Source organism: Benincasa hispida, chromosome 6 (assembly GCF_027475165.1).
Source record: "Benincasa hispida cultivar pf3 chromosome 6, pf3_genome.v1.1, whole genome shotgun sequence".
Taxonomy (NCBI): domain Eukaryota; kingdom Viridiplantae; phylum Streptophyta; class Magnoliopsida; order Cucurbitales; family Cucurbitaceae; genus Benincasa; species Benincasa hispida.
The window spans coordinates 21960901-22032989 of NC_143483.1; the positions used below are offsets into that span (position 1 = coordinate 21960901).

General features: G+C 35.5%; 1 protein-coding gene across 2 annotated transcripts; it reads right to left on the reverse strand.

The window, feature by feature from the left end:
- Nucleotides 1-18966: 18966 nt before the first annotated feature.
- LOC120079767 (CwfJ-like family protein) lies at nt 18967-35343 on the reverse strand. Of its 2 annotated transcripts, XM_090314667.1 has the most exons (12): nt 35009-35264; nt 34670-34722; nt 34326-34521; nt 34104-34237; nt 33872-34023; nt 24199-24402; nt 23948-24112; nt 23441-23827; nt 22244-22323; nt 21583-21937; nt 21005-21217; nt 18967-19569 (listed from the first exon to the last, which is right to left on the reverse strand). In XM_090314667.1, exons 4-12 carry the CDS (start codon nt 34108-34110, stop codon nt 19243-19245), a joined length of 1890 nt encoding a protein of 629 aa, XP_090170793.1. In that variant the 5' UTR covers nt 34111-34237; nt 34326-34521; nt 34670-34722; nt 35009-35264; the 3' UTR covers nt 18967-19242. The 2 variants fall into 2 exon arrangements, with proteins under 2 accessions (XP_090170793.1, XP_038890069.1); XM_039034141.2 differs by having other exon boundaries at nt 34104-34521; nt 35009-35343.
- Nucleotides 35344-72089: the final 36746 nt, after the last annotated feature.

Genomic DNA, 72089 nt, shown 5'->3' on the forward strand with positions numbered 1-72089 from the left:
CTGGATGTTCTATAAATACTAAGGGCAACCTTCAGAAAAGGGGTTCACCATCCACTAGTTTGAAAATTCATACGTTCGGATCGCACGTCTTTGTTCATAGTTTTCCTTTCGTTTTAAGGCAGAGCAAGAGAAGAGTGGTGACACCGGAGATCGCTCCGGGCAACTTGAGAGAGAATCTTGAGACGTAGAAGCAGAGTGCGGGCCGACTTTCGCGAGAGCGAGATTATCTTTTAAACACCAGTAGAAAAATAGTGTAAAAGCCTGGGCAACAAGAGATTGCTACCAGGCTCTTTATTCTACTCTTGTATTGTTGTTTGTACTTCATCTTTACATTTATATAATGGAAGTTCTTATTCTACATCTGTTCATTCTCCTAGTATGCATGAGTAGCTAAACTAGTCGAATGGGTTGAGAAGAACTAAGCTAACATGACCTAGGAAGTTCATTGCCTGCGATTATCTTGTGTTATGTTGTGCCAAATACCCCTTTAGAGCTACTCAAGTTATTTTTAGGGTAAGTTTTGCAAAATTAATGTAATTGATTGCTTTATTTGATCCTAAGGGACAAATTACCAATTCATTTGTTGTTTAAATGTTTTATGGATATCATTTAGATAAATCCCACCATAGGTTAAGCATGTTCACGTATTTTAATATATTATAAGAACTATAATATATGGCATTAATGCATGATATATAATTTTATGAGTTATTTAATGTATTTTGTTATGTTAAATATATGGAATTGCAAAAGCATGATGTATGACATTACTTAGATAAATAAAGAGTTATATTTATTAATGTCTTGTGTGTGCTTGTTTGATTTTCATGAATTGATCAATAAGGGTTATATTAATAAAGTTGAAAATCAATTTCCATTGAGCATGATACATCCATAGAATAATATAATTGTTATATTAAAGTCATGAAATACATATGATATAGTTTTCTAATTAATTTAAATTTGATTGTTAATTAATTAAACCATGAAAGCATGATTATAGGGTTAATGATTAATTTTGCAATAGTTATCAAATTAATATTTAGTAATTGTTAACTTATAATAAAGAGTTGCATGCAAACTTAGGATCTTATGGAATTGGAATTAATTTTAAAATGTTTCAAATTAATTTAAACATTAGATTACATTAATTCTAATAAGATTAGAATTAAATCCTCTTTTTTAAAAATATATTTAAAATATGACTAAGACAGACAAATATGACTTAGTGTTATAATGGAACTCTACCGTTGAAGTTCTGTCTAGGTTGGGGGTACTTAAGATTACTATTTACGAAATACCTCCTACCTGAGAGCTGACTAACTTGAGTTGAATTAACTCTGGTCTTGTTAGCATGCAATAACACTATGTTAATTAAATGGTTTAATTCACCTTGAACATCAGAGTAAAGACCTTATTATAAGAGTTATAATAGGCATAAACTTAGATAGATTCATTAATCAGAATTTAACTAAGTATAATAAAACCCTAGAATGGTAGAATACTTTCAATGAGAGAAAAATGATATATGGGATATATCCATTTTTAGCTCTCACATCCCTAAGAGTTCATACCGTGAGATGCATGCTCGACTTCGTGTCGTCTTGGGTGCAACCTCTCTTCGAAAAGTGTTTACATGGGTCAATACCAAGGTGAATAGGATAAATGTTCATAGTAAGTGGGAGAAGGGTGTGTGTCAACATATCCTACGATTTCCTCCATTAAGTTGAACCGTGAGATTCCTATGATCCGCCTGCTTATTGTCCCAGAGCGGCCATACCTTCGAAGGGCCTGATCATAAGATTCGAAACAACGCAAACTCCATTAATGGTTTTTTAGGTTAATCTTCAACAGTTGTCTTTCCTTACGATAGCCTGTTGAAGCATACCTCTGGGATCTGAAAATAGTAAGGTCACACTTATGAGATGAATTAAGCTAGTTAATGAATCCTTGGCGAAAACGGTAGCTAAGAACTATAAGAATAAGAGTTATTCTGGTATTAATTAGCTAAGATTGTAGCAATTTAGGGGAAGGGTAGTTGATCACCCTTTGGTGGTTGTTGCTTTAAACCTCTGAAGTATCGTTGCAAAAACTAAATTAATAGTTTAATTAAGGTTCTTTGATTTTTTTTCTTCTTTTCGGAATTGATTGGATGTTTTTATTTTGTGTAATTGGTTAAGGTAAATATAACTAATACGACCAATTGTTTGGTTTTCAGTATGTCTTCCATAATTATATCCTTGCTAAAGAACGAAAAAATTAACCAGGTGAAAACTATGCAACGTGAAAATCTAACTTGAATACGATTCTAGTTATAGATAATTTGTAGTTCGTCTTAATGAAGGATTGTCCTTCAATACCAGCTCAAAATGCATCCCAAGCAATCAAGGATGCTCATGACCGCTTGATAAAGGCCAATGACAAAGCCCCAGTCTACATCTTGGCAAGTCTGTCTGACATTTTTACCGAGAAGCACAAGGCCATAATCACTGCACGTCAGATCATGGAGTCCCTCCAAGAGATGTTTGGGAAACCATCCACTTATATCCGGCACGAGGTCTTCAAGTATGTTTAAAACGTGCGAATGAAGGAATGTCAATCAGTCAAAGAATATGTTCTTGACTTGATGATTGAATTCAATGTCTCCGAGATGAATGATGCAGTTATTGACGAGCAAAGTCAAGTTTCCTTTATTCTGGATCTCTTTCGAAGAGTTTCATCCAATTCCGCAACAATACGGTTATGAATAGAATAGAGTACACCATAACTACCCTCCTAAATTAGTTACAGACTTATCAGTCTCTTACGAAAAGAAAGGGACTGATAAAAGGAGAGGCGAATATTGCCCATTCTAAACAGTTCCATAAGAGTTCATCCTCTGGAACTAAGTCTTTTTTCAAGTAGGAATAACTTACGTGATTAGTAGCACCTGAACCAAATATCCAGGCAGAATCATCATTCTCTACCAAACACGTCTCCAAGATAAATAAATCACATTTATCGTCTTTAAACTTCTTCCTCTTATGGAGAGTAGTGAGATCAGTATCAGAACCTATATAAACTCTAAATTCCATTTCAGAGAACAATTCTTGTTGATGAACTTCATCTGAGTCAGTAACAATTGCTTTCTCTTTTAGTCCCTTGACATTCAAGAAAGACTAGAGGTTATCTTGGAAACTGATACTACTGGTTTCTTTGTCATTCATCCCTTTTTGCTAAAAAAGTGAGAACCTACGTTCAAACAGTTCTTGCAACGAGTCCATGATCTTACGTGCAATGACCATGTTCTCAACCCTTTTGGCCAATGCATCAAGTATGCTAGCAAAAATGTGAAGTCGGCACATCGAATTAGCCTTCATCCACACCTCACATGCATTATGAACATTTCGCAGTGTATCAAGGTTTGGGACTTGAGGAAACTCCTCAACCATGAAAAATTCGATGTCGTTTACTATGAAATATGTTTTAAGAGACTCTTTCCAATGTATGTAATCGATCAAATTAGAAAAGGCAACTAACGAAAAATTATACAATGACATGTTGCTGAAAAGACAAACATATTGATTAGATTTTAGCAAATACTCTTGAAAAAAAATCCAATCTTGTTGAGAAAAATCTAAATAAACCTCGTGTGACATCTAGTTTTGCAATAACGCTTTGATGGTTTAGAACAAAAGCCACCGAAGGATAGTCAATTTATCCCTCCTCTGAACTGAGACATTCACAACCATTCATTACACTAAAACAACTCTTATTCCTATAATGACTAGCTATTATTCATTTGGTCAAGAAATCATTAACTTGCTTAGTGACCCTTCATTTTAGATCCTAAAGTTCCACCCCAAGCAGCCAATTTGAAGGGAAAAAATCTAATTGGGGTAAAAACTAAAGCGACCCTATCCATTTCTAGAGTTTGCCTTGATATTGACCAACCGCACAAACCATCCGAAGGGGGATGCTCCCAGGGTGCCACGAGGTCGTGGAAGAAGATCTCACGGTGCGAACAATGAAGGAGACTGCAAGACATGTTGACACACATCCTTCACCTACTTACTATAAATACTCTCTCCGGTCACCTTGATATTGACTCATGCAAACACCATCCAAAGGGGATGCTCTCAGGGGCACCACGAGGCCAAGCATGAATCTCACAGTGTGAACATTCAGGGAGAAACGTGAGTGAAATTGACATATCACATATATATTTTCCTCCCACTGAGTATTTTAAACCTAGGGTTTAGTTTACTTAGAAAAACATAGCTAATTATTTTTACTAAGTTACTATTTAGGTTTGCCTAAAAGTAACTCTTACTTTGGAAAATTGAACAACTTTTGTTCATCATTCATTAAACTCTTTAATGAAGTCTTTGATCAACGGTTGCATGTTTGTAGTAAATCTATCTAATTCACCTTTCCAAGTAGGTTCTCAGGTAAGAGTGTTTCGTTTCCGTTAGCTTAAATACCCCAGCCTAGCAGAACCCGCTTTAGACAAAAGATCCCTTATAGTTAGATTTATTACAAATTTAATCTTTTATGGAAATCAATTTAATCCTATTAAACCGATTTAAAAGATTAAACTTAGGTTTCTAATCTCATTAGAACCATAAACTTAGGTCTATCTCAATCAAATTTTAAAACCTTTTTAAAACATGATTTTACCTAAGTTAGCATGCAACTCTTTCTTATTGATTTTAGTTCTAATTTTCATTATAACATAAAAGAAAACAACTAAAATCATTCACAATGTGAAGCAACACATTCTCAAGGCATTTATAACTCTTATAGATAAACCTAAGTGTCATGCTCCATGCATTGTTCATTCATTACTACTTTTATATAACTCTTATATAACAAAGCAATGAACCAAGCATACATGCTCTCATACACCCTTATATTATAACATTTATAATATAAAGATGATGCATGAATATGCTTAATGCATGCATAAATATAACTCTTATATTATATGATGCATGAGCATGCTTTAATATAATTTAATCATGCAATCTACTATATTATAAAACTTATAATATAAAGATGATGAATGAATAAATGCATAACCTAAGTTGGGTCTTAAAACTATATGTCATACATTATGGCATATAAACAAGCATACATCTCATGTACATTAGATAAACTTCGATGAACCGGGATAATTAGCTTTAAATCCTGAAGAATAAAGCTAACTATTACAAAGAGCATTGAGTCCACCAGTTCAAACAGGCGAACCGGGTATTGAACCGTTCAGGTGAAGTCGCGTCTCCTCGACCGTGTAATAGCTCTTTTTGATTGTCTAGCAACATTGTACGAGCATAAACGATCGTTTAGCATGGATCGAGTGCCTATGACTATGCGATGAAGCATGAAAGTCACAGGATCGTGCAACGCACATCGTGTAATGTATGCGTAAACGATCAAGTAGATGACAACTATGCGGTGAAGCATGATTGTCTGAACGATCGCGAAGCAAGTGTCAAGTATCGTATACCAAGTGATCGAGTAGCCAGTGACTATGCAACGAAGCATGCTGGACTACACGATCGTTTAGTGTGCGCGCCTACCATGCGACGAGTATCATAAACTCTATGTGATTGTTTACCCCAAGCGTCCATGCGATCGAGTAGCCAATGCAACACGATAGAGTAAATGCTTTACTCAATCGTTTAGCATCAGATGCAATCGTTTAGTAAATACTACACGATCGGGTAGAACTTTTCTACACGATCGTTTAGTCAAATTTAAACTATTGTTTAGCCTGGGCTACACGATGCAACCAACCTTTGGTTTTCTTCCTCTGTGAGAACAGCATCTCTATGCTTCAAAACTTCATCATGAACAACTCAAAAAACTTCAAACACTTTGAATATAGGCTCGATTGCTTGTTAATTATGCCCAAAAACACAGGGGCCCTTACAAATTAACATTTGTAAACTTAAAGAAAGCTTTAAACAGAGGCAATCATCTCGTATCCATCAACACATCCACAAACACATTTAACTCTTAAACGCATTGTAGAAAACTTAAAACCCACAATAACTGTAAAAGAAGTTCAATACAGCAATGGAATTTGGAATATCAGAAAAACCTAGCTCTGATACTAATTGAAGGAAATCTAAATAAAGATCCAGTGAGTGGAAGCGAATCGTTCCAAATCCAATTGAGAATGAACACAAACAATTACAGTCTAAACGAAAACGATTATGCATAAACAGAAAATTACAGCATGCTTCTTTAAGGAAACAAACAAAGAATAGAGTATGCGAACCTTTGAAGAACCTTTCTTCACGTATCCCTCGATCATTCAGCAAATCATTCAATCAGCATGAACTCGAATGCAATGATCAAAACTCGATCTCAACGAACGTCTGAATGAACCTCGATCCCAATCGAGTCCAACTCGATCCTCAAACGGAAGTAGAAAACCACCACAATGGTTACCTCAGTATTCTCGGTGTGAGAATCCAGGAGTTGTGGGCTCTGTATGATTTTGGATTGAGGAAAGCATGAGGTAGACGATCGAGTAAGTAGGAGATGAATGTTGTCTATTGTATAGACGAAATACTCGATCGTTTAGAAAGATGAAGCCTATCGCATAGACTTTACTACTCGATGGTGTAGCAATGAGTAAACAAGTAACTATCATATAGTAAACTCGTAGCTCGATCGTGTATGCTCTCTATGCTATCGTTTAGTAAAACATTTTTACTTGATAGCCTTTTTGTGAGATTATTCTGAATGAATCATCAATTGAATTTTGGAAAACCATTTTCCTTTTTATCTCACAGTTACCATAAAACTTCCAATAACCTCCCATTCAATTCGGTTATTAGAGAAAAAGAATAATTAATTATCATATAATTAATATGTCATAAATAAATATAATAACCAACTTATCATATTATATTTATAACCTATAGTTTTGATATTTCATCATATGAAACATATAAACCATAGTTCTTTTTCTATTTTATGGTATTTAATATAAATCATATTTATATTAATTCCTCCAATGATAATGTATCAAATACATCAAATCAATTATATCACATATAATTGAATTTCCTCTTGTTAATTTAAACTCTTCAAATTAACCCAAAATCTTATTCTCGACTTGAACTCATTGAGCTACCAAGGCGACCTCATGGACCTATAGCTTGAAGCTCCAATGGTACGTGAATAATTGATTAAACTTTTTAATCACAAGATCCACCATCCGTTAGCTATTGGTCACTCCACTAAAGACCGACAGCTGCACTCTTCGCACTACAAATATATTTTTGTGTCCATATGATCAATCAACAGTGCGATGACCCTTCATAAATCACTCGTAAGTACAACTGGGCCAATTCACCATTTTTCCTATATAGTTACATCTAACTCCTTAAGTACTACTGATTCCTCTAATGAACAACAAGTTATAGTCCTACTATGACTAAGTCCCAAACCCAAGATTGCATGGATTCTATTTCACCCACAGAACCAACAATTGCCAACTGGATAGAAAGAGAGAACATCTTCCTTCAATGACATTTACCCCGAAAAAAAAAGCCTATCCTCTCGGGCTAGGAGAGAGTGTGGCCACTATGTTCAAGACCCGAAATCAGCTCTTAAGAGTGCAACTTATCTACTTACCCCTACTTCGGGGGAGTGAATTTTGTCTTGGTAGTTGAGTTCCCAACTCCCAAATCAGTCAATCTCCAAAATGGTAGGCTTGTTGAGTTGGAAATCTGGCCACTCTCACCCATACAATCAAAGGACCACCCTCATGAGTAGGAGTTCCCAACTCACTCAGGATTAAGGTCATGTCATCTATGGTCATTCTAGTGAAATGTAAGTCTCAATTATCAACGACGTTATATAAAGAGGCTAATCATCTTGTGGTCCAGTCTTATACAAACTCTTTATATAGGATACCCTTACTTGCATGTCTCCACATGAATGGTCAAGACCAAACCATTTGTAGCACTTTACAATATTTGTAACATTTACAAAGCGGGTCGTATCTGTAGTATCATCAGGATTAGGTATCCCTCATTTATCCATCTACTACAAACCATTTAGGTTATTACTTAAGGCATGATCCACTTGTATGTCTCAACATACATGCTTAAGTTACATGAAATAATCACGGATCTTAGTTTATTGGATTTGAGTAAATGCTTAAAAAATAACATTTATTTTATTGATAACAATATATTTACAAAATGTTTACAAACTACGAGACTACCATGAGAATTATGACACCAATCCCAACAAGACTAACGTAGATTCGAGGAAATCTACTTCAGGATCAGTTTTCACTCTCAATGGATGAGTTATAGTTTGGAGAAGCATTAAACAAAGTTGTATCGCTGACTCCACGATGGAAGCCGAGTACGTAACTGCATGTGAAGTCGTTAAAGAAGCAGTATGGCTGCACAAATTCTTGGCAGACTTAGAAGTAGTTCCAGATATGTACCTACGCCTACCTATCACATTGTTTGCGACAATAGTGGTGTTGTTGCTAACTCCAAAGAACCAAAGAGTCACAAACATGGAAAACATATTGAAAGGAAGTACCATCTCATCAGGGAGATAGTACACCAAAGAGACGTGATCGTCACAAAGATAGCCTCAAAAGACAACCTAGCTAATCCATTTACGAAGGCCCTCTCGACTAAAGTGTTCAAGGGCCATCTGGTTGGACTAGGACCACGAGCGACATAATCTTGGGTGAGTGGGAGAATGTCTATGGTATTTGAGATGGCTTAGTTTATTGTATTTTCCCTCTATGTTTCTCAACAATATAAACATTGTATATATTTATGTTTATTCTCATTGGAGTTTTAGTCCAACTCCAATGTTGGGTGAGTGGGTGAGTGGGAGATTGTTGGGGATTGTTGGGGATGTCTTAAAAACTCGCAATTCGTAATTCGTGTTAAACATTCTATTTATCAATAAAATATTATTAAGTATTTTATTCAATAAAGTTGTTAATATTGCATTCTATTATGAAAATTCAATAAAAAAATCCATGGCTATAGTATGAATACTTTAACTTTATGTAGTGACATAAATAAGATCAAGTTATAGTATATAACCTAAATAGTCTATAAGTATATGGATCGAATTGGATATCTCATCTTAGTAACACAATTGGATGCGGCCCATTTTATATGTTGATACAAATGATGTGATCCACAGATCATTCATGTAGAGACATGTGAGTGAGGGTATCCTATACAATGAGTTTGCATAAAGACTGGACCTTAAAATAGTCACTTTTCTTTATAACGACCGTTTATTGTTAAAACTAACTATTTCGTACTAAAATAACTTAGGATAACTTGATCTTAATTCTGAGTTAACTATGAATTCTTGTTTATTCGGGATTATCCTTTAGTCTGCATAGGTGAGAGTAGTCTAACGGCACTTCTCAATAAGCCTCCTATTTTAGGGATAAGACTAGATAGATAGCTGGGGACATAGCCTTGCAAGATGAAATTCACTCCTACCCATCTTAGGGTTAACAGATAAGTTGTTCTCTTAAGTGATGATTCCTGGTCTTAAACAACGAGGTCCTACCCTCTCGTGGTAGAGAGGGATATGATTCATAAGTGGTATTATGAATAAGTTGTTCAATAGAGGGTCAGTGGGAGCTTAAGGAACAAGTTACATTTATAGGGGTAAATTGATAATTTTGACCTAATTGTAAATACGAACAACCTAAGAAGGATCAACTTACCGATTATGGTTAAAATGGACAAAAATATATCTACAGTGAGGAGAGTGAAACTATCGAGCTATAGTGGTATGCCTTGATAGTTAACGAATAGTAATTAATTCGGTTTTAAAGAGTTTAACCAATTAATTAAAAATCGTTAGAGCTCATGATCTATAGGTTCATTAGGTCCCTCTACTAGCTCATAAATTAGATAAATTGAGTATGTTTAGATGAAATTAGGGTTGTGAATTTGAAACGTTCAAATTCAATTTTTGGGGTTTCAATTAATTGTATTCGATATGAGTGAAATGTTTAATTTTATAAAAAATTGAACGAATGTTTTGTTAATTTAATATTAAGATATTAAATTAATGGTAATTTAATTTAAAAGGTTTAATTAAAATTAAATTTATTTTTATTTAAATTAATTACTTTGAACTAATTTTATAAAACTAATTTATTTAAATGAAATTGTTTTATTTAAAAAAATCATTTTAACCCAAAATTGAGTTAGTGGATTTGTTCAATATTTTTTGGGAAAAATCCACTAAACTCAAATTGGGTGAAATCACCAATCACCCAATTCCACTCACTTCTTCAATGATAACTCCTAGTAGGAGTTTTCCTACATGTAGTCTCTTCTCCTTGCATGGATTGAGTCTTTATATTGAACTTACATGCTGAGATTTGAGAGAGATCTTAAGTTTTATGCAGAAAGTCTGCACCTTTGTAAACCCTTGACAGCCCACTTAATATCATCCAAAATTGAGTTCAATTTGAGTGTTTCTACCACACATTCCTTCTTGAGTTTAGTAGAAAAGACCTTGATGGCAGTCTACTTGAAGTTTCAAGCTCAAATAAGTGGAGATCCAGCTATATTCTTCGAGAATTCTACAAAAGTATTGCACTATTCAAACCCTCTTATGAACTTTAATTTGTAGCATGTTTAAAACTCAAATTAAGTTTAGTTAGAGTGCTTATTAATTCTTAATTTCTTCCGTTGTATTACTCCTTCAATCCTTTCAACTATATATTATAATACTTATAATATAAATGATGTATGGATATGTTGTAATGTATGCATATATATACTATAACATTTATACTATATGATGCATGAGCATGCTTTATGCTATTTAAATCATGCATATTCATATATTATAACATTTATAATATAAAATGATGCATGAAAATGAATGCATAATCTATGGTGATTTTTAAAACTATATGACATACATTATAACATATAATATAAAACATACATCGCATATATATTTAAACAAAAAAATTGATGGACTGGGATAGAACCTCTCTAAAAAAAATAAAAGGCTAACTATTACAAAATTTGAGTCAACCGGTTCGAAACAGGTGAACCGAATCTTGAATTGCTCAAACTGAATCGCTCTTCAAAGAACACCTTACAACTAATCGTGTAACAAATGAACCACGCGTCGAGCAGCAAGACTATGCGATCACGTAGCTAATGACTATACGATGAGCATGAAAGTCTACACGACCATGTAGCAAGCATGCATGCGTCGAGTAACAAATTAACTGTGTGATCATTTAGCAAACGCCTATATGATCTTGTAGCAAATGCAACACAGTCATGTAGTAAACTTTACATGATCGCGTAACATTAGCTACACGATCGTTTAGCAAATGTTACACGATCGTGTAGCAAACTCTACACGATCGCGTAACAAGAACTACTCGATCGTTTAGCTGTAGCTACATGATCTAGAACCTCTATTTCATCTTTTCCATCGAAACAATGCTCTGCAACCCTTCTTTGAAGCCTCCGGAACATCACAAGCGACTCAAACTAACAAATTACAGACTCGGTTGTAATATTAATGCTAAAAAATGCAGGGGCCCTTACAAACCAAAATTGTAAAATAAAGAAAGCCTTAAACAGAAAGTTTTATCTCGAAACATCCATCAACAAAACCATCCACAAACATTTATCACATAAACAGAATGTAGATTATAAAACCTACCATTACTGTAAAACAATTCAATACAAGAAAGAAATTTGGAATAAAAAACCTACAACCTAACTTTGATACCAATTGAAGGAACTCGTATGAGGAGAACCTTGACCGGAAGCAGATCGACCAAATTCCATTAATTATTGAATACAAAGTTTACAGTAAACATACAACTAGATATGCATTTACAATTAAATTACAACATGCTATAAACAAAAATGGGTTTCAAGAAACCTCACCTTTGAAGAATCTTTCTTCGTGTTTCTCCCTCGAACAAAATCACGAACTTCTTAAAGACCTTCTTCAAGATAACCTCGAACCAAAAACCTGGACACTACCATAATGTTACCTTGGTATTCTCAGAGTGGTGACCCAGGAGTAGTGGGCTCTGACTATTTTGGTTTAGAGGGAAACTTTTAATGTGGAGGAAGAAGAAGATCGAGAACTCTTACAACTCAAGACAAAGTACAAAACCCTTTTGTCTTTCTCAATTGTTTAACAACAACATTCGTTCAAGAAGAAGAAAAACTGTTTTTCTTTTATTCTACTTGCCATAAAAACATAACCACCCCACTAATGTGGGTGGAGAGAAAAGATGAGGAAAGGAATTGTAACTCCCTTCCATATTATTCAAATGATAATAATATAATATAAATAAATATGATAACTAACTTATCATATTATATATATATATATATATATATATTATATGTTATATCAAATATAGCATATAACCTATAGTTTTGATATTATATCACATAAAATATAAACTATAGTTTCTTTTCTCTATTATATGGCATTTAATATAAATCTCATTTATATTAAATTTAACAACTATGAATCCCATTCATAGAAAATATATTTGAATCTCATTCAAATATTTATTTCCTCTCATTAGTCTATAATGTATCAAATACATTATGACAGTTATATCATATATAATTGAAACAATTTAATTATACCATATATAATTAAATCCCTCTATTAATTTGAACAATTCAAATTAATCCAAAAACTGAGTCTCAACTAAATCCTATTGAGCTACTAAGGGAACCTCATGGACCTATAGATTGAAGCTTCAATTGTACATGAATAATTAATTAAACTCTTTAATCACATTATTCACCATCCGTTAACTGTCGGACACTCTACTAAAGACCGACAGTTGTCCTCTTCACACTACAGATATATTTCTGTGTCCATTGGATATAACCAATCAACAGTACAATGATCCTTCATAAATTGCTCGTAAGTGTAGTTGGGCCAAATTACCGTTTTGCCCCTGTAGTTACATCTAACTCCTTAAGTACCACTGATCCCTCTAATGAACAATAGATCATACTATGACTAAACCTCTCTCGGGTCAGGAGAGGATGTGGCACCACATTGTTCAAGACCCGGAATCAACCCTTAAGGGAGCAATTTTTCTATTTACCCCTACCTCGAGGATGGAGTGAATGCTATCTTGCATAGTTGTGTTCCCAATTCCCAAATCAAACGAATTCCCAAAATGGTAGGCTTGTTGAGTCGACGATCTGGCCACTCTCACCCATACAAATCAAAGGACTGCCCTCATAGGCAGGAGTTCATAACTCACTCAGGATTCAGATCATGTTACCTATGGTCATCCTAGTGAAATATAAGTCTATATTATGAATCGTGTTATATAATGAGACTAAATATTTCATAATCTGGTCTTATACAAGCTTCTTTATATAGAATATCCTCACTCGCATATCTAATACACGAATGATAAGGATCAGATCATTTATAGCACTTTACAACAATTGTAACACCTACAAAGTGGGCCATACTCGTAGTGTCACCAGGATAAGGTATCCAGCCTTATCTATCTACTACAAACCGTTTAGGTTATCACTTAAACATGATCCACTCGTATGTCTCCACATACATGTTTAAGTTACAAAGATAATCTTGGATGTTAGTTTATTGGTTTGTCGTTAATGTAACTAAAATATCACATATTTTATAGACAATGAATAAAATATCATATATTTTATTAAATACAAAATGAGTTTGTTCATACAATGTTTACAAACTATAGGACCTTACGAGATTTAGGACATCAACCCCAACAATCCAGAGAGTCTAAGTCTGCGAGACATATACATTGCATAATCTAGGACAAGTGGGAGATGTGTAACGGGTATATGGATGCCCTAGTTTATTGTATTTTTTTTACCATTTTTGTCGTTTTGGGTTATTGATATTATGTACATTCCACTAACTAGAGTTTTAGTTCAAGCAGGAGTTAGTTGGGTTTTATGCCCTCAAACTCGTAGATAGAAAATGTAAATAACTGATAGTCATTAAAACAGAGTTATCGATGTTATTTCAATAAGTGTTATTGATTTTATTATATTCATTTTATCTTAATAACCCTAAATCTAATAAAATAACATCATAGGTTATCTTATGAGTCTTGAAATTTATGCAAACATACAGAAATCAATGTTCAAGATACAACCCAAAGAGCTTATAGTACATGGATAAGGCTGGGTATCTTATCTTGATGACACTATGCATACGGCCCACTTTGTATTTGATACAAATGTAATGGTCCAACGTGTTTGTGTAGGTGACATGAGAGTGGGGGTATCTTATGCAATGAGTTTGCATAAGATCGGACCATGAAATAATAACCATTAGTTGTAACTTCGTTGACTAGTTAGGCCTCTATTTCAATAGGATGACCTAGGCAACTTAGTCTTAATCCTGGGTGTATTATGGACTCCTGTTCACGAGAGATTGTCCTTTGATTTGTTGAGTGTGAGTGGCCAATTCACTGACTCAATACCTACCATTTTTGGAACAAGACCGAGCGGGAGCTAGGAACATAATAATATAACATGGATTTCACTCCTTCCCGATACGTAGATGAGTGTTCCCTTAAGTGATGTCTTCGGAACTTGAACAAAGGGCCCTACCTTCTCATTGGCTCGAGAGAGGTTTTTGTTTAATGGTTGGACCATAAATCGGTTGTTCATTAGAGGAGCACTAATACTTAAGAATACTGAGGTAACCCAAGGATAAAATGGTAATTTGATCCAACTGGTGTTACAAACACTCCTAAAGAACTAACTTGTTGTTATTGGTCTATATCAGTGGACACAAAAATATATCTGCAGTGAGAAGAATGCAGGTGTAACTCTTTAGTGGAGTGTACCCACAATTAACGAATATTGATTAATATGGTTAATGAGTTTAGTCAATTAATCTCATATCGTTGAAGTTTCAAATCTATAGGACTATGAGGTCCCCTTCCTAGCTCGTAAAGGGAATTGAGGTAATTATATTTTAAATAGAGTTTGAAATGTTCAAATTCACTTAGGAAAATAATATAATGTATAATGATATATTATAATATAATGTTTATATTTTAATTAAACTTTATAATATAAATTTAATTTTGGATATGATTCAAAATTAATTTATGATAGAATTAAATATTTGAAGGAGTTCAAATATTAATTTAATATGAATTGGATTCATATTCAAACTATAGGTCAAAATTAATGTGTATTAGATACACATTAAAACTATAGATTATGAGAGAAATACAATTGAATATGATTCATATGTAGGTTAAATTAAATATGTGATATTTAATTTGGTAATTATTTAATTATAAAATAAAGTAATTAATTATTTAATTTGATTTAATTTAATTAAATAAATTTAATTAAAAATATAGGTTATGTAAGAGATGTTAATTTAAATATTATTTAATTTAATTGATTATATTAATTATATTAAGTATGTTTAACCTAATTTTACAGTATATTGAGATTCAAGATCTCCCCTTTTCTATTATGTAATTTTTGCCACTGTATTGGTATTTCAACTTCTCAATCGATTTCAAGTTAGGTCTTAATAATTCCGCTGCATTAGGGCTTTTATCCCTATAGGGTCAATGCACTGTTGATTGGTTATATCCAACGGACATAGAAATATATCTACAATGCGAAGTGTGTAGCTGTCGGTCTTTAGTGGAGTAACCGACAGTTAATGAAGGTTGATTAATTTAGTTAAAGAGTTTAATTAATTAATCTCGTATCATTGAAGCTTCAATGTCTTCCATAAGATCCCCTTTTTAGCTTAATAAGGATTAATGAGAATCAAATTAATTTTGGTTTAATTTAAATTGTTCAAATTAACTAAAAAGAATTAATTGTATGAGATACTTAATATAATGTATATTGATATAATATAAAGTATAATGTATGTGATACATTATAATATAAAGTTTTAATGAGAGATAAATATTTGAATATGATTCAAATATTAATTATAACAATATGATTCATATAGAAACTATAGATTAAAATTAATATGAATATGATTCATATTAATACCATAGACTATATGAGAGAATATAAACTATATGTTCTATTATATGTGATATAATAAACTATAGGTTATATGTTATAGTAATATGGGATATAACATATAGTTGGGTTTTAATTATATTAAATTGGTTTTTGAAAACTCCTTAAGAGTTATTATTAAATAAAATGGTGGAGGGAGTTATTAAAAACTCTCTCACTCACATTCTCTCAATAGCTTATTATTATTATTATTATTATTATTATTATTATTATTATTATTATTATTATTATTGTTTTTTGGAAGAGGAATTGTACGTGTTTTACAATTTGGCAAGAGAGAAAAGTTCTCTCAACCTTCATCTTCTTCTCTCTGCTTTTCTCTCTATGAACGGTTACTTCTCTAATACCAAAATTAATCCATAGACAAGTCCACCACTCTGCCATTGGATCTCTCCTTGAGAATAACAAGAAAGACTTCTTGCATTAGTGTCCAAGAAATTTTGTATTGCTGTGTTCAGGAGATTTGTTCGTGGCAAAGAGGAATTTCACTAATCATGATCTCACTGGAAAAGAAGCGAGAAGATTGGATCTTCAAGGAAATGTACACTTTGTACTTTTTCCCCTCTATATTTTGTGTAGAAGCATGCTTAAAATCTGTATGTTTATCGTAAAGTTTCCGTCTCCTCTATTTCTTAAATTCAATCAAACAAATTTCTAAGATACCGGCGTTTGTACGCTTCTGCTATGGGAATTCAAATCTCTTCACACATATCTATAGAGCACAATGATATAAAGTCAATGCTTGCAAATCCGCTAACAAAGGGATTACCACCCAAGGTCTTAAACAAGTATAGTACTACTCATATGAGGATTGTTTTGCACGAGGATTTCATGTTTTAATGTGGGTTTGTACGACTTCATTTTGATTTAGACATAGTTATTATGTAATTTTGGATAATTATTATGATCATAAATTAAGTTCCTTTTACCACGTCCCATTATGTTGAAGATTTTGATCTCACTCAAGTAAGGAAGGACCAGTTGGAAATACTAGGGGTGTGCATCAGTTCGGTCGGTCGATTGTCTTTTTTTTTTCTTTACAAGCAAAGCCAAAGTGAATGAAAATAAAAGATGAATTGATGAAGTGTTGTTAGGTTAACCCATTATTTTATTGTTTTTTTTAAAAAAAAAAGTTTAAAAAATAATATTTATATATATCGGTCGCTCGGTCAATTTTTCAAAAATTTTATATGAAAATCGAAAATCGATCGAACAATCAACCTCAACTCGGTCAGTTTCAATCGATGGGATCGGTTTCCAGTGCCTTTATGCTCACCCCTAAGAAGTAGGCATGTTATCACTAGTTTTATTATACATCCATTGTTTGATGTATGTCATTTAGTTCTACTGGAATTGTGACTATTTATGGGTTTAGTTACTTTTAATTGCAACAAAAACCTCTTTAATCCTTACTAATATGGACCAGATTGTTTAAGATAACTCCCTTGTAGATTAGCAATTTTTAAGCTCATAAGGTCAAACATATTTAATTGATATATGTCACCAAGTAGGAGATTGTTGGAAATTTCTCTATTAAGGGCCCCACATGTCTATTAAATGTGGTTTTATTGTTTTACAATCACAATTAATATAAGAAAGATTAGATAATCATACGATTTTTAAAGAATAGTTTTCTATTAATGAACCATGGGCAAAAACATATTTGTATGAATACTCTCCCAGTTCTAATTTGATGAAGGGATGAATTAGAATTGAATCATGAGAAACCAGTTAGTAGCTTATTTTGATCTATTATGAAGAATTTATGGTCCCTAATATCAGATAGATATTATGTTAGTTTTTCCTCTCATCCCCGTCAGGAAAAATTCCTTCTTCTTCTTATAAAAAAAGGGGAAATTAAAGAAACTAAATATAAAAAGAAAATGTGATATATATGGACTTGGAAGATCATTTGTCCAGTATTTTGGGCCTTATAATAGATATAGATATGCTTCCACTTTTAAAGTTTAATTCTTTTGAATTTGATACGGGAAATAAATCAATGACTTTAAGTTTATTGATTTAGATTTATTGATTTAGAGTTATCTTTCAATATTTCCCTCAGTGTATCATCTAGAGTTACCCACTCATCTTCCATCCATAATATGTTCCATGTCCACCAATAGAAGAAAATGTTGGGCAATGTGAATGTTATGTAGTCTCAACTACTCGTTCTCATCAAGGATATTGAATGGAAGCTTGAATCTCTAAATATGTGATGTGGAATTTAAACTCCAATCAAGAGGAATTAGCTACAAAGGCATGAGCATCCCACGTGTGACGCCACTTGGGAGGCCACAAGTACATTTGTCTAACAATTCCTTATTTCCACCTTGAGGGCAAGATATAATGTTATGAGATAATCCATGCTTATGGTAGGAAGGGTATGTTTCTGTAGGGGTTTAAAGAGAGGGGGCCATGATCATCTTTGTGGTTTGGCTTTGAGAGGGAGAGGTAACTCCCAGTTTGGATAAGAGATAAAACTGAGAAATTCTAATCGTCGGCGCCGAGCAACAAAAACAAAGCGACATTCTATATGCCTAAAAAGATAAGATTGTATTTAATCTTTAACACCTACTTTGAATCCAACACTTATTTTAACTTCTATTTATGGGTAGTATACATCCCTTTCTACAACTCATGAACTAAGAAATCTCGTAACAAGATTTAGTCAACAAGAATTATGAGTTAAGAAACTCCTTATAGGAATTCTTTCACAAAGACTTCAACTCAATTCATAATAGTTCGTTATTCGGCCATAGTATTTGATTCACCAAATGTAACATTAAAGAATGAGTCGAGAAGTTTGGATCAACCAAAGCATAAAGATCTATCAACATCCTAATTGCAACACATACCACTCTTGAATCGAGCGTTAGGTTATCCTTGTTTTTCCTTTTCTTTGAACTCTTGATTTGGTTGAGATCTTGCTACATATTTCACTATATAACAGTGTTGGAGGAACTAACAATACAACAGTTTGAAATTCCTCTATTTTGGTGCCTTTTCTTGTGTATTTGCAGGTTAGATACCCAACAAAAAAATAACCAAACGAGCACATACCATTCTTGAAACCCATTTAAGAACCTTATAATTGACACTTATGATAGCAACAAAAAAACATAATTGTACAGATTATTCATAATTGTTTAGTCCAGTCAAAAGGCTCCCAATCTTGTAAGAAGTTAGCCACTGCATGCTTTTGCACCTCAACAGACTCGTATCTACGGCGTCGGTGCATATCTTCCTCAGCTAACTGCAACATGCCTCTAATAACATTGAGGCCAAAGCTGGTCTTGAAATTATTTTCGTCATCTATCACATGCACAAACCCCTTGTTCAACCCAAATTCTACGTGGAAGTATGGAAAATTCTCAGGGATTGATCCACGTAATCCCTTTTCACTTGTATCTATAAGTTTTTTCGCATTGTGCTGGCTCCACTCTTCCTCTACTTCGTCAATAGCCTGAAATGAATTTATTGAGATTATTATTGGAAGCCTATACAGATGAAATCACCTAGGATAATTGTTCGCTGAATTAATACAAAAATCCAATACAATATGAGATGACAACTATATATTTTAAGCAACGCCAATGGAGAGACATAACATAACATGATAAGAAACAAAACCATTATTGAGATGGAGTACAAAAGGAGGAAGACAAGTTATCCCTCCACACCAAATGAGTTCTAAACAAAAGAAACACAAAACAAAACAGTACAGAACAAAACAAAACTCCAATCGTCAAAGCTTTTAGTGAAGTAACATGGAATTGTACACAATGAATAACTCAAATGCTCCTTTCAAAAAGAAAAAAGAGAAAAGAAAAGAAAAAAAAAATCTATTAGAGTACTTAATAATAGTATCCCAATGTTTCTTTCCAACTATTTTTCCCACACGGAAACTATTTTACTGCAAACATACATGTAATTAATTTTCTGATTAAGGGGTGCCCACTAAAACTATTCCACACAATGACACAATTATTATAATTCTTCAGCAAGCAACAAAAGCGATTGGAAGCTTTAAACAGTTGAACCAGCACTCAATAGAATAGGGATAAAAATAAAGAAAAACAAGGCTCCAGGTTTTCCAAATTCTGTTTAAGCCAAAACCCATGCTTTCTATCTACCCTCTCCCCTCTCTTTCCCTCTCTCCTCACCTTTCACCAACCGATGACAACCACAAACCAACAACCCAACTGGGGCTACTCAAAGAAAGCTGTCAAAACCGACCAGCAAATCTTCTCCTTAGCTTTCTATGACCATCACAGAGGCTAGGGTAAGAATAAAATACAATGAACTACATGAAAGGCCCCTGAAAGGATTAGAAACGGGAAAGGGGAGGGACAATTACCTTGCCTAAGCCTCCTAGTAGCTCTAATCTTACCCCTTGGTCTGCCATTGAGGAAAATGGAGCAATTTTGTGCATCTTTTTCTCCTTTTTTCCCCCCCTCTTTTTTCTTCTTTTTTATAAGAAACATAACTTTCATTATCAAAGAAAGAGAGATACAAAAAATGGAGAGATGAGTCATCCCCACAAAACAATAACTTATAAAAAAGGAGCCCAACTGGTTTAAATTTGGGTTAGGCTATAATTACAAAAGTAGAAGTAGAGAATTAAGTAGAAGCAAGAAGAGTAACCAAGTTCCACTTTCGTCCATCTTATGCACACTAGTTATCAAGCACTGTTACACTTGCATTTTAATCCAATATGGTGTAACAACTATTGGTGTGCACAGGACAAGATATGAAGCAATGTTATATTTTAACCCAATATGATGCAACACTTCTGAACATTGACTGTTTATGTCTACAAGGGAAAAAAAAGGAACAGTAATAATAAATTGGAAGGATTTTGATTTGGGGGAACAAGAAAACGAAAAAGAATTTCTCACCTTTTTAAAATATAGAGGAGCCTCCTTTGCTATTCCTTGAGGCAAAGGAATGCACTCAATCAAGCAATGGCGTCGTTGTTTTGCCAAGCCCACAACTGTTTCAAGGAAAACCACATCTTTCTCTTGCTTTGCAAACATCATTATCAGACACTTCTTGAAGTTGCGGATTTCCTCCCACACAGTTTTATCCACACCTCTCGTGGCTGATTCATGCTGGAAAACAAACAACTCATAATGAAATTCCCACTGAAGAAGCATGTGAGAACAAGGTAAAAGAAAAGCTCATTGCAAGTCCTAAGAACATTCTACAAACTTTGGACAATATTCGTGCATTGCTTGTTGCTCTCATGAAAATTTGGACCGTTGTTCTCCATGGTCTTAGCGCACTCAACAAAAGGGGGTTTCAAAGTGCAAAAAACATTTTCATTTATTATAATTTTTTGTTTAGAGATCCAAAATACTGAAGTTCCCAAATATGTATGAAAAGAAGTAATGATTTCATTCCAATCAATCATGGTAGAAAAACTAAAAAAAAACACGGAATACAAAGAGAACTAGACTTTAAAGTTTAAACTTACTGGAATAGGTAAAATGCAGCAATGGCCAGTAACCACAGGCTGCCACTGAGGTAGCATCAAATAAGTGTAATTTGCTATTGATACAGTCAAATGTTTTGGCCTGTTAGGATTTTCAAAGCAAAAGATGCAGCGTTCTTCCTGAGTTGCCATATGCCTTGGACGAATATCCTTTGTAGATGGCCTATCATCATTACTTCCCCTTTTTCTTTGAGTCGTTTTCCTTGCATGTTCATAATCATATTCATCATCTGCCCGACCAGACATGCTGTACTGCTTGTTCTGCATTATATTTTTAGCTAGATAAAGATCTGTATCATCCTCCTTGTTCCTCCTAGATATATCTGGAAAATGTTTCCTAATCAAAGAGAAGTGCGTATTAAAAAGACTAATAAAATTTCTTAGAAAGAAAAGATAGCTGTACTGACCACCTTACTGTTACTTCAAAATTGAATCCAAAGAAAATAACAAAAAAATAATAATAAATAAATAAAATAATAATATAAATCCTTCCATAAACCACCAAATGGACTACCAAACCTACCAAATATCAGTGAATTTCATAGACAATTTATTTTCTAAGGATTAGTCACCAATTTCTAAGAACTTTACATGATGTATTTTGGAAAGGATTTATATGGAAGACAATTCAAGAAGTCAATACCTAGCTGCGATTCGTTCAATTTGCGGCTTGACGGGATTCACTTCAACACTATTGGTTGCCTTCATATTTTGTACTTCTTGCTGGAAAAATGTAAATCGTCAAAAGTTAAAATTTTAGACAGGAAGCTTATGCCTCACAGAAGCAAAGGCAGCCATATTAGCACATTCAACTTTTATTTTTTTTGGGATAAGAAACCAAATTACTGGGAAAGAATAAAGGATATATAAGGATACAAAGAAACAACCCTTGTGCCCAATTACAGAAAGCGGGCCAATCCAAAAGAATAAGGCTAAGCTGAAAGTTAAAACCCCACAATTTATTATTATTATTATTATTTTTTTTTTTTTGGTAATAGAAACATTTCATTGATGAATGAAATTAGGGGAACCCCAAACACCTAAAGGTGATTACAAAAAAGAGCGCAAAAAGATAAGCTAATATGAGAGAAAGGGTATTTTGTTTTACACCATGAAAAACAGTAGACAACGAACTTCAACTTTGATTTTTACCCACATATCCCATGCCAAGGGAGATTATTTCAAGTTATCTTATTTAGCAAGCAAATCATAAATATACAAGGGTAAAAAAATAAGCCAACAAAGTCAAGATATGATGACTTGTACAGGGACATCATAGAACATAGAATTAAAGGGTTTTGTACGCCCGTGCTTGTAGTCTTTCATTTTTTTTTCTCGATGAAAGTTGTTTTTATAAAATGAAAAAAAAAAAAAAAAAAAAGAAAGAAAGAAAAATACATAGAATTAAAGGGTGGAAATGGGTAAGGGTTCTATGTATCATACTAAATTAGTACGTGTATATGAAAATTGTTTAGCATCTCATGTACCCATATGGACTTTCTCACCCGTATCAAATTTGTGGGCCTTCTATATGCCTATGGTTGAGGGCTGAACTTATCATCTATCTCTTCCTTTTCTTTTTATGTTAAGTGTTAACTGTAGAACTCACTTCACATTGACAAGGAGTGAAACATACGTGAAAGTATGACATTTTCATATGGATTTCCAAGCCCAAGTCATACCAAGCTGAACACACCAAAAAGATTTCCTCTACGGTGTTAATCAATGCTTATGTCTAAATGCCTAACTATTGCATGCAATAACAATACTCCATGAAAGGAGGACGGACATAGAATAAAATAAGAAAATGGAGTTTGTAGAGACCAAAAACTTGTCCTACCAAAAGCTTTTGGGCTTCTTCGTGTTTTCCTTTCATTTGAAGTTGAAATGCCTTTGCAGCCAACTGATTTGCACTCATTGCATCCTTGGCCGAAACACAATCTTCATTGGGCTTCTCAGATGTTGAGACAACCAATTCTGATTGCACCTTTGTCTTAATTGAATCACCTTTAGTATTTTCACTTTGTTGTCTGAGAAATTCAGATGCAAAACTTCCATCATCAGAGAACTTATTTAAACTGGACACTGCTGCAGAAATGAAGCCAGCATCCCTTGAAGAGACATGTTGATGTTTTGGCTTTCCCCAAGATAAAGAATCTCGAACTTTAGGCTCCCTCATTTCAGGATGTCTGGAAGAGATGTTCTTCAAGTAGTCCCTGCCAGAGCTCTAAAATAGAACCAGATTAGCAAGCATTATGAAGAATAAAGATAAGTTTCAAACAAAAAGATGAAGTCACATAAAGTCACATATCTAATCAAATTAACTCAATCAATGACTTCCATGTACCTTTCCAGAATCACTTTCATTTTGACTGGTTGAAAGTTGATCTTCACTGGTTAGCCCTCTCTTTCTATTTCTTATAGCATGCAAATGAGAACGTGAAGGTGCCACTTTACTAGCTGCTACTGAGACAGCAAGTTGGCCAAGAGAACCCCAACGTTCTTCAACAACCTATAAAATTTCAATTTATAGAAAACCAAAGAAATTTTTGGATAAAAAAACTGTACAGACAAAAATATTAATAATAACGATCATGCCTCTTCAAGCCTTCGTCCATCTCGAGCTGCTTGCTCCTCGGCACGCTTCAATGCTTTAAGTCTCCAACTAGCCCCCCCATCCCCTACAACCCGAGGTGGTGGAAGTTTGTCTCTATCTGATTTGATCTTGTCACTCTCCTCTGGATAACCAGTTCCATTTTCTTTAAAATAAGGATTCAATTCCTTGGGATTGACCTTATTTATCTGAACAAAAAAAGTAACTTTTACACCATCAGCTAACAACCATGTAGTTTTAAAAAATTCAGAATTGAGAATACAAAGAAGAACAAAAGGAAACAGATCTCAAATTCAGGAAAAAAGAAATCTAACCATCTTATTATGATGAATATACAGGAATACCAAAAGCAAGAGGAAGGAGACAACTCTAAAAATAATCAGAGACTAAACTAGTTCAACAGATAAAAGGCTTCTTTTCTAAATGTGTGAACAAATCAAGTACACACATGCACACTTCTCAAAAAAAAAATAATAATAATATGTATCCTTAACATCCCCTTGTTTAAGGAACTAATCTTTCGTTGAAAAAAAAATGAAATAAAGATAAAACAGCATAACCAAAAAGAAAAGGTCCAACACAAGCCTATATAGAGAATAAATCTAACTAGAAAAATAAAAAAGTAGCAAAAGAGAAAAGCCTACAATTGTAGAGAATAAATGACAAAGGATCATAAAAAAGATCCTTGCTTCCAGATACTGCGGTCACCCGCCAACTTTACACGTAATTGTAGAGAATAAATGACAAAGGATCATAAAAAACATCCTTGCTTCCAGATACTGCGGTCACCCACCAACTTTACACGTAAAAACATGATTTGACTTGAGCCCTACAACTACCCCCAATGGAAACAACACTTTTTATTGAAGAAATGAAAAGAGACTAATGCTCAAATTACAATAAAACATAATAATCAAGAAAGCCAGAAGACTAGAAGACGATAGGATCAGCAGACGCACCCGAATATCTCAACTAGGTTGACACACCCATAGCGCCCCCATCACACTCCGGTAGAAAAAACTACTAATAAAAGGAAATACAAGATGGCATAATGAACAAAACTAGTCCAAAACGTCATTAAATCAATACATGCATTCTAATTTAAGCTAATATCTTGAATCAAGTAGTCCACAAATAATTTTGATAGAGGACACTAAGAGGAAGCTTTGATTCGCGCAATCTCAAAACGCTCCATCCAAGGAAGGGCCTTGTTCTGAAAAATTCTTTGATTCCTCTCAAACCAAATGTCTGATAGAACCGCTTTGACTCCATTAACCCAAAGAAGATGAGAAACAGCTTTTAATCGAGGCCCCACCAAAACTACATAACATTATCCTTGAAAGAGTTGCACCAAATCCACTGCAAATTAAAATGTAAGAATAACTTCCTCCAAAAAACTCTTGTTAAAACTACAATCAAAGAAAAGGTGCTGGCAGTCCTCTGCATTTTCCATGCACAGAGGGCAAATTGAAGGTAATAATGAGTGACCAGAAAGCTTTATTTGCAGGCATTTAGAACAATTAAGAACTCCATATAACATCACCCAGATTGAAATATTAACCCTTCTGGGACAACTTGATTTCCACAAGGCTTTATACAAGGTTGCATTCTGGGAGAGGAGGTAGCCAGATGCTTGGATAGAGATTTAACTGAAAACTGACGAGTAGCTTCCAAACTCCAAACTCTTTTGTCTTGACAATCAACTATTTTTTGACCCTCTAAAACTGCCAATAAGTTCTGAAAATCCTGCATCTCATCATCCTTCAGTAAGCTTAGAAAATTAATGGACCAAGCTTTAAACATAATTATTTGCCAAAACTGGTGAACCTCGAATAAAATCATCAATTGGAATTCTTCAGAATCAAAGACTCTGGAGATATAGCCCGAACTTCAAGCCCACCTTTTCTTTAATAAGAATGAAAATGGCTCAAAATCAACAACTTCTGATTGATCAGGTTTGTTGACAGAAAGATCTTGCTCGAAAATATATATATATATATATATATATATATTTAAATCGCCTTCGCTTCATCCACCAAAATAACATCTAGGATTAAATGGGTAATCTGAGTCTTCACTACTCAATCTAACTTCTGAATCTCTATCTGAGTAATCCAGAAGATATCAAAACTCTTTATTCAAGTGATTGAAAGAATTGATAGTTCAAAAGGATAGGGAATTATGTAAGCAATTAGTTGTATCTCTCCGTGATTCAAATGTCCAACTTATTAATGGGGAATCAAATGTAAATGTATTAGTGAGGAAAACAAACTTATATTAAAGGAATCAAAACAAGAACTATCATTAGAGTTTTTTTTTTTTTTAATTGAAGAAATTTACTTTCATTGAGAAAAAATGAGAATACAGGGGCATACAAAAAAACAAGCCCACAAAAGCAGTCCCCTAAAGAAAGGGTTTCGAACTAAGCATGATGCTTCCTTTAGAATAGTTATAATAATAATAATAATAATAAAAAGGGCTTTGAAACCGAAGTCCAAAGCAACATATGAAACCTCACTAGGGTCCTTATCCAACCCTCTAAAAACCCTATTGTTCCTCTCCCCCCAAACGTCCCATAACACAACACACACCCCAGCAAACCACAACGAACAGCCTTTCTCTGAAAGGTGGATGGAAGAGGAACTTCCCAATTGTCGCTCTAATATCCCGTTGACCAGCTATTTGCACATCAAACTCCTACAGAAAGCAAATCCATAAGGACCCACAAATTGACAGGCCCAGAGCAGAAGATCCAGGTGTCCTCCGCCTTCTGACTGAGCGTACAGCAGAAAGGACCTATTAACAAGGTCATCTTCTTAGCAAGCCTATCCAACATGTTCACACGGCCAAGCAAGACTTGCCAAGTAAAGAGCTTGATTTTGTTTGGTATCTTAATCCTCCACACCACGAAGACTGACTCATAAGCAGGAGAGGGATTCAACAAATGTCTAAAAAAGATTTACAAGAGAAGCCTTTGAGAGGATTAGGCTTCCAAATCTGAATATCTCTCCGCCACACCACGAAGACCTACTCCTACGAAGGTCAAGGTCTTCCTTTGGTCCTTAAGAATATTCATGAGCCAAAGAAAATGTGTGAATTAGTCTATTTCCCCCTCGTTTTGTTATTTATGTTACTAGGATGAAGAATCCATTGATTACTTATTCATTCATTATCCTTTGCCATTTCGGCTTAGAATGGTTGATTAAAGAATTCAACTTTTGCTTGCCAAGTAGAATCGATGATTGCTCGGTTGAGGTCCTTGAGGGGTGGAACCTTTGAAACAGAGGAAAGGTTTTATGGGCAATGGCAATCAGTGCTTGTTTGGAACATGTGGCGGGAAAGAAATCGTCGTATTTTAGAGAATGTCATTTTTTTTACAATTTTTGTAGCAGCACCCAATTCATCGCTTCTTGATGGTGCATTGAAAATAGGAAATTATTTTGCAATTACAGCTTGTCCATGGTCCAAATGAATTTGAAAGCTGTAGTATAGTTGTTTGGTTTGTTCTTCTAAGAGAGGAGATCTCTCTTCCCCTCCCCTTTTAAGCTATATTTTTTCGGTCTTTCTGTGCATATTACTTTTTTGTTTCTTAATCTTATCTTGGATGACAACGAATGAGGTGGATTAATTAAATGTTCATAGCTTTCTTTCTTTGTAGAAAATCCCACCAAATTTGTGCACCTTTCTCCCACCAAGAATGAGGTGGCATTTGAGACCTTTCCAAGAGTAAAGACGAGGATGTGCCTAATTAAATTTGTTTCAATCTCTTTTACACTCAAAGATTGAACATCAAAAGCATCAAAAAAATGATATAAACTGCACTACCTTGGAACACAACCCATTCTCAACGGGCAAATAACAATATCGACAACCATAATATCAAGAAGAAGGCACATTACTTAGAGTATTAAAACTTCGAGGAAACGAGTAAAAGTCTACACGAAAAGGTATCTCTAAACTTGAAGACTTCTTCAAACGAGGTGATACTAAAATGGGGAAAAGAAACGTCATTTTGATTTGCATTTAATGCATCATTTGGAACCAAAAAAGGTAGTAGCAAAATCGAATTACACAGGAGAGGATCATTCAAATTTGCATCATTAAAAGCAAAGTGATTTTGAGTATTGAAAGCTCACAGGGGAGCTACATCAGTGGGATATAAAGAGCGGATTATGACTGATCATCTTACAAGATATCTTTAAACTACAAAAGTCGAATGAGTTATCCATATTGTTGAAATGGAGATGAGATGAACTCGGATATGATGGTTTTTTTTTCCTTTTTTTTTTTTTTTTTTGTGGGGGGGGGGGGGCTTGGAGGATAACAAACTATTGCATTGATTGAATAAACTTGGAAATGACGATGTTAAAGAGATTAATCATCACAAACTTTAGTACGAACGAGCAAAACCTCCAAAACCTTGTCCTTTAGTTCCATGGTGGCTCATAAAACCATAAGTATTCCTTGTAAATTCAATTTTGGCAAGACTACAATCTAATCCATTTAAGAAATGTGATATGAATAAGACCACTGAAATGACATCCATTTGCTTCAAAACATCCCTGCATCCAAAGATTGTGGTAAGTCCAGAAGTTCAATCCAACCTCCATAGCCCAATGTAAACTTAGGAATACTGTACTTTTCAATTTTCACATGGAAACAATCAAGTTTCATCCACTTACCAATGTCCCTGAGAATTTACACATCTTCCATGCAGAGCAAAGCTGTTAAGATACTTCCTAACTAGAATAAGATTTGAATATATCGAGATATAACTATGAAGAAATACAAGATAAACTAAGTTCAAGATACTTGGAACCTCCTCTTGAGTGTACTAACTCAAGCCCTAGATCACTCACAAATTGCCTACCTTCACTCACCCTCCTATTTATAACAAAATTCAGTAACTAACTTCCTATTTTTTTCCTTTTCTATGAAAACTAACTTCCTATTAAATTACCGCTAAACCCTTTCCTAATACCATACTAATATATTTTTATCTCGGTACCTTACAAAAGCTTTGTCATCAATTAACAAATGACAAAACATGGGACATCAAAAGATTTTTCTAATTCCAGCGTGATTCTAAAGCTATTCCAATTATATCATGATCTGGTGTAATTACACCATAGAAGGAGGGAGGGTGAGTGAGTGAGTGAGTGATTCTAAAGCTATTCCGATTATATCACAAATTGTCTAATTCCAGCGTGATTCTAAAGCTTTATAAAGGATAATTAGTTAGTTTAATAGTTGTTTGTTATGAATTGATTGTTGATTTAAATTTGTTAGTTCTGTTTGTAATTTTGTTATGTAAACAGAACCTATACTCTATTTTCCCATAAATAAAGGTTCCCCTTCTCTCAACGGCGGAGAAAAGGGCTGCTCATCTGAGAGAATGAGGCATTCAAGCACAAGACCAAGAGGTGGAAGAAACCCCCACCCTCTCTCCAAGAACGACAACGGTACGTTTGCTGTCCATTGAAGATTCCTTAGAGGGAATTTACATATCATTGAATCAAGATATGGTAGCCACGATCGTGAGAAAGTTGGATGCTTTGACGACACCAATCCAATATGAGGAAGATACCCCGGCATTCAATCAAGCATGGGGGAGAAGGGGTAGACATGGTGCTGGACAGCCAAGAAATATTCAATTTCAGCAAGAAATTGATCAAGAAGAGCCTCCAAGATTGAATAGGCAGCTCCAAGAAAATCCAAGAAGACGTTTGAATAGGCAAGAAAGGCAGCAAGAATTCCGGGATTCTTCAAGTGAGAGTGACCAAGGAGAAGAGTTTTATGTTCCAAGAAGAAGAAGAGAAGGAAGGTATGAAGCTAGAGATGATCCGCATGATTACAAAATGAAGATTGACTTATCATTTTATAATGGTAAGCGTAACATCGAAATGTTTCTTGATTGGATCAAGAACACCAAGAATTTTTTCGATTACATGGGCACACCGGATCACAAGAAGGTACGACTAGTAGCATTCACGTTAAAAGGGGGAGCTTCAGCTTGGTGGGATCAATTGGAAGTCAATCGGCAAAGATAAGGCAAGAGACCTATCCAAACGTAGGAAAAAATGAAGAGACTGATGAAAGAAAGGTTCCTTCCTCCAAATTACGAACAAACATTATATAATTAATATCAAAATTGTAGACAAGGCCCACGGACAGTAGCAGATTTTGTAGAAGAGTTTCATCACTAAGGAGCAAGAACTAATTTGGCCAAGAACGAGCAACACCTAATTGCATGATTCATTGGAGGGTTGAGAATGGACATCAAAGAGAAAGTAAAGCTTCAACAATTCCATTTATTAGCTGATGTGATTTCTTTTGCTGAAACGGTAAAAGAAGTCAATGAAATTCACTCCAAGAAAGCTTCCACAAGTAGCATCAGCACCCTTGGCCAAAGAAAAACACTGAAGCAGCAAGCAAAAAGAAGTTCCAAAACCCTTATAACTGGACTTCATTAGGCAAATGCTTTCGATGTGGCCAAGTTGGCCATTTGTCCAATGAGTGCTCTCAAAAGAAGAGGGTAACTTACATGGAAGATGAAGAAGAAATCCTAACGGTAAATAGTGACGAAGTTTAAGAAGAAGCTGAGTTCATTGAACCCGATGATGGTGAAAGGGTATCTTGTGTTCTCCAAATGGTGTTAATTGCTCCTAAAGGAAACTCCAACCCTCACTGACATTGTCTTTTCGAGACAAGATGTACAATCAATGGGAAGGTGTGCAACGTGATTATTGAGAGTGGAAGTAGTGAGAACTTCATCTCCAAGAAGCTAGTGACAGCCTTGAACCTCAAGGTACAAGTTCATCCAAGCCCTTACAAGATTGGTTAAGTGAAGAAAAGTGGCAAGACACAAGTAAAATTTGCATCATTCCTTTGTCAATTGGCAATAATTATAAAAGACCAAATAGTATGTGATGTGTTAGAAATGAATGTATGTCACATATTGCTAGAAAACCATGGTAATATGACACTCGAACCTTGCACAAGAGGAGAGAGAATATTTATGAATTCCATTGGATGGGCAAGAAAGTGGTGTTACTCCCATTGAACAAAAGGAACGAGGAAGAAGGTAAATTCAAAGATAAAAGACAGCAGCCACTTGTTTACTACTATCAGTGGCCAGATTTTGATGAAGGAAAGGGAAACTGATATCTCTAAACTTGATGTTGTTGAAAAGTCCAAAGAAACTCAAGAAAATGAAGTTCCTTTGGAAGTGCAAAAATTGTTTGAGGAATTCCCTCAACTTAGAAAGAGGAACCCGAGGGACTACATCCATTCCGAGACATCCAACATCATGCTGATCTAATTCCGAAAGCTACATTACCAAATCTACCTCATTATAGGATGAGTCCTAAGGAGTATGAAATCATTCATCAACACATTTAAGAGTTACTCAAAAAAGGGCATATTCAACCAAGCTTGAACCTGCAAGCAGTGCCAACCCTACTTACACCAAAAAATGATGGTAGTTGGAGGATGTGTGTGAATAGTAGACCTATCAATCGAATCACAATGAAATATCGCTTTCCAATATCTTGAATAAGCGATTTTCTTGACCAACTTCGAGGAGCCTTAATATTCTCAGAAGTGGACATGAAGAGTGAATACCACCAGATTCGAATAAGGCCGAGGGATGAATGGAAGACTGCATTTAAGCCCTACTACTCATTCAGACCGATGACCAAACCAAGTTACCATATTGAGTTGCCTTATGACCTACATATTAATCCAATATTCAATGTTGGTGATCTCAAACCTTATTTTACTCCAGACGGCGTCCTAATTGTCAACCTAGAGGACGAGTCTGATTTTAAGGGGGTGGAATAGGGTGTAATTAGAAGCTTTATCTTTGAAGGATAGTTAGTTAGTTTAATAGTTGTTTGTTATGACTTGATTGTTGTTTTAAATTTTGTTAGTTTTGTTAGTAATTCTGTTATGTAAACAAAACCTATACTTTGTTTTCCTATAAATAAAGACTTCCTTCCCCTCAATGGAGAAAGAGATTCATTTTGATAAAAGATTCAGATTTGGTTTGACACCATGATCGTTCATCCTTGTAAGGACCATCATCGAGTTCCAATCAACTTCCACAACTTCTTTTCTTTTTTAACCCAATAACACCAAGATGAGTGAACTTGAAGCATAGAGAAAAGTAGAGAATCCATGATAGTGGGGACGGAAGGATTCTTACAATAGACCACTTTAGCATAAAATACTTGATCTTGATAATTATGTCCAATCGAACAATTGAACAATGCATCATGAATCATTTCCCAGAAAACCAACCAACCTCATTTATTGTTACCAACTAAAACTAGAACCATAACTATTGATTTATTACCAGACGGCTTTATAACAATACATTCTCTAGGATCCATCCAAAACAATTCATCTTCCTTTCAAATCAGCAATTCCCAAACAATCCCTTATCATGACTAGAAAATTGTGCTTTCAATGGATATTGCATAAGGTTTAGACTAGAGTTTCTTCAAACTAAAGAAGTTGCTTATGAGGAACAATGAGGAAGAAAAGGCAAAAACCATATTTTTCTTCAATCTCAAAAAGACTGTACCTAGAGGATTATAATCAAGAAAAAATTCTCCCCCACGCTAGCAATTTGGCTTCATATTCAAACTGAGCAGTATTAAATTCCTAACTGAAGAGCTTAAATGAAAGGAAGGTAAATTGGATGAAGGCTATAAATGGAGAAATTAAGAAAGGAAGGGAGAGGAGAGAGGTAGAGCATTTTCGAGAGTATGCTTCTCAACTGAGAGCATGAAACTTAGCCAAGCCCAACCCCCCAAGTAATTTCAACCCTCTAAAAAATCCAATTCCTTTCAAGCCAAATATTCCATAAGATAGCAAACAAAGTTAATCTCTAAACAATGTCCCACTAAATTTCTAATTTTCTAAATTCCTCATTGTCTTACCATTCATAATACGATAACTTTCCAATATATATACATATATGTAGTTTTTTCTTTCCTTTTCTCGCAGATACAAATCGTTCATAAACCTATTTGCATTTTTATATTGTATACTCACAATGGAGGCCCTCATTAGTTTTTCCTTACTTCATACTTAAGCCCTAAAGCCCCGTTGCTTTAGCACCTCACACATTAAAGATACCCGTTTTTGTTCAAGATCGGTCAAGGTTATTAATTGCATTTTCATTTCTATTTTTCCCAACTTCTAAAGGTGGGAGGACATAAAATTGAAGCAATGATGTGGAGACAATAAGATTCAAACTTTAGACGCGGGGGCACAACTCAATTCTCCCTGCCCACCAACCACTCTGCCAAGAACAGATTATATGTGGAGACAATAGGATATGGCAATATCTAGAATCTTCAATGTAAATATAGCTCATATATGAACGACCTTACTTCTTGAATAGGATCTATTGTTTTATAGGTTGTATAACTATGTCCTAGTTCAAAAATATAGCTCATATGTCTAATTTAAATAAGAGATATAATTATATTACTAGACTCGTGACCAACAATCTTGAAGACAAAATAAATCAACCTATAATAACTCATCTAAAGCTAGTCTTTAAACTCTTCCTTTTAAAATAAATAAAAATAAAAATAAAAATCATCATAGTTTAATGCTAAGGCACTAGGCAAAAGAGGAGCATACTTCCTCTGGAGCTTCTTCTTCTTCTTGTTGGTTATCAATACACTCATCTAAGCTTCTCTGCATCTTTTCTTGGGGTTTAAGCATCCATTCCAACCCCATTTCTCTTCTAACAATTTCTTTGTCATCTTTAGAAGAAGTGTCTCTGCTGCCATCTAAGAATTAGAAGAAATTATGAGACCACATAATGTTCTAAAATATGAAACATAACGATAAAAGAGAATATGGTACATACCGAACATATCTTCTCTAAGGTTTTGACTCTTTCTTTTCTTAGCCCGTTTGCTGTCACCTTTTCTCCTATGTTTTCGCCCTTTTTCAAAGCTATCACTAGAGCTATCATCGCTATCAGTAGATGAAGAATACTCCCTAGCCAAAGTGTTCATGTCACTCCTTGATTTCATTTTTACCCTACCATCATTCTCATAAGATGAATTGTTATTCTTATTCCTCTTACTTGCTCTTCTTGAACGATGTTTCTTTTTCTCTCTGCGAGAGTCTTCAATCATCTCACTATCTGTTGAAGATGTTGAATAGACCTTTGATGATTCCAATTTCTTCCTCCCAAATTTCTTCTTTTTTGTATCTCGATACTCCTCATCTGAACTACTGCAACGAGTTGACTTCCCCTTATTCTTTTGTTTTTCATTACCCTGTTTAGAAGAATTTAAACAATACAACAATAAGTGTGATACCCAAACCGAGTAATCATATTACATAGATACATGAACGAAACGAAGCTCATAATTAAACCTAAGCAAACTTTAGGATTAACATACTAACTTAATGGGTCTTACTTACATCACTAATTTTATCACGATGAATAAACTTCACTCCAGAAAGCATTGTCCAACCTGTTCAACAAAATAAATAATGTAAGTTACTCCGAAAATGCATCAAAATGAACCATGAAATTGAACAGATAAATGTTCTTCATAGAAACGGGAATGGTTTAGCCTTAATCGCTCGGTCAGGAATTGAGAGTTCATATGAAAGTTCAAGTCCAAATAGAAATTTCATATTCATTCAATCAATCAATAAATTCCACAATAGTTGTTGTCAAAACTGAAAAACACAAAATAATAAAGTATCAGAGCAGCAAAACCCCTAGTTCTCTCTAATAAAAACCCTAGCCACTACCTTTCCCGAAACTCAAGCCGCGACCTTTGATTGGCGCACTCTACTTCCAACTAGACGGTCGCATTTTCTCCAGCGTCCTTGCGGCGATTTCTGAGATATTCGAAATTGGATTCGGTAGCAATCTTCGATCGGACCACTTCTCCGGCGTTCGCTTGCCTTCGCGTCCGGGATCTGTTCAACCGAAAAGGGGAAGATGGGTCGTCAATTCGGCTGAGGTTTCGGGAGTCGCCCTTAAATCGATACGGTTCACAAACATGAATTTCATCACAGATGATACCGGGGTTTTAAAAAATCCGAAGACTCAGAAAAAATTCTACCAAAATTCAAATTGGGTTATCAATTATTTGGTTAGGTTGATTTAAAAACAAAGTAAAATTATGAGTTTGATTGGTTCATAACATCACTTAATATAATCGAAACCAATCCAAATATATTATTAATTTTAAAAAATATTTTTTTTTATATAAGAAAATTATTTTAAATGAGAAAACTGCTAAAAATAATATTAACAAAATATCAGTCTATCTATGAGAGAATAACGTCGACGACCGGATCGACCTTCACGCGATCAGACGATCAGCGAATGAAAAACCCACGACAAACGGAGCAATAAATCGCAGCGAACAAGAAACCCACGACGAACGGAGCAACACCGGATCGACCTACACGCAAACAAGAAAATAACGCCAGCGATCGGATCGACCTACACGCGAACGAGAGAATAACGCCAGCGACCAAGTTGACCTACACGTGAATGAGAGAATAACGTCGGCGACCAGATCGACCTTCACGGAAACGGACGACGGATGACGGCAAGGATTTGGAAGGGTTTGAAAGATGGACGTGCGATGAAGACTTTGAAGCCCTAACAGAAAAGACGAAGAAATAAAAATCAAAAGAACTTATTTTTAATCATTTTGAAATATTATTAGAAACTAATAATAATCTATATACAATGGTAATTTTGAAAATATAGATTTTTTTTTATTTTTTTCATCAATTGAAAATATAGATCCCTTAGCCTGAAAGAATACGTATAGTGTTAATATATATATATATATATATATACAAATTCTCAAAATATTTGATAAAAGATATATATTTTTTTTAAGATTTTGGTGGTCATTGATAAGATATATATTTAAACCTTGTTTTTAAAACTCTTTGATAAAGGATAATATATTTTTTAAAGGTTTTATATATTTTTTTAAATATAATATCTTTTAAAAAATCATAAATAGTGGAGTAATTTTCAAAGATTTTTAAAATTCTTTTGGTAAAAAATAATTCAAACGTAATATTCTTTGATAAATATAATATATTTTTCAAAAAAAATCAATCAACTTTGATAAAAAAAAAGTATATAATTTTTAAAGATTTTTTAAACTCTTTTGATAAATATAATATCTTTTTGAAATATTTTCAATAACCTATGAATAATTTTCAAATGTTTTCAATGACCTTCGATAAAGAAAATATTTTTCAAATGTTGTTTAAACTCCTTTGATAAATATAACATATTTTTAAAATGTTTTCAATAATATTCGATAAAAAGTAAATAATTTTCAAAGGTTTTTAAACTCCTTTGATAAATATAATATATTTTTTAAAGGCTTTCAATAACCTTCAATAAAAAGTAGATAACTTTAAAAGAGTTTTCAAACTCCTTTGATAAATATAATATTTGTTTTCAAAGGTTTTCAATAACCTTCAATAAAGAGTAATGATTTTCAAATGTTTTCAATTACTTTCGATAATGGTAGATAATTTTCAAAGATTTTATTAATGTCCTTTGATAAATATAATATCTTTTTTAAACGGTTTTCAATAAATAGTAAATATTTTTCAAAGGTTTTTAAATCCCTCCAATTAATATAACATTTTTCAAAGATTTTTTAGAACCATTCGATAAAAACTAATATTTTTCAAAGGTTTTTTCAAAACATCTATAAATATACATCTTTTTCAAATATTTTTATTAACCTTCAATAAAAAGTATATATTTTTCAGAGGTTTTTCCAATACCTTCGATAAATGTATATCTTTTTCGAATGTTTTTTCAGAGACTCTGATAAAAGATTGTCGAAATAGCTCAATTTTCTTGTAGTGGGTAGCTGTCAATGCTGCCTATCAGAGTTAATCAGAGGTGGTCGTCAGATGATGTTGTCGGAGTTGGCCGGTGGTAGCGGTGGGTAAAGCTGGTCCTCAATGATGGTGGCCGGGGGTTGGCCAATAGTGGTGGTCGCCAAAGTTGGCCATCGATGGTGGCTAGAGGTGGCTGGCAGAGTGTGGTGGTAGTCATGACAATATAGTGGAAGTGAAGTAGATGACTTTTGAGAGTGTTTTGGTAGTTTTAAAAATTATATAAATTAGAGAGAAATTAACCATTAAATACTCAAAAATAATTTATCTAAAAGTTGATTTTAAGTGTGTATCCTAAACCAACTTATTCATAAACTTGTTAAAAAAAACTATTTTGAGTAGTTACCCAACATTCCAATTTTACCTAAAATAAGTTTTTAAAAAATTAAATCAAATACACCCTAATTCGTCTTTGGTGACCACAAAAAGAATATGATTTATAAATAGATTAATCTTTTTAATCTCTTCAAAATGAAATATTTGGGCTTGAGTGTGAATGAAATTTTAATATTTGTTAGACAAATACTAGATTAATATTTGTTGAGGAAGGTGCCAGATTTATTTTTTAAAAATAAATTTTAATATTCTCATCTCTTCAAGGGACAAGGATAATTAAAACAACAATATATCAATAGTAAGTTTCAAAACAATTATATTTCAATAACAAGTTTCCAAAATCACAGTATTAGTGAAGTAAAATAAAAAATCACTTTCTCTCTTCCATTGCACGGAAAATTTATAGTCCTACCATAGTAGGAAAATTTCCATACTTCCTCTTCATTTATCTCTTAAATTATATGAGTTCATTCATCTTACGAACATAAGCAAATCTTTGAGTTATTATGTTTTAAGTTTTTATTGTATTTTATTATCTATGTGCTTTTTCTTTTTGTCATTTTCAGTGGCATTATTGTTAAATCATAGGTTATAGTTGATACTTTTGTTGTCAGATCTATGGTTAGCTCAAAACTTTAGTTTTTCTCATAAATGAACATACAAATTACACCTTTTACTTGATATGTTTATTACAACGTTAATTATTATAGTACATATATAGGTGATATTGACTTAAATTCTGTACAAGTAAACAATGCAATTAAATTATAGCATAAAGTAGAGTTAGAAAAGACAATCTTCGTAACTTTTAGGTCATATGAGAAACATATTTATAGCACCAAAAATTGCTATCTGGCATCGCTGAATTCAAGATTGTCATTACTTAGTTTTATGTGTTTATTCAATAATTTTATAGGTATCGAGCACCTGAGAAGTAGATTTGGACTAGTGGGGCCAAAATAGAGCTCAAATGTATCAACTGGAAAAGAGAGAGCTAAATTACAAAAAATACTCATGGGATGCATGGTGCAGTTGCACCGCTAGGCACCACCACGATGTGTTTTCCCAACTATTTCAGATCTACATTGAGCGTCATGGTGCTGCGAGGTTTAAAGACGCAATGACACGTCGCAGCGCTACCACCGCGCTGCGACAAGGCATTGCACACTCAAGGCTTGATTTTCATACAACATTAGAACGTTATACCCTAGCGCCACAAGACCAGATCAATTTTTATGAATAGCTAATCACTTGGGGTTTTCCAAGTCCGATTCGAACTGATTTTCTACTGCTTTGTCTTTATTTTTATCTGATTTTTGGATTCTGAATGTATTAAAATGATTCCTCCTTGATCGTCATATCAATTATGGGCTAAGGTACTCGTTCTAGCTTGGGTTATTAGGATTTTTCCCTTTTTCATGTAAACTTATGAGAATTCAAATTTGGTTTCTATATGTTTGTTGATTTCTATTCTAAATTTATCGATTATTATTTATTATCTTGCAATTTGTCTGAATAACTTATTGTGGATATTAAATTGAAGCTATGGATTGATTTACAATATGTGGCATGTAATTGTATTTTAATTCGATAGTAGCAAAAGATTAGGTTAGCTTGTGAACTATTGTCTATGACGATGAATATTGTTCTAATCAACCTAGGAAAAAATCATATGAATAAATCATGACTTTTCCTGTTAGATATTCAACCTAACTTTCCCCTAGAACTTAATGCTATTACACCAATTGAATTTGCATGCTTTTTATTTATTCAACTTGGACTAATTAGATAACTAGGTATGTTGATTAGCTTTTCTAATTAATTAAGTTGAGTGTAAATAAATAATTGAGAGGAGAATTCTTATGTTGATTAGCTTTTCTAATTAATTAAGTTGAGTGTAAATAAATAATTGAGAGGAGAATTCTGTGATCAATTAAATTGAATTGGGTAAATCCAAATTAAACTCAAGCTACACATTTTTCTCATTGATTATCTCAACTTACTCTCTTCATTATTTGTATGCAATATACTTTCCTTGCAAACAACTCATCTTAAACCCCCCCCCCCCCCCCGCCTTGGGCTTTAAGCAATTCATTAGAGAATACACATGTTCCCCGTATTCGATCCGTGCTATATATTAGGTAGAAACATAAATTATTTGATCCAAGATTGATGGGGCGATCAAATTGAGTGAGCATATTTTTGTGTGAATATGTTTTTTATTCTACCTTACTCGAGGACGATCAAGAGTTAAGTTCAGGTGTTTCATAGTACAAAAATGTATTATCTCGCTCTGCTTAATTCAATGTCCTTACTTGGTTTTATGTATTTATTTAGTGATTTTATAGGTATCAAGCATCAAAGAGGTAGAATCGAGTATTAAGATCGAAATAGTGCTAAAACATGACAAAAGGAGCTCAAATGTATCGACCGGGCAAGATGAAGTCAAATTACCAAAATGCCTTTGAAGCTCGCGCGGTGCCTAAGGCAGTAGTTGTACAGGCATAGAGTGTCACAATGTTGCCTTGGTGTTGCGACATGACGCTAAAGGCAGAAGGCCTCGGATCAGGGCAGCGCCGCGACACTACGTACTTTGACGGAATGAAGCACGCGCATTATGGCATAGAACCACAACGCTCTTGCAATGATATTCAATTTAGGTCAATGGCAGAAGAGATTGAGTCGACTTTTAGAACACTAGGCTCCGTTTTGGCCATTCTTGCCCAAAACCCATGATATTTATGAAGGATATGTGAATACTCGCATCAGAAAATTTTGTGTCCCATTTTTACATTTTACAGGACAATGATAATACAAAGGACGAAAACTTGATTAAAAAAAAGAAACCTAATTACGCATGCATTGCCTTGAAAATACAGAGGAAATAAAAGATTAAGTACAAACCTGCCCTTGAAGACCAATTCTTTGTGAATCCTCTCTGATCATAGCAAAGGTCATGAACAACCTTCCTCTTGTTTCAAATTCATAAATACAACAAGAGATCTCTGTTAGGTCGATATTTGCATCATTAATGCCTTGACCTAAATAAATAATATTTGTAATCACTGAATCTACTCCTTATACTACCTAGTAGTATAAGTGATAAGTCTGAGGTCGATCTTCAGGGAATTGATTGAAAAATTAAATCAAATAAAAAATTCCTTTGGAAAAAGGGAGTTTTGGTTTGTAAAAAGAAATTAAAATAAAGTAAGATGTAGATTTTTATTATTTTGAGACACAAAAATTGAGCACAAAATAAACTTGTAACTTCTCTATGAAAAGATTCTTGGAAAATATTATCATTAGGTGTATTTTTATCATCAAATTCAAAAATATTATGTGAAGGATCCCTATGAAAAGGTCCTTGAGCAGAAGCGAATCGTCCCAATTTTCCAAAATTTAAAGAAATTAGATTTTACAGGGAAGAACAGAAACTATGCATTTAAAGCAAAATTTACAGCATGCTTTCATACAAAATACAAAAGACAAAAGAGATTCAGAACTCTTTCCTTTGAAGAATCAAATCTTCACATTTCCTCTTCTCCACAAAGTAACGAACAGAACGAAAACCCACAATCGAAACCACCACTAGATTTCCTCTGTATTCTCAGGATGAGAACCTAGGAGTTGGGGCTCTGACTATTTTGGTAGAGGGAATTTTGAGAGAGGAAATGGGAGAAGTCACAAAACCTTTATGTGTTGAGAGAGCTATGTATATCCTTTTTCCTTTCTTTCATCAAATGGAGAAGAAAACAAACAAAAACCAGAAACCTCCTACTTACGTGATGGAGAAGAAGAAGGAGGAGGGAGTTACAACTCCCTCCCATTATTTATTTTCAAAAAAAAAATTAAATTAAATTATTTAATATATATACATATGATAACTACCTCATCATATAATATATATTAAACTATATGTTATATCAAATATAGCATATAAACTATAGTTTCAATATTGTAACATATACAATATAACCTATAGTTTCCTTTCTCTCAACAATGGCTTTTAATATAAATTATATTCATATTAAATTTAATTATATGAATCCAATTCATGTAATTAATATTGAATCATATTCAAATATTTATTTCCTCTCATAAATACTTTATATTATAATGTATCAAATACATTATATCAATTATATCATATATAATTAAATCCCTCTATTAATTTGAACAATTCAAATCAATCCAAAACCTAATTCTCACTAATTCCCGTTGAGCTACAGAGGGGACCTCATGGACCTGTAGCTTGAAGCTATGAATAATTAATTAAACTCTTTAGTTAAATTATTCACCATCTGTTAACTGACGAGCACTCCACTAAAGATTGTCAGTTGTACTATTCGCACTACAAATATATTTCTATGTCCACTAGATATAACCAATCGACAGTACGATGACCTTTCACAAATTTCTTGTAAGTACAGTTGGGCCAAAATTACCATTTTGCCTATGCAGTTACATCTAACTCCTTAAGTACCACTGATCCATCTAATGAACAATAAATCATAGTCAATTATGACCACTTTTCCCTTGGCTTACACCTCTCAGTGATCGGCTACGTTCCCACATCTCTATGGTGAAACAGGGATGAACGTAATGAACGCAAGGTTGCTTCCATCTCTGGAAGTACTACTCGCTTTAGTTAATGTATTATTCTAACCTTCTCTCGACAGATCAGAATGGCATCTTCACTTCTGCTCTCACAGGTGAAGATGTTGTCTAGCATGCCTTAGCTAAACGCATTTATCTCTTTAGCACAGGTTAAGTCACTCGTCTAATCCATATTAATTATCAAGGTATTAAGAAAACTTCATGGAGAAATCGATTAATGGAGGAATGAAAGTAGACAGAAAAGTGGAAGTGAAAGTGATCGAGACATTCAATAAAACTATTTAGCGTCTGATACATGATTTGTGAATGAAGAGATTAAGAAGATGAAATACACTTGATGAAATAGAGTTAGAAACAAATACAAATAAGCGCCAACGTCTTAGCGTCGATCTGGATGGAGATTTGCTTGCCAGTGTGGATGAAGTGAACGGAAAGATGAGCTTCCCTCTCAGGCTTGCTCAACCGGTAGTAGGGATCTAGGCACAAAGCTTCACGGCGAGGATCTGGCAGATTCACACTAAGACTCACCTCTCGACCTTGTCTCTTCTCTTCTCGGATTTCTTCCGATCAATACTAAGCTCAGCCTTTCTCTCAATAATCCAGCAGCAATTAACCTTCGTATCAATTATACCCGTATCAAGTATATCTTCTCTGAATTCTATGGGGGTATTTATAGGTAAAAAGCTTTGACTTTTGGCTTGTGGACCCCACCTCTTGTTATGGAAATTCCGAAGATTGAGGAATAAATATTCCTTCTGTTATACAATCAGACCGTCAAATCTGCACAACGGTTAGTTGTACACGTGTCACAATCCTCCGCGTTTGCGTTGCTCAGCTGCATCTTTCAATCGGTTGCTCGCATGCGGTGTTGTTTTTATTACCGCATGCGGTTGAAATTCAGCTCTGGATCGACTGTCGCATTGCGCCATCATTGCGTTAATCGTTTCTTCATTGTGATTTGACGAGCGCAATGTAATAGAGATGCATTGTTCAATTTCTCGTTGAACCTTGATCGCAAGCGGTGACTTGGTTTCCTGCAAACCAGAGTAAAAATATCATCTTCTACCATCTTGATGATGTTAGTGGGTGTAATTGCGATAATTTATATTTATTGTATTTCTGAGCTAATTTTCATACAATCGACGCATATTCCCTCTTTTTTGGCTGTAATATCTAGATAAGGTAGTATAAATAACTTGTATTTCTACAAGTCATCACACCCCTAAATTTAGATATATGCTTGTCCTTAAGCATATCTTCTACTAAGGCAATAAAGCTAAATTCCTCTCCTATATTTTTGCGTTGATTGGCTACTCCGAATGTTACATTTAGGCACATTTCTTAACAACGCAATTTCCTTCTATCCTTGCTAATTCTTAACAAAACCCTACCAAAATCTACTCAAAGATGATTTTCTAGTTTTTAAAATATAATGTTTATCTCTTCTTTGTCAAAACAAGTTGATATATCTATATGCGGTGGTCAAACTTTGTGTTATTTATTAGAGATTGTTGGTCATGGTTACACTCTTCGTTTTGGTTTGTTCCCCAGGGTGTCATGTGAACATCCAACTATGGTTGTGTGCCAATTTCAACTTTAACTCATGATATTCAGAGGATTTGTCTCTTACACTCTTTTATTTTCTTTCATATTGCGTTGTTCTTGGAAACCCACCTTCGTTTTGGCTTGCTCCTATGGGTGTCATACGAACATCCAACTACGAGCAGGCTCCTTTCACAACTAAACTCTTATTAGGTTGGGACATTTTTTAGGTTTTCCCTTACGCTGACATTAGAGTTTTGTAATTTTTTTTTTTGGAAGTGAAATGAACGCATTTTCTTGAAGATCGCATATTCTTGATCTTATCTGCTCAGACCTTCCCCACCCTCAAATTTAAAGATAAGCAAGGTCCTCATTGCGTTGTTTGGATAGACTAGACAAACACTTAGAATAAAAATTTCAAAAAGAAGGTTGGGCAGAACTTTGAAAGATAAAAAGTAAAGTACTGCTAAACTAAGAATTAACTAAGTGTTAGTCAAAATTTACAAAGTATGGGAAATGTTTCTAAGTATAAATGTATATTACATCATAGAAACGCAATGAATAACAAAAGTAAAAGATCAAAACATTGCAAATATTGACAAAGGATGATAAAGAAAATGGCACAGGCAAAAATGAGTGAATATGTACTCATTTGTATTGAATATTAACAAAGTATACAAATAATTAAAAATTAACGCAATACAAAATTTTTTGCCTATACAAAGAATCAAAGAATTTCGCTATTATCTTTTTTAATTTGATTCAGATGGGTGCACGCTAAAAATTAACACTGCGCTTCTAATAATGCAAATATATTTTTTGCTGAGGACGGGCAACAACACATGCACTCCCACAACACACCCCTTAACTAAACACGTTTCTGGAGGATCGGGCGCACGGTATTGCTACCAGGGCAACGCTACCTCAACATAATGCATTTAGCCAAGGACGGGCAAAGAACACATACATGTGCAATACATCCATCAACGCAATGCATTTCGGTAGAATGGATGCAAAGTGTATCTTGTTATCACAAAATGCACCCATCTATACCAAATTTTATTTTTTTTCCTTTTTAATTCATCTTTAACGCAAGTCGAAAAGACTTTACGGTGTTCATTGTTTTATTCAGTCATTCACAAAAATTTTAAGAACAACGCTACTAATGCATACAAATTAATGAAATTAAACATGACATGGAAATACATAAAGCATTAAAGGCTAATTCTAATAAGTAGTAAATGACACAATTTTGAAAGTAGTAAATGAAACCTGTAAAGAAAGCAATTAAACATAGATATAGGAATGCTGATTGAAAGAAGTTTTTCAGAGTTACCATAATAGCATCCCCTACAGGCGGTCAAGCTTGCCTGCACAATGCCATCAAGGACATTGTTCACCTCCTTGCCTTATCCCGCAGTGTGTATGGGAAGAGATATAATCTAGTTCCTTCAGGAGTCACACCAAGTATGGAGAATGCGTTGCACATTTCTTTCTGATGTGTTCCTGTGCGAAAAATACACTTGATCTCTAGGTCAGTTTAGAATTTCTGGATCATTCCAGTACTCATAAACCATCAGACTGCTCTCCGCGATAAATAACCAGTACAAAGAGATCTGTCCTACACATACTACAAATGTACTCAACATTAACCGTTAACCAATCCCTAGCAACGACGCCATAAACTTGTAATGCAGGATTTGTAATGCAATGCAAGCCTATGCCATAAACTTGTTGTGACATAGATTTTATGCGATGATATGTGATACTACTTCTAGATATGCGTTATTAACAAATGTTCTTGTAGTATGTTGTGCGTCGTCACAAGTTTCCTTGCGTTGAAACCAAGTATAATTTCACTGCAAGTTTCTCGGTGTGATCCGAGGTCGAATACAGGGACTGTTTTAGGTTATTGCATTGTGCTTGTGATATATGTGACAGGGGTTTTTCAATTTATAAAAGAATTTGTGTACAAGTAATTAAACATGCGACAACGTAAAGTAAAGCGGTAAAAATGCGATAATAACATAAATTGCGTTAAAGTAAATTGCGATAAAGTAAATCTAAGTTAAGATGATACAAGATACAAGACTCATGATACAAGATACTGAGGTCAAAGTTGGCTGTGAAGATTATGCAAAGATGGTGTAATGCGGTGACAAGTCTTATGTACGAAGCAGAAACAGAAAAGATAACTAATAAACATCGCAAGTTCCTTAATTGCATTAAAGATATAAGTACTGTTCTACTTTTCCCTTGGCTTACACCTCTCAGTGATCGGCCACGTTCCCACATCTCTATGGTGAAACAGGGATGAACGTAATGAACGTAAGGTTGCTTCCATCTCTGGAAGTACTACTCACTTTAGTTAACGTATTCTTCTAAACTTCTCTCGACAGATCAGAATGGCATCTTCACTTCTGCTCTCACAGGTGAAGATGTCGTCTAGCATGCCTTAGCTAAACGCATTTATCTCTTTAGCACAGGTTAAGTCACTCGTCTAATCCATATTAATTATCAAGGTATTAAGAAAACTTCATGGAAAAATCGATTAATGGAGGAACGGAAGTAGGAAGAAAAGTGGAAGTGAAAGTGATCGAGATATTCAATAAAACTATTTAGCATCTGATACATGATTTGTGAATGAAGAGATTAAGAAGATGAAATACACTTGATGAAATAGAGTTAGAAACAAATACAAATAAGCACCAATGTCTTAGCGTCGATCTGGATGGAGATTTGCTTGCCGGTGTGGATGAAGTGAACGGAAGGATGAACTTCCCTCTCAGGCTTGCTCAACCAGTAGCAGGGATATAGGCACAGAGCTTCAAGGCGGGGATCTGGCAGATTCACACTGAGACTCACCTATCGGCCTTGTCTCTTCTTTTCTTGGATTTCTTCCAATCAATACTCAGCTCAGCCTTTCTCTCAATCATCCAGCAGTAATTAGCCCTCGTATCAATTATACCCATATCAAGTATATATTCTTTGAATTCTATGGGGGTGTTTATAGGTGAAAAGCTTTGACTCTTGGCTTGCGGACTCACTTCTTGTTATGGAAATTTCGAAGATGGAGGAATAAATATTCCTTTTGTTATGCAATCAGACCATCAAATCTACACAACGGTTAGTTGTACACGTGTCACGATCCTCTACGTTTGCGTTGCTCAACTGCATCTTTCGATCTATTGCTCGCATGTGATGTTGTTTTTATTACCACATGCGGTTGAAATTCAGCTCTGGATTGACTATTGCATTGCGCCGTCATTGCATTAATCGTTTCCTCATTGTGATTTGACGGGTGCAATGTAACAGAGATGCGTTGTTCAATTTCTCGTTGAACCTTGATCGTAAGCAGTGACTTGGTTTCCTGCAAAACAGAGTAAAAATATCCTCTTTTACCATTTTGACGATGTTAGTGGGTGTAATTGCGATAATTTATATTTATTGTATTTCTGAGCTAATTTTCATACAATCGACACATATTCCCTCTCTTTTGGCCACAATATCTAGATAAGGCAGTATAAATAACTTGTATTTCTACAAGTTATCAACTGGTACGATAATTCTTTGTAAACGGTCTGCATATGTATTATGAAGTCTAAGAGCAACTCAGTCATTTGTTTCCAGCATGTTTGTATTAAATATTGGTAGGATCTAGAGAATATGCCTGATGAATTATTTATTTCCACTTATGTTGGTGAGGTGCTAGTAGTAAAAGAATTCTATAAGAACTCTAAGTTGTGATTAAGGGACAAAACATGTTGACTGGTTTTATTCCTTTAGAATTGCTTGAGTTTAATGTTATACTGGGAATGGATTTTCTATTTAAATATCATGCCTCTGTAGATTGTTATAAGAAAGAAGTGGTGCTCAAGGACTTGAAGAAGTTGGGATAGTGTTTATAGGGAATAGGAGAGTTCTTCCTAATAGTTTGATTTCATTAGTTAAGGCCAAGAAGTTGTTGAGTAAAGGATGTACAACATACTTGGCCCATGTGACTATTCCACAAACAAAGAGGCTGGGACCATAGGATGTTCCAGTACTTCAGGAGTTTGCTGATATGTTTCCTGAAGAGTTGTCAAGATTATCGCCTAATAGAAATGTAGAGTTTACGATTGAATTGATTTCAGGAACAACGCCTATTTCTCAGGCACCTTACAAAATAACAATTGCTGAGTTGAAAGAATTGAAGATTCGGTTATAGGAATTGGTGGACAAGGACTATATTAAGCCCGGTGTTCGCCATGGGGAACACCGCTCCTATTTGTAAAGAAGAAGGACGACACCCTCAGGTTATGTAATGATTATAGGCATCTGAACAAGGTGATGATACAGAATAAGTATCAGTTACCTCACATTGATAATTTGTTCGATGAGCTAAAGGGAACGTCAGTGTTCTCTAAGATCGGCTTGAGATCAGGTTATCATCAACTGAAGGTTAGAGAAGCAAATGTTCTAAAAACGGCCTTTAGAACCAGGTATGGGCATTACGAGTTCTTAGTTATGCCCTTTGGCTTAACCAATGCCCAAAAAGTGTTTATGGATTTGATGAATAGGATATTCCATCCATATTTAGATAAGTTTATGATTATTTTCATAGATGATATCTTGGTTTACTCAGATAGTAGGAAGAAGCATACAAAACATCTGAAGATATGCGAGAAACAGTTATACGGTAAGTTCAGTAAGTGTGAGTTCTGACTCAATCAAGTAATATTCTTGGGACATGTAATTCAGCTATAGGTGTTAATATAGATCCTCAGAAGACGGAGGTGATAGTTAAGTGGGAACGACCTACCTCAGTAACGGAGGTATATAGTTTCTGTGGTTTGGCAGGTTACTACAGAAGATTTGTTTAGGGCTTTTCGAAGATAGCTCTCCCATTGACACATTTAACTAGGAAAGTGATAATGGGCAGAAACACACGTTATTACAATGCAAAGATGTAAAACAACGTAGGATTGCGATGGTAAAAATATGTAAAATCATGTCCAAAAGCATTAAGTTGAGAACATTGCAATCGCATGCGCCCATCGCATTGAAGCAGCTAATTTACGTATTTTGTGTAGAAAAATGCGTTGGGGCAAGACAGAATTACGATCCAAAGAATTCAGAGTCCAAGCACATTAGAAGATCATGATCGCAAAGCTATGCGATCGTATGCGTTCGCGAAGATCGGCTCAAGAAGGTGGCCGCGTAGAGACGACGCATCAAGGTGAAAGCTTAATAAATCATGATGGGATAGAAAGCTAATAACAGTCGAATCCGAATTTAGTTGACAAGCCGTTAACGACAAACTGTAGCAAGTACACTCAACTTTTTGGTGACAATTAATCAGCGTATTAGACAGAGATTTACTGACATCCCATCATTGCAATCATTTGAGAGAAAAGCTCTTCACCCTGAAGTTCTAAATACCGAAGGCCACCTTCGTTAAAGGAGTTCCATTCAGTTCCGCTCTAGTTCAACAGTTTTAGAATTTTAGAGTTCTTTTCCACCATATACATAGATAGCCGTATTCTATAATTTCTATATACTTAGAAGGCAGAGACGAAGGAAGAGAGACAACGCCGGAAGATTGTTCCTGGTGAGCTCGAGAGAGTGCTGGGAAGCACTAAGAATAGAGAGAGGGCCGACTCTTGTGAAAACAAGAATATTCTTTTGGGTAGAGTAGAGAAAGATACAGTGTAAAAGCCTTGGGAAGCAAAACATTGCTACCAGGCTCCTTATCCTTACTTCCCATTGTCATTCTGTATTCTGATTTCATTTATAAAATGGAAATTGCATCTCTACATCTATTCACTCTCTTTACATTAGGCATGAGTTACTAAACTTCTGAATGGGTTGAGAAGCACTTAGCTAGCATGACCTAAGATCTTCATTTTATGCGATCATCTTGTCTTATGTATGCGTCCATAACCCCTTTAGAGCTACTCGAGAGAGAGTCTAAAGAAAGAACCTAGACTTGAGAGAGCTAAGTTAGAATCTATGCTTGAGAAAGTCAAATTAGAACCGCATAAGCAAGAGATACAAACTTAGAGATAAGTTCTGTTTGCTAACATGCATCGCATGCACCCTAGAAATAGGTTATGGTAGTATGGATCGCCTTATGTATGTGTGTGTCATTCATCATATCATAGACAAGAATAGAGGCTTAGGCGTAAGTCCTATAGACATCATCGTATACATCGCATGCGTCCTAAAACTAGGAGCTATAGCATTTACATTGAGAGATGACTTGCTGTTGTATGTGTGTAGCGTGATCGCATAACTTGAACGCAATCTTAGGAAGTGTTAGCTAAATCCCTTCTCAACCCGTTCCCTGCATACTCATTGTAACTTTCGTTGTATTAACTCTTTTCTCAATTCCGCTGCATAGAATATATACCTTAAACTAACATACCAACCAATTCATTGTTTTATTTGTCATCGCAAAGGAATCAGAAATCACCATCGCATACTGTCTCCATAGCCCCTGTGTTCGACCCTGGGCTTACCAGGCAACTTACTAGAATTTATACTTGGATTTTGCTATGAAAACTTGCATGCACAACGCATACATCACCATCGCAATATACACCATTATTTCATCATATTCACAACGCATCAAGTTTTTTGCGCCGTTATTGGGGACTACAACTGTACATATTATGCTAATGGTAACTTTTTTATTTTCTTTGCAAACTTTCCATCTCTGTGCACTGCCTCTCCTTTGGTGAGGGAAAAAGCGGTCGTCGTATGAGCGAAGGACAAATTCCGGAGCCCAACTACAACCCAGAGATTGAAAGAACTTTTTGAAGAAGAAGAATAAACAACCGCCAACAATAATAAGAGAGAAATCCCATCATGGCGGAGAAACCGGAAGATAGAGCACCCAATGCAAATAATATTATGGCAAACCCCATTCTCTTGGCGAACGACCGCAATAGGCCCATCCGGGACTATACGTCACCAACCTTTATGATTTCTCATCAGGAATCATGAGGCCAAACTTGGATGGATCGAGATTCGAGATGAAGCCGGTGATGCTACAGATGATTCAAACTGCCGGACAGTTTGGCGGTAGGCATGGCGAGGATCCGCACGCTCACGTTTAGAGTTTTATTGAAATCTGTAATATGTTTATGTTCCCAAACATCTCCGCTGAGGAGTTCGATTAACGCTGTTCCTATTTTCGTTGCGTGACCAAGCACGAAAAATGGGCTTACTCTCTCGAACCAGGGGAGATTACATCATGGGAACAGGTAGTTGAAAAGTTCATGAAGAAGTACTTCCCCTCGACAGAGAACGCCAGAATGAGGAAGTTGATTACTAATTTTGAGCAAGATATCGATGAATCGCTCAGTGATGCCTAGGAGGTTTAAAAGATTGGTGCGAGATTGTCCATACAACGACTTACCAAATTGTCACCAGATGGAAATTTTCTACCACGGTTTGAACTCTGCATTGCAGACAGCTGCCAATGCGGCAGCAGCTGGAGGTCTGCTCGACAAAACTTACGACGAGGCTAAGAACATACTTGATCGCATTTCAAAGAATCATGAAGACTGAAGAGAAAGTGATCAACGACTGATAATTAAAGATAGTGACACAAGTAATGGGGCCATTGTATCCCTACAAAACAAAATGAATGTGATGATGAATTTAATACAAGGAATCGCAATTAGCAGCCTAGGAACGCATAGGGGGTAGGTCAATGCAATCGACCAAACGAGCTCAATTTGTGCCACTTGCAGAGAAGGCCATCCAATGGAAGAGTGTCCGAGGAACCCACAGTCTGTTTATTTCGTGAAGAATAATCCTTTTTCTAATACTTACAACCCTGGGTGGAGAAATCACCCTAACTTCGCGTGGAAAAATCAACAACAAAATTTTCAACCAATGGCACAAAAGAGGGGCCACCAGGATTTTTCCCGCGAACAAACGGTCAAACACAAAATCAAGCTAGTAGTTCGCAGGCGCCGCAATCTTCATCTCTAGAGAGCTTACTGAAGTAGTATATTGAAAAGAATGAAACAGTACTCCAGAATCAAGCGACGTCCATTCGCAATCTTGAAATTCAGATAGGACAGATTGCGGGCGAACTCAAAAGTAGACCACAAGGGGCACTGCCAAGTTCAATAGAGCTCCCGCGCAACCCAGGGAGTATAGGAAAAAAGAAATGTCAATTTGTGACTTTGCGAAGTGGAAAGATAGTGGCGAAGGAGAAGAAGAAGCCAAGTCGGACTGCTCCAGTTGCGATGGAATCACAGACCCTGTTGACTCAAGATGAGCCAGAAGAACAGAAGACGATGGAACCAAAAATTGCGTCCACTTCGAAGCCGATAGAATGGGGAACCATGAAAATACAACTGCCACCATTCCCTCAGAGACTTAAAAAGAAGAAAAATGATGAAGTGCAATATCATCGCTTCATGGACATGCTGAAACAATTACATATCAACATCCCTTTCACTGAAGCGATTGAACAAATGCCAAAGTATGCGAAGTTGCTGAAGGACATGGTGACGAAGAAAAGGAGCACAAGTAAGTTCGCAACGATGGTGTTAACATAACGGGCAAAAACCATTATTCCATCGAAAATGCGCGACCCTGGAAGTTTCACAATACCCTGCTTGATCGACGGGTTATACATTGGTCAAGCACTTTGCAATCTCGGGCTAGTATCAACTTAATGCCCCTTTCAAATTTTAAGCAGCTGAATGTGGGGTAGCTGGCGCCCACAACGGTGACTCTCCAACTAGCTGACAGGTCCCTTGTGCATCCAGAAGGAAAGATGAAAGATGTCTTGGTCTCGATTGACAAATTTATCTTACCGGCAGACTTCATCATCCTTGATTATAAAGTGGACAAGGATGTACCCATCATCCTAGGACAACCATTTTTATCCACTGGTCGCGCTCAGATTGATGTGTACAAAGGAGAGATCACATTGAGCGTGAATAGATAGAAAATCGGGTTTGATATTATCAGAGCCATGAAATATCTGGAAGAAGAAGATTTCACTGAGTTCAATGATAAACCTAGTTTGTATGAAGAAGAAAAGTCTGAAGATGAAGATGAAAGAGAGGATGCGACCGCATCTATAGTAACCTGCAATGCGATCGGAGAAACAACAACCAAAAAAGAAAAATTGAAGATGAATGATGAGAGAAAAACACAAAAACCATCCTTGGAACAACCATCAACAGTAAAGTTGAAAACCTTGCCAAACCACCTAAAGTATGCTTTTCTGGGGAAAAATAAAACGCTACCAGTAATAATTTCCTCTGCACTTAAGAAGATCAAGAAAATGCGTTGTTGAGCATCCTTAAAAAGTACATAAAAGCAATAGGATGGACGCTAGCGGACATTAGAAGGATCAACCCTGCATATTGCATGCACAGGATACATCTCGAGGATAATAAAAAAGGATCGATCGAACATCAATGTAAACTCAACCCTGTGATGAAGGAGGTCGTGAAGAAGGAGATAATCAAATGGTTGGACGAGGGATTATCTATCCAATCGCCGACAGCACGTGGGTCAGCCCCGTGCAATGTCTGCCAAAGAAAAGAGGGATGGCGGTAGTCTTAAATGCAAATAATGAACTAATACTGATGAGGACCGTCACTGGCTGGCGGATTTGCATTGACTAATGCAAACTAAATGCGGCGACAAAGAAGGATCATTTCCCCTTGCCTTTTATCGACCAGATGCTAGACCGCCTAGCAGAAAATGATTAATTTTGTTTTTTGGATGGATATGTAGGCTACAACCAAATCATGATTGCTCTTGAAGATCAAGAGAAAACCACATTCACTTGCTCCTATGGAACATTTGTGTTTCGACGTATGTCGTTCGGCCTATGCAATTCGCCGAGCACATTCCAGTGGTGTATGTTGGCCATCTTTCCTGAGTATCTTGAAGATTCTGTAGAAATTTTCATGGATGACTTCTCAGTGTATGGGCAAACATACGAAGTCTATCTCAATAATCTAGAGAAGATACTGAGGAGATGTGAAGAGACGAACCATGTGCTGAATTGGGAGAAATGCCACTTCATGGTGAAGGAAGGTATTGTGCTCAAACACAAAGTCTCCAAGGACGGGCTGGAGGTGGATAAGGCAAAGATTGAGGCGATTGAAAAGCTCCCACCTCTAGCAAATGTGAAGGCTGTTAGGAGCTTCTTAGGACATGTAGGCTTTTATCGACGTTTTGTGAAGGACTTTTCGAAGATTGCACGACCACTGAGTGCGTTACTAGAGGTAGAAAGAACGTTTGACTTTGATGAACAATGCCTCAACGCATTCAAGATACTGAAGAATGCATTAATAACCGTATATGTGTTGATCGCACCAGACTGGACACAACCCTTTGAATTAATGTGTGACGCAAGCAGTTATGCGATGGGCGCGGTTCTGGCGCAAAAGAAGAAAACAAAGCTACACTCCATCACATATGCGAGTAGAACCTTAAAGCCTGGCCAAACAAATTACACTACCACAGAAAAAGAACTGCTTGCGGTGATCTTTGTGCTGGAGAAATTCAGAGCTTACCTGTTGGGATCCAAAGTGATCGTTCACACTGATCACTCGACAATCAAGATTTAATGACAAAGAAAGATGCGATACAAGGTTGATTCGATGGGTTCTCCTCCTTCAAGAATTCAACATGGAAATCATTGATCGCAAGGGAACGGAGAACTAGGTTGCGGACCAATTGTCAAGATTTGAAAATCCAGAAGTCGACCGCAACCAGTCGGAGGTGAATGCAACTTTCCCAGATGAGCAGCTGTTTAAAATTGAAAAGCTACCATGGTATGTGGACGTGGTCAATTTCCTGGTTTGCAAACAATTTCCTTAGGACTACACAGCCCACCAAAAGAGGCGGCTCAGACATGAATGTAAATCATATTATTGGGACAAGTTAAATCTTTATTAGAGGGGACCAGACCAAATTTTGCGCCTATGCGTACCAGATGCTGTTCACCAGTGCATACTATCACAATGCCATGAATCGCCATATGGAGGACACTTTGGAGGCCAACGCACAACAACAAAGGTGTTACAAAGTGGATATTTTTTAGCCAACTTTATTCAAGGATGCAAGAGACTATGCATTGAAATGTGATTGATGCCAGCGCACGGGAAACATCTTATGGAAGAATGCGACGCCCATGAATATCATCTTAGAATTGGAATTATCGACGTCTGGGGCATAGACTTTATGGGACCATTGCCCCATCAAATGGTCACAAATACATTATGTTGGCCATTGATTACGTTTCCAAATGGTTAGAAGCGATATCGTGCGTCGCAAGCGATGCGGCGGTAGTCTCCAAGTTCTTAAGGAAAAATATTTTCACTCGTTTTGGCACTCCACGTGCCATAATAAGTGATGAAGGCTCTCACTTTGTTAATAACATTATCAAAAAATTGCTGCTCAAGTATAATATCCTCCATAAGGTAGCCACCGTAATCCACAAACAAATGGTCAAGCTGAAGTGTCCAATAGGGAAATCAAGCTGATATTAGAGAAGGTGGTAAAACCTTCATGCAAAGATTGGACAATGAAGCTGGACGATACCTTGTGGGCATACAGAACCACCTATAAGACACCTATGGCATGTCCCCGTATGCGCTGGTGTTTGGAAAGACATGTCATTTACCGCTTGAGCTGGAGCATAAAGCAATGTGGGCAGTGAAAAAGCTTAATTTTGAGTTAAAGATCGCAGGGGAAGCAAGAAAACTTCAGTTGGTCGAGCTTGATGAATGGAGAATTCACGCATATGAGAATGCCAAAATCTACAAGGAGTGAGCAAAACATTGGCATGATAAACAACTATGCGAGAAGAAGCTCCAAGTCGGACAAAAGGTCTTTACAATTCTAGGCTACGACTCTTTCCTGGCAAGTTAAAATCACGATGATCTGGTCCTTTTATAATCAAAGAGGTATTCCGCATGGAGCGATTAAGTTATCCAATGATGACAGGACCAACGCATTCAAAGTCAATGGGCAAAGTGTCAAAATATATCATAGAGAAGACTTGAATCGCGAGAACACCTCCGTGTACCTGAGAAACTCCGACTAAAGAAGAAGTGGGCAGTCCTTGCACAATCATGCGATTCAAATTCATCAGGGACAGAATTTTTGGTAGTATCCTTGAAATTTTCAGTTCATGAACTCGAATCTACCTTTTTATATCCGTTATCATTTTTATGTCCTTTTTACTCCTTGCATCTCTAAAAAAAAAAAAAAAGAAAGAAAATTTTTGTTAGCTCTGTCTTTTATTTGACCCTCTCGATTTTTTTTTTGCAATGATCGTGGTGAACGATTACGGGGGGCTACATGATAACCGAAAGACGCGACTAGTTCGAACAGCCACCAAAATCGAAGAAATCGGCTCGTCCAAAAGAAAGATGTGATCACAAAAGATGCGGGCAACAGAGCAAATTTGGGGGTTGCATCTATCCTTGACTTTGTTTATTCCAAATTTTGCACTCTCACATCTCATTTTTAACTTTGATAATTTTATCAATCATTAAATATGGATTACTTTAGTAAGTCACCACATTGTTTTTCTATGCCAATTATGATTTCAATGATGAAACGCATGTCGCTATTTCTCATCGCATGTACTAAAATAAACTTAATTTTAGGACAATCAGTTCATGAAATATTTCTAGGAGTTAGTGGTCCACCAGCTTTCTTTCAAACTGACTTTTACGAAACCTCCTAAAAAGCATCGCATGAATTCTTTCAATCTTTCAGCAATGAGGACATTGCTGCATTTAAATTTGGGGATGCGGAATTTATTTTCAACCTTGCTATTTTCAGGCATTCCAAAAAAAAAAATTATAACGTTGCAATTAGATCCTACTCGTAGTTGGATGTCTGCATGACACCCATGGGGTAAGCTAAAACGAAGGTAGGAATCGTGATCAACGCATAAATAAAATGATCGCAACTCCGCTGCCAAATGGGCATGACTGTAGTCTTAGGAAGAGCTCCTTTCTCGTAGTTGGATGTCCGCATGATACCCGTGGGGGCAAGTTAAAACGAAGTCTAGGCACTCGGATCAGTGCAAGGTCATAGAAAGAATATCTAAACTATGCAGGGATAAAAATCATTTGAAAACACCCCAGTTGATAAAAGTTTTTTTAAAAAAATAAATCATGCGATGCCCTGGAAACAAGTAAAGTCTTTTTGAAGGTTAAGCTTGTGGTCCCTAAATTTTAGAAATATTTTAAGAAAAGACCAGGATAGGAATTAAAGAGATTTTAGTTCATAAGATTCGAATAAGGCACCTTGAGAAATCTAGGAAAGAAAAAGGCGGCTGACTCTCTAGAGGAAATCTTTAGTTTATGCTCGAGGACAAGCATTGTTTTAAATTAGGAGGCGTGATAACGGACAGAAACACACATTATTACAATGCAAAGATGTAAAACAATGTAGGATTGCGATGGTAAAAATATGTAAAATCGTGTCCAAAAGCATTAAGTTGAGAACATTGTGATCGCATGCGCCTATCGCATTCAAGCAGCTAATTTATGTATTTTGTGCAGGAAAATGCATTGGCACATGGCAGAATTTCGATCCAAGGAATTCAGAGTCCGAGCGCATTAGAAGATTGTGACTGCAAAGATATGCTATCGTATGCGTTCGCGAAGATCTACTTAAGAAGATGGTTGTATAGAGACGGCGCATTAAGGTGAAAGCTTAATAAATCAAGATGGGATAGAAAGCTGATAACGGTCGAATCCGAATTTAGTTGACAAGCCATTAACGACACATTATAACAAGTACACTCAACTTTTCGTTGACCATTAAACAACGCATCAGATAGAGATTTACTGACATCTCATCATTGCAATCATTTGAGAGAAAAGCTCTTCATCCTTAAGTTCTATAAATACCGAAGGCCACCTTCGTTAAAGAAGTTCCTTTCAGTTTCGCTCTATTTCAGCAATTTTAGAATTTTAGAGTTCTTTTCCGCCATATACATAGATAGCTGTAGTCTATAATTTCTATATACTTAGAAGGCGGAGGCGAAAGAAGAGAGACGACACCGGAAGATCGCTCCTGGTGAGCTTGAGAGAGTGCCGGGAAACGTTGAGAATAGAGAGAGGGTTGACTCTTACGAAAGCAAGAATATTCTTTTGGGTAGAGTAGAGAAAGATACAGTGTAAAAGCCTTGGAAAGCAAGACATTGCTACCAGGCTCCCTATCCTTACTTCCCATTGTCATTCTGTATTCTGATTTCATTTATAAAATGGAAATTGCATCTCTACATCTATTCACTCTCTTTACATTACGCATGAGTTACTAAACTTCTGAATGGGTTGAGATGCACTTAGCTAGCATGACCTAAGATCTTCATTTGATGCGATCATCTTGTCTTATATATGCGTCCATCACCTCTTTAGAGCTACTCAAGAGAGAGTCTAAAGAAAGAACCTAAACTTGAGAGAGCTAGGTTAGAATCTAGGCTTGAGAAAGTCAGATTACAACCGCATAAGCAAGAGATAGAAACTTAGAGATAAGTTCTGTTTGCTAACATGCATCACATGCACCTTAGAAATAGGTTATGGTAGTATGCGGTCGCCTTGTTATGTGTGTGTCATTCATCATCGCATATACAAGAATAGAGGCTTAGACGTAAGTCCTATAGACATCATCATATACATCGCATGCGTCCTAAAACTAGGAGCTATAACATTTACATTGAGAGATGACCTGTTGTTGTATGTGTGTCGCATGATCGCATAACTTGAACACAATCTTAGGAAGTGTTAGCTAAATCCCTTCTCAACTCGTGCCTTGCATACTCATTATAACTTTCGTTGTATTAACTCTTTTCTCAATTCCGCCGCATAGAATCTATACCTTAAACCAACATACCAACCAATTTTTTTATTTGTCACTGCAAAGGAATTAGAAATCACCGTCGTATACTGTCTCCATAGTCCCTGTGTTCGACCCTGGGGTTACCAGGAAACTTAGTAGAATTTATACTTGGATTTTGCTATGAAAACTTGTGCACAACACATACATCACCATCGCAATATACACCATTATTTCATCATATTCACAACGCACCAGAAAGATGTTAAGTTTGAATGGTCAGAGAGTTGTGAGCAGAGCTTCTAGGAGTTGAAGTAAAGATTGGTGTCCGCACCAATTCTAACTTTTCTAGTGCCAGGTAAGAAGTTTGAGATTTATTGTGATGCTTCCAGACAGGGTCTAGGATGTGTGTTGATGTAGGAAGAAAATGTGGTAACTTATGTTAAGAATGTCCTAAACTCGCAGTTTGTAAATAATGTTAACATATTTTATTTATCAATAAAAATATTCTTGAGTATTTTATTCAATAAAGTTGTTGATATTGCATTCTATTATGAAAATCTAATAAACAAATTCGTGGCTATAATATGAATACTTTAACTTTATGTGGTGACATAAAATAGGATCAAGTCATAGTATATAGCCAAAATAGTCTATAAGTATATGGATGAAATTGAGTATCTTATCTTGGTGACACTATTGGATGCAAGCCATTTTGTATATTGATACAAATGATGTGATCCAAAAATCATTCATATAGAGACATGTGAGTGGGGACATCCTATGCAATGAGTTTGCATAAGACCGAACCTCGAAATAGTAATTTTTCTTTATAACAACCGTTTACTATTAAAACTGACTATTTCAAACTAAAATGACCTAGGGTAACTCGATCTTAATCCTAAGCTAACTATGAACTATTGTTTATTCGGGATTATCTTTTGATTTGTATAGGTGAGAGTAGTCCAACTGCGCTGCTCAATAAGCCTCCCATTTTGGGGATAAGATCAGATAGATAGCTAGGGACATAGCTTTGCAAGATGAAATTCACTCTTACCCGACTAAGGGTTAGTAGATAGGTTGTTCTCTTAAGTGTTGATTTCTAGTTTTGAACAACGGGGTCCCACCCTCTCTTAGTAGAGAGGGTCATGATTTATAAGTTTTACTATAAATCAATTATTCAATAGAGAATCAGTGGGAGCTTAAGGAGCAAGATATATTTACATGGGTAAAACAGTAATTTTGACCCAACTGTAAATATGAACGAATTGTGAAGGATCTCATTATCGAGCTATAGTGGTATATCTTAATAGTTAAGGAATAGTAGTTAATTCGGTTTAAAGAATAACCAATTAATTGCAAATCGTTGGATCTCATGATCTGTAGGTCCATAAGGTCCCTCTACTAGCTCGTAAATTGGATTAGTTAATTGAATATTTTAGATGAGATTTGAAATTAGGGTTAAGAATTTGAAATGTTCAAATTCAATTAGGGTTTCAATTAATTGTATTAGATACAATTGAAATATTTAATTTTATTGAAAATAAACAAAATTGGAGATCAATTAATGATTAAATTATGATTTAAATGTTAATTACATGAGATTGAATTCATTGCAGTGAAATTGGTATTTTATTGATTTAATATTAAGATATTAAATTAACAAAATTAATTAAAAAGTTTAATTAAAGTAATTATTAGTTTTATCTAAAATTAATTAATTGAATTAATTTTATAAAACTAATAAACAAATAAATGAATTTATTTGTTAAATTAAATTTGATTTTAGAAATCAAATTTTGTTAATTTAAAAAAGAAAGTGGAAAGTGGAAATTTTCCAAAATGTTGGAAAATTCCATTTTGGGTGCAAAAGCACCTTACTCACCAAAATCCACTCAATCCTCCATTAATTTCATGAAGTAGGTGTTGGCTTCCATGCAAACATGTTGAATGCATGATTAAAGGCTTATAAATTGAGTCTTTAAGTCTAAAGATCAGCCATGCATGCTGAATCACTTTCAGAATTTATGCTGAAATTGAAACCCTACAAAACTTCCTCAAACTCATCCAAATTCAGCTCAATTTAAGTGTTTCCACTACACAATCCTTGCTAGAGTTTAGTAGAGAAGAACTTTGTGATGGTCTACTTGAAGATTCAAACACCAATTCGTGGTATTCTGCTGAATTAGAGGAGGAATAATCAAAGGTAGTGCATTGTTCAATCCCTCTTATAAAATAAGTTATGTAAAGCATGTTTAAACTCAAATTAAGTGTAATTAGAGTGCTTATTGATTATGATTTCTTTCGTTGCATGTTAATATACTCTATCAGCTTATGCTTCTAGACAGTTGAAGAAGCACAAATGTAATTACCCCACCCCCGATCTAGAGCTAGCAATTGTGGTGTTGGCTTTGAAGAATTGGAGACATAACCTATCTGGGGAGCGATGTCATATATTCACTGATCATCAGAGTTTAAAGTATATTCTTGAGTAGAAGAAGTTAAATCTGAGGCAAAGACGGTGGCTGGAGTTGATTAAAGATTACGATTGTACTATTGAGTACCACCCAGAGAAAGCTAATGAGGTAGCTGATGCACTGAGTAGGAAATCGAGTCATCCAGAGCTGTCAGTAGTTCAGTTAGAAGTGTGTTGTTGCAATAACTAAAGAGTGCTGATGCTATATTGACAGTTGGTCAGTTAGGAGTTTGATAGCCATTTTCAGGTGAGGCCTACCTAGTAGATGACATTATTAGAAAACAACCAGGAGATCCCAATCTTTGAAAATTGGTAGAGGAAGTAAGCAAGAAGTAAAGAGTAAATTATGAGTTGAGGTTAGATGAAGCCTTACTAAAGGAAGGAAGAGTATGTGTGCTTAATGTTGTGACTCTGAAAGATGCTATTTTAGAGGAAGCACATAATTTGGCAATATGATGCATCTGGGCAGTACTAAGATGTATAGGACTTTAAAGAAGTCTTGCTGGTGGCCTAGAATGAAGCGAGACACAGTAGAGTACGTAGAAAGATGCTTAATTTGCCAACAGATTAAGTCGGAATGTCAGAGACCGACAGGATTACTTAACCTACTTCTGATACCTATTGAAATGGGGACATGTTATGATGGATTTCTTGTTTGGATTACTCAGGACCCTGAGTGGCTACGATGGCATATGGGTAATTGTTGATAGGCTTACGAAGACGACTAAGTTCTTACCAGTCAGGGCTGTTAGAGTTAGAATACACACAATAAAAGTAAAACGAATAATTAAGTATTCTAGTTCACTAATTTTGGCTTTAAATTAAGCATGCCCATAAACTAATAAGGGGGTTTTCATGACATACCTTTGAAGAACCTCTTGAAACTCGAATTAAGCTGCAAATCTTCTCCAAATCAGCTTGTTAACTCACCCCAAAGCCTTCCCTACTATCATCTTGGTGCCTTAGATTGAGTCGTGGGACTTAAAATAAGCTTGGATTAAGAAAATTTGGAGAAGAAGTCACTACATCACCATGGAAGAAGACCTTCAACCTCAAGTTCTTCAGCAAAAACTATCACAAATTCATGCTCGATTCTTAGCCCAATCTTCTCCATTTACTGCAATACCATCATGCAAAGAGGATTGCTGCATGAAATGTACCTCATGCTTGGAAGATTGACTCATGAAAATGGTAGAGAATGTGTGAGCTACTAGGTTGAAAGTGGAGAATTCCCACTTGTGGGATTTTCTATTTTTCATCCTTTTTCAATTTGTTTTTCTAAATTGATTTCCAAAATCAATTTTTATTTCAAAATTGAAATATCTATTAATTTTACAAAATTAATTCATTAATTAATTTTCTAATAAAATTAATAATAACTAATTAATTAAATAATTTTAATAATTTTAATTAATTCAATATCAAATATTAAATTAATTTAACACTAATTCCACCATCATGAATCCCTATTCAAAAATTTAATATTTGAATCATATTGAAATATTAATTGATTCTCCAATTTCGTTTAATTCCAAAATTAAACACGATATTATATCACATATAATTACTAATTCCCTTAATTTTAATTTGAACGTTTGAAATTAACTTATCACGATACTCTAAGGCTAATCCATTTGTGAGCTATTAAGGGGGACTTCGCGGACCTACGGATCATGGGCTTAAATGATACGAGATTAATTGGCTAAACTCTTTACACCGAATTAACCTCCATTCGTTAACTACTGGGTCACTCCACTAAAGCCCAGAGTTGCATTCCCCTCACTTTAGATATATTATGTCCACTCTATATAACCATGATTAGTAAGTTAACTCTTCATAGGTTGTTTGTAATAACAGCTGGATCAAATGGCTATTTTACCCTTGAGATTACCTTTTGCTCCTTAAGTCCCACTAATCCTCTAATGAACAATTGGTTTGTGATCCAATTAGCAAACTGAGTCTCTCTCAGGCCAATGAGAGGGTGGGGACCCTTGTTTAAGACCCAGAGTCAGCACTTAAGGGAACAACCTCTCTACTATCCTTGAAAGTGGGTAGGAATGAATTCCATCTTATACCCTATGTCCCCAACTATCTACCCGATCTTACCCCTGAAATGAAAGTTTATTGAGCTGGCACTGTTGAGCCAACTCTCATCTATGCAAATCTAAGTATAATTGATAGCACTAAAATTATGTTATTTTCCTCTTCTTAATTTTTGGTTGTTACTACGTTTAATTTGTTTATTTGATGATTTTTGTAGGCATCGAGCATCTTGGAGGTGGAATCGGTCGTTACGAGCTATTTGGGGTTAATTTAGAGCAATTAGGAGCAAATTTAAGCAACCAGGCTTCAAGGTATGTGAATTGATGAAAATATCCCTACCAGAGCGTCACAACGCTCAAGATTGGCCTAAGTCTGACATTCACGCAACGCTTGGAGGCTGTAGCTTGAAATGCAGGGGAGCATCGCAATGTTGGCCATCACGTCGCAACGCTCCGGATTTTCACCAACGTTAACGTCCAATTGTTGTGCAACACTTCAACCCAACGTTCAGCGTTGCAATGCTACGACATTTGACGGGATTGGAGCATCGTGCGCGCGCAAGTGAGCGTTGCAATGCCGTTGTCAGCGTTGCGACACCGCCTCGTTTTCTATAAATACCTCCTCTCGGCCCTAGGTCAAGGGGTGCCGAATTTTGAAGGCCAAATTGATGGAGGCTGAGGAGAAACTTCATCCTTCTTCCTTTTCTTTCAATTTTCAGTATCTTTAGTAGTTAATTGAGTAATGTCGGATTGTAGCTTCTCATCCCCCATGGGAAGGTAAGATTTTGGTTTCTTAGTTTCGGGATTCCGAGGAACTCGATGTAATTTATGAGATTTTAATTTAATGATTTATTTGAACTTTCTTATGGGTTTTTATCTGAATCTATATGTATGAATTGCATGATTTTAATTCTTGATTGACGCCCAGTAATTTTGTCATGTAATTTTAATGCTTTTGAGATTACCTTGTAATATCTAAAAAATATTTATAGGATAATCCCAATAGAAGTAATATGTTAGTTAGGCAAAAAGGACTGCTCCTAGCAACCTAGAGAATCCCCCCTCATTTATCACTTTAACTGAAAAACAAACTTGATGAGCTAATCTTCTGTGCTTCCCTGAGGTTTGACCCCGAACTTTCCGTTTGTACTACTAGTTAGTATTAGTAACTTGTTCGGTGATTTATAAATATTATTTGTATAACAAGGATTTGGGAGCGACACCAAAATTCCTACTGTCAAATTAGTGTCGTTGCCGGGGAAGCCAATTAGTTCTTCTTAGTTAGTTTTTAGTTAAAGTTTCTTTTGCTTTGATTTGTTTTCTTTTTGTGTCAGTTGAGTTTGGCAGGGTTTCTGAATTGGTCTTCGACGTCCAAAGGTCAAGTTGCAAATTTTGATGACGAGGTAAGTGGCCTTCGCCACGAGCTTTCCGAGTTGACTTCCTTGATTGGCCACTTGGTGAAAAGAAGATCGCAACCAGTCGAGGTGTGTGAGAGTTGCCTACTCGAGGGGCATCCCACGCAAGCATGCCCAAGGTTGCAGTGGATGCCAGCACCATGTGGATTCGCCGAGGAGGTGTATTATGGTCCTTGGGACTATGAGCCTCACCATTCTTGGCAGAGGGAGTCTTTTGACCATGGATACTCAGGATGACAACAGAGCTTTGGCGGCCTGTTGGATTTTATGTTCTAAAACTCGTAGTTTGTAATATCTTATTCTTGTTCAATAAAGCTGTTATTGAAAATTTTTAGTAAATTTAAATTCTATATTCATGAATCCAATAAACTAAGGTTCCGAGGCTATTAAGTTTAAGTTTGAACTTTATGTAGTGACATAAATGTGGAACAAGTTCAAATATTATGGCCAAAATGGTCTATAGTATATGAATAAGGTTGGGCACCTTATTCTGGGGACACTATAGATGCGGCTCATTTTGTAGTTAGTACAAACGATGTGATCCTAAATCATTCATGTGGAGACATGAAAATGGGGGCATTCTATGTAAAGGGTTTACATAAGACTGAACCATGAAATAGTCACTTTTTACGTTCTAAATGCCGTTTAATGTATAAAACTGACTATTTCGTTAATTGATGACCTAGGTAACTTAATCTTAATCCTGAGCTAACTATGAACTCCTGTTCACTTGGAATTATCCTTAGATTTGCATAGATGAGAGTAGCTCATTATCGCTGGCCCAATAAGCCTCCCATTTCAGGGGTAAAATCAGGTGGATGGCTGGGAACATAGGGTGCAAGACGGAATTCACTCATACCCGTTATAGGGATAGTAGATAGGTTGTTCCCTTTAGTACTGAATCTAGGTCTTGAACAAAGGGCCCCACTCTCTCATTGGCTCGAGAAGGGTTCGGTTTACAGGTTGGACCTTAAACCAATTATTTATTAGAGGATCAGTGGAACTTAAAGAATAAGATGTAGTCTCGGGGGTAAAACGGTTTTTATGGCCCAGCCGAGATTATCAACAACCTGTGAAGGATTAGCTTACTAATCATGGTTATATCATATGGACACAAATATATCTATAGTGAGGGGAGTGCAACTATAAGACTATAGTGGAATGACCTGTGAGTTAACGAATGTTGATTAGCTCCATCTAAAGAGTTTAGCCAGCTAATCTCGGATCATTGGAGCCCATGATCTATAGGTCCATTAGGTTCCCCTACTAGCTCATATGGAATAAACTTAGAACAGTATGATAGAATAATTCGAATTAGGTGAAGAGAGAGAAACCGACATGTATATGTGATATAGTAGTCGGTTTTTTATTTTAGAGATACAACTTTAATATTTAAATGTGACATATTTGGAAGCTCGACAATAATGGAAATGGTCAAAGATGTAAAAGTCAAATTTTGACCGACCTTATATTCAAATGTAATTTGAATTTTGAGAAAATGAATGCGGATTCATACTCGGGAGGTCAAAATTAGTCAACACGAAAAAAATCATAAAAAGTCAAAATGTTCGGTCAAAGTTTGACTTTGACCAAAAGACTATTTTGCTCTTTGACTAAAGTTAGTGGGAAAATCCAAAATTTTGTTGGATAATTCCACTAACAAAATAGTGGGCTAGGTGTTGGTTTATAGTGGAGATATTAAGCCCACTTAGATAGTGGATTCTAGGTGTTGGGTTTTTATGAAGTTATTTCATGCAATTTTGCATGACCCTTTTCTATAAATATGGGCTTGTCATTTTGGATTAAAAGCTTTTGGACATTTTGAAAAATTTAGTTTTTAAAAAATAGGGCTGAAAAAATCCAAACTCAACCCAAATTTCACTTTACTATTTCCTTTTCTCTCTCTCTCGGGTTTTTCATCCATCAGGTCCCACAACCCGGTTCTAAGTCCAGAGGATAGTAGGTTAGCTCGAGTGTTGTCCGGTTCGTATTCGAGTGAAGATAGATAAGTTTCGGGAGCTTCAAAGGTAATGTTTCTAAAAAAACCCTAATTAACTAATTTAGGGTTGTATGTTTAATTTATGCAATTAGAGTAAAATTGACCCTCAATTCCGCTACGCATGCCTACTTTTCCATCACGGCCAAGATTTCAGAGCACTACACCAGTTGACTCACGCTCAGTCTTCAGGGTAAGGTATGTCTTTAGAGACTTTGGTTATGGAGCTTGCTGATAGATCTTTTAAGTCTGAATAGGACAACCTCCATAGGCAGCAAGAGTTCGAACGCATCCAACAGGAGAGTCTTTGCCTCGAGGTAAAGGCTAGGATTGATTTGCAAAGTTTGAGTGACCTTGTTGCTCAACTCAAAACTTCAGTTGGGAGGCTAGATGAGCCGTTGCTAGACCAATCCCTTGATTTTCCTGAGACCTAGAGGCCTGAGGTAGCCCACGTAGATACAGTGGAGGAGTAGAAACCACTTCTTGGAGATTCGTGCCCAGGAATAACTTTGGAGTTTTGAATTTCTGAACTTGCTAATAGTACTTCTTAGTTTCAGCAGGATACAAAGAATTTTCAGCAGGATTTTCAAGCTCGGTTGCAAGAATTGATCACCCATGTTGCCTAGCTGAACGGGGTCATGCAAAAACTGGAGAGCACATCAGAGCAGTCCATTGTTTATACCTCAGAGGTCGAGTTTTTGCAGAGTACTACTACTCCAATGATGATGAGAATGTCACTCCATGCTTGCCAATTTGTGAGGTTAAGTATGAATATGGGCTTAATTTGAAAGAATCCTAGGTAAAAGAGTTAGAGGCTTCCAAGTCTCGTCCTTTTTTTGTACTGGTATTCCTCTCATTTTTTAATTTTGCTCACCTTCGCCTCACAGGTCAGTTGAGTAAGAGTCTTTATTTTCAGTTGAGTCAGTCCTTGGGTCTTTTGGTTTTTCTTTTTCCTCTTTTTTGAACAAAATTAAAAATACAAAATTTGACTTGTCTGGTTCTCTTCAAAAGATGAAAAACCTTATAGCCTTACCGACCTATATTAACTCATCCAAGAAGGGACCAGAGAAATATGAGAATTTCTTTGTGCCTTGACAGGGGATAGGTCACGTCGAGCAATCGACGTTAAAAATTTGCCCTTCCTGAAGGGAGCCAGGTGATAAAATTTATTACTTTCTTTTATTGCTTTCTAGTTTAACTTTTTTTTCTTTTGTAGGCTTTATTTTCCTTTGCCCTAAAGAAGAAAGAGATCAATTTAACGTAGCCCTCTTACCACCATCCTGTGTGCAAAAACTTCATCAGGGGAGGTTTTCTGTTCCCTTGACTATTTTATTTATTTTTTATTGGGATTAGATTAGAGATACATTAGGGACAATGTATCATTTTAAGTTAGGGGTGGGGTATGTTGTGATTGTTGGAGTCCTTGAACAATGTGCTCGGACGATATTGTGTGCTTAATTTACTTTCTTTTACTTGGTTTGTTATGATGAAGTAGTTGATGACACGCCTTTTTTGTGATTAGGTTTGCATGAAACTATGTTTAAAGAGCATGATCATGATTTTTAGCCCATTTTAAAAAATTTTCTTATCTCTCATGCATCTTTAAGTCCACTGTGCAATGAAATTAGGACTTGCATGCTTAGAGTCGTATTATGGGGCTTATATTTTTGTTGTCACCCCGAAAGGCCTAGGTGATACGTGTTAAGTGACTGAAAGCTCAACCTAGTAATGCATGCCTAAGTTTTTTACAAACTCTTATTTTGTATTGTAAAAGCCAAGTGTAAAGTATGTAAAAAGTAAGTTTGTAAAAGGCGGAGTGTGTTGTAAAGTAAAAGCAAGTTTGTATGTTATTTTTAAAGGGGGTTACTCCTCTTTCTTGGGTTATGATTAACCTGGGGTGGCTATGACATCCGTAGGTTCCCTCCAAGCTAAAGTACCGCAAAGAATGAATAAGCTTTGGCATCTTGTTAGAAGATATTACTTATAGTTGGATGACTCGCATGACACCCGTGTGGGCAAGCCAAAATGAAGGTGATGTGTCTAGATAAGGTTTCCTCTTTTGTGTAAAGTAATATATAATAATAATAATAATAATAATAATATAATCATGATGATGATGATTATGATAATAATAATAATAATAATAAAATAATAAAATAATAAAAAAATAAAAGTTTGGTTTCCTTAAGCGGGTCGTTAAGTCTAGGAAGCTTGGCTCTTGAACCTTCAAGCCAATGTAGGGAGAAAATGAATTGAAGGCCCTATAAAACCATTTCGAGCTTTCCAAGCTTAATTAGTAGGGCTTTTGACTCACTCATGTGTGAAAAGTTGAGAATTATTTTTAAATGTGCTTTATTGATTTATTGTAATCGGATTTCATTTTTTGATTGAAAATCTCATCCTTATAGACTATTGAGACTAGAGTAACGACCTTTGTGATTGAGCAAGCATATTCTTTTATGAATGTTGATTTTACCTTGCTCAAGGACGATCAAGGATTAAGTTGGGAGTGTTTGATAGCACCGAAATTATGTTATTTTTCTCTTTTTAATTCTCGGTCATTACTATGTTTAATGTATTTATTTGATGATTTTTGTAGGTATTGAGCATCTTAGAGGTGGAATCAGTCATTACGAGATATTTGGGGTTAATTTAGAGCAATTAGGAGCAAATTTGAGCAACCAGGCTTCAAAGGGACGTGAATGGACGAAAATACCCCTACCGGAGCGTCACAACGCTCAAGATTGGCCTAAGTTTAACACTCGTGCAACGCTTGGAGGCGTAGCTTGGAATGTAGGGGAGCATTGTAATGCTGCCCACAGCGTCGTAACACTCTGGATTTTCACCAACGTCAGTGTAACAATGTCACGCAACGCTTCAACCCAACGCTCTCAAACAAAATGCTGAGTGTTGCAACGCTCTTCTAGAGTGTTGCAATGCTATGACATTTGACGGAAGTGGAGCATAGTGCACGAGCAAGTGAGCGTTGCGACGTTGCCTTGTTTTTGGTAAATACATCCCTTCGGCCCTAGGTCAAGGGGTGCCGAATTTTGGAGGCCAAATTGATAGAGGTTGAGGAGAAACTTCATCCTTCTTCCTTTTCCTTCGATTTTCAGTATCTTTAGTAGTTAATCGAATAATGCCGGATTGTAGCTTCTCATCCCCCACGGGAAGGTAAGATTTTGGTTTCTTAGTTTAGGGCTTTGGAGGAACTCGATGTAATTTATGAGATTTTAATTTAATGATTTATTCAAACTTGTTTATGGTTTTTGATATGAATCTATATGTATGAATTGCATGATTTTAATTGTTGATTAATGCCTAATAATTTTGTCATGTAATTTTAACGCTTTTGAGATTACCTTGTAATATCTAACAAATATTTATAGGATAATCCCAATAGAAGCAATAGGTTAGTTAGGCAAAAAGGACTGCTCCTAGCAACCTAGAGAATAAACCGTATTGATTGTTTAATTAGACGATGGAAATTAACATTCATCTTAGCGTAATCTGTAGATCTTAATGCAGTTCGTTAATTTGTATAGAGCGGATTCGTTTTTTGTGCATTTTGACTAGTTAGATAATTAGGACCATTGATTGGGATCCCGATCAATTGGGCTAAGCAAAAGCAAGGAAGGTAAGTCATAAATTGGGTCGACGATCTAAATTACATTGGGTGAATCCATTCCTCCAAGCTAAGATATCTCGATTAATTGTGCTTCTATCTTTACTTTTCTCGCATTTTTATTTTCATGCAATTTCAATTATCCAACCATACAATCCCCCCTCATTTATCACTTAACTCAAACCAAACTTGATGAGCTAATCTTTCGTGCTTCTCTGAGGTTCGATCCTGGACTTGCCGCTTGTACTACCAGTTAGTGTAAGTAGTTTGTTCGGTGATTTATAAGTATTATTTGTATAGTAAGGGTTTGGGAGCAACACCAAAATTCATGCTGTCAATAATCTCAAATAAACAGGAGTTATAATTAGCTTAGGATTAAAGTCAGGTTACCTAGGTCATTGCTTTGAAATAGTCAGTCTTAAACAGTAAACAACGTTATAAAATAAGAGTGACTAATTTCGTGGTCCGATCTTGTAGAAAATCATTGCACAGGACGCCCTCACTCCTCATGTCATGACATGTACGAATCAGGATCACTTCGTCTGTAGCACTTTACAACTTCTTGTAACAAATATAGAGTGGGCCACATCCGATAGTGTTATCAGAATAAGACACCCAAACTTATTCATATACTATAGATCATTTTGACTATTTACTCGAACCTAATCCACTTTTATGTATCCATATAAAGTTCAAGTACACATGTAATAGTCATGGATCTTTTTAGTTTATTACATTTATTTCTAAAATGAAATAAACTATTTATATATTCAATAACAACTTATTGAATTTTCAAAATAAGTTTTATTATTTACAAACCACGAGTTTTAGGACATAAAACCCAACAAGGGTTACTTTTTCACTGGGCAGGTTGGCCAAGTTGTATGTCGATAGAATAGTCAGCCAGTCTGGAGCTTAAAGGAACTCTTAACGAAGAGCATCCATAAGCGCGTTCGTATCTTTTCGATTTCATTATGACCGAAATACAACACATACATTCTAACAGATAGTTATGCAATTCAACACTAATTAACGACATGCTTTGGTAAATAAAATACAAGAGAATAAGTTCTTATACCAGTTGAAGACTCTCTTCAAACTCGAACTCAACGCAGCAGAAGAACCTCTATGAACTCTATCGCCCAGCAAATCAGTCGGCTACAGCAGCACGATCGTCTACACGAATGGCAACAACACGAACATGCACGAATAAGTAAGAAGCGGGGACGACACCACCAGTTGGAGCCCTTGGTATTCTCGGAGTGAGAATCCAAAGTGTGGTCTTTAGTGAATTTGGTAGAGGTAGGAGGAAAGACTGATCATATAGATGATAAGCAAGTGGGAGAGAAAGGTATCGTATAGCGGAGTGCTTATCATTTAGACAAAGTTACACGATCGTGTAAGTTTTACTAAGCGATCATCTAGTAATAGGTATACAATCATTTAGAAAATGCGGCATGCTAGGTGATCATTTAGGAAAGCTAAGCGATCGTTTAGAGCGAGGTGTGTGATCGTTTAGACAATGAGACTTTAGCGTATAGGCTCTCGGGTAAATGACCGATACTTTTTCACACCGATTGTGATTTTTTCGAACATTAGTAAAATGAAACAAATTTTCATTTTATTCTTCGGTTACAATAACTAAATAAGATTCTCCCACTAACGCACGACTGAGGAGAAGAATTCGGCCAAGTATCTCCTAATTAACCAATTTATTAATAAATGAATATAATCATATTATATTCTTAACCTGCTTGATATCATATATCTACTATAGTAATTTCTCCTCCATTTGATATAAATCATATTTATATCTAATTTCCTCCAAAAATAATGTATATCATACATTTAGCCAATTATATCATATATCATTAACCAGTTCAATTATATCACATATAATCGAACTCTCTCTTGTCAATTTGAATATTTCAGACTGACCCAAACACTGATTCTCAACTTTATCCAAGCTACCTAAGGGACCTTATGGACTTGTGGCTCGAAGCTCTAACAGTACATGAATAGCTGACTAAACTCTTTAGCCACGAGATCCACCATCCGTTA

What these genes read in the sequence shown, in the direction of transcription:
- LOC120079767 (XM_039034141.2), bottom strand. Translation starts at nt 34,714, where the DNA reads ATGCTTTCTGGAGTGAAGTTTATTCATCGTGATAAAATTAGTGAT. An exon ending in ATCGTGATAAAATTAGTGAT is followed by an intron (nt 34,522 to 34,669) that starts GTAAGTAAGACC and finishes TCTTCTAAACAG; the next exon opens with GGTAATGAAAAACAAAAGAA. An exon ending in AAGAAGAAGCTCCAGAGGAA is followed by an intron (nt 24,403 to 33,871) that starts GTATGCTCCTCT and finishes TTTTTTGTTCAG; the next exon opens with ATAAATAAGGTCAATCCCAA.